Source organism: Aptenodytes patagonicus, chromosome 2, assembly GCF_965638725.1.
Source record: "Aptenodytes patagonicus chromosome 2, bAptPat1.pri.cur, whole genome shotgun sequence".
Lineage (NCBI taxonomy): Eukaryota > Metazoa > Chordata > Aves > Sphenisciformes > Spheniscidae > Aptenodytes > Aptenodytes patagonicus.
This window is the reverse complement of record NC_134950.1, coordinates 25,794,346-25,865,263: the sequence shown is the minus strand read 5'-3', so window position 1 is coordinate 25,865,263 and position 70,918 is coordinate 25,794,346. Positions and strand designations below refer to the sequence as shown.

Genomic DNA, 70,918 nt, shown 5'->3' with positions numbered 1-70,918 from the left:
TATTGATACCTCTGACTTGTAATGTTTGCATATTTTAATAACACTCAAAGCATCCGTTCTCCTTCTGTGCTTACAGAAATTGGGGAAGTGCCATACGAACCGATCGGAAGAAAGCTATGTGTCGGGGAGGAGAAGCACCAATGCCCCGCTGAGGTGCAGAGAAGTGGGGAGCGCCCCTGCGTCAGCAGACCCCCCATCATGCTGACCTCCCAGTGTGCCGCTGGTCTCAGGTTATACTGAATCAGCTGTGATTTCATCTTGAAAAATCTAATGTTTTAAACTATCCACATGGTATTTTTTCCAAGATCTATAGCTAAAACTCCAAGGATATAATATGTGGCCATGAGAAATGCATCCAGCCATACTACCTTTTCTACAGTGTATATATTAAATCCTTCTTAATTAGAAATAAGAGAAGTCAATTGTTTTGGCAGCTAAGTGCCATATACGAAGTACCAGGAGAAAAGAAAAGTACTCCAGATCCTACTGAAAATACTGGAGGGAAAGTAAAAGCAGAGTAACCCAGGTGAAAAATAAAACCTGAGAAAAAAAAACAATGTTTTTCTTAAATTTTTGGTTAGTGAGAAACTAACCTACCTGTCTTTTTATTCTTTAAGTAACACATATGGAACAAAGATTTTGTTTCTTGCAAATTAAAATAACATGTGGACTTGCTCTTTTGAGATAGCTCAGAAATCTGTGTTTTATGGAGGTGCAAATAAACTTTGCATACAAAGCAGCAGATACGGCACTTTCAGCAAGTATGTTATTGCTTAGCTTCTGCATATAAGACAGTTTCTGCAGCTAAACAATATTAAATGTTTTAGTAATTCATTGCATCATTAAGGAACTAAAGGGCAAAGACGTGTCAAACTGAGTACACTGCTTTGTCTCAACTTTTCCTACATCCAAGGTTACAGCAGGACAGTTCAGTGGCATGTTCCCAAACACTGAGCCACTGCCAACATTTTCTTAATGGGATTAAATTGTGCCTTGTTACTGTACAAAGACATATTTTAAGTACGCTTGGCCATTTATTTGATGTATGATTCTCTTTGGCTGAATTATTACCCTGGATTTATGAATAGTAAAGTCTTTCTTTCATTACTTGCTGTAATACTCCTAAAATTTATCCAATTAGTGATAGAGATATTAATAGAATGGAGAAGCAAGATGGGTCATTTAGAAGTTTTTCCCTTCTGTTAGTATCTCTATCAATACTTGAATAAATACTAGGAGAAGTACAGCATCTTCATGTACATACAATTAAAAAAAATACTGAACTGATAAATAGCTGTCCAGAGGGACTATCCTGAGATGACACCCTGCCTCACAGAACCAGAAGGAGGGGTTTACAGATGGCAGCAATACTAACCACAGTTAAAACAAGGCACAGGCTTGTCAGGGACAGGGCTCGCAGGCTGGTATGGAGAAGGGGATGGGGAAGGGACTTCTGACAAACTGGGCCTCTGGCATCTTTCTGCCGCAGGCAATAGAGCAGCAGCGACCATTGCTCCAAACAAAGCCATCCTTGGGCCGTGATACAGGCAGTAGCCACAGCCTCAGCAGACCAAACATACTGAAAATATTTCTGGTTGCTGCAAATTCTAGATGAAATTGTAACTAAAAGGCAGTTTTCCCTCCCTTGAAGGTGACCAGACAAACGTCTACAGCATGCTCAGGTTTACCAGGCTGCTCCCAGCTCACCTCTCTCCCATGAAAGCAGCAGCTCAGCCTCCCAACCTAGCGCAGCACAGGCTGGTTTCCCTTGTGCTGCTGAGCAGCCGGAGTGAGCCCAGGAACCAGAGCCCTGTGCCTTGTATGAGCCCAGCAGAAACACATACTCTGCTGCAAAGACTGTTTTTGAGGTCTCATATGAAATTGTTGACGGTTGCTTTTGAGACCCTGTAACAACAGCTTGTGGACAGAAGGGACCATCCCCCACTCCCCCACCCTTGGCTCTGTGATGCTACCTTGTCCTCAAGCCATGATCGGCATCTGGCCTGGGCAACCTGAAGCAGGAGAGAGCAAGTTGCTGCTATGGAGGCGGTGGGGACTTCAATCAGGCTAAGCAAAACATGTGAGTGCCGCCTGTTGCAGAGGTAGGGAGGAAATTAGAAAGCTGTAAGTAGATGAACTTGGGGCCGCCCAGGCGGGTGACACCCATGCAAGACCCCAGCCAGCAGTGCTGGAGACCTCTGCGTGCCCACAGTGGGTGGCTTGCTAGATAGCAGCAGCATGCTAAAGCCTTACAATAGCCATAATCTGTATTAACATGGACACAAGCTCTTACTGCAGAGTTGTTAACCATCATAAAATGTCTTCTACAATAATTTTTGAGAACTCAACACTCACTATGAACATACCATGACCAGGACTCAACAACACTTGGTTCCTGCAATTGTTCAGCAGTTAAAGTCCTTCACTTGCTTAAACATTGATTAAAAACTTGATTCTGATCTTATTTTACAGCTATATAATTCCACTGCTATGACATTATCCCAAATGACTTTAAAATACAATGCATAAATGTGGAAAAATTAGGAGGATTGCCAAAAGGTGCACGGGCAGAACTTTTATATATTTGATTTTGATGCTGAAGACCATAAGCCTGATTCTCGCCTCTTGAAGACTGGTAGAAACCAGTATATTGCAGTTATGCTGGTAAATATGAGAGGATAATTAAGACAATGACTTACATCACAGATCGATGTTTTCTGTCTTTCTAGTTTTATTCTAAAAACCTTTCAATTTCTCTGTATAATCACCAAGGGTGAGCATTGGTGACTAACTATGCTTTATAATGAAGCAGGGTCGCTCAGCTCCTTCCCACAAAGGATCTGAGACAACACTACCAAGGTCTGCACTGCTAACAAGGACTGCACCACCTCCAGCGCAAAAGTCACCATTGGTAGAATTAAAACAAATTTATGGCAAAAATTAAAACATTTATATTTTAACATCTCCAGACTTTATTAGGTGTTCTTTATACAGTCATCTGGTATGTTTAAAGAGTGAGCAATCATATAAAAGGAAATATGGTCATAACTGATTGAAGTAATAAAACCCTGAAACTAAATAACATCTCATAACTCATTACACAGCATATATTAGATTTCATTACATCAGTATATGACTTAGTAGTAAATTCTCCTGTTGGTCATAAACCTCTAAAGTGTTGTCATCCTGAAAAATGAAATTAAAATAGAGAAGAAGACAATGCCAGGACGCTCTGGCGGTGCTCGTACCGTTACAGCACAGCCCCACCTGGCATTGGGGTGAACTGGCCTTGATGGGCAATGCTGGGGATGGGCGACGTGTTTCTCATCGCTGCTGCCATTGTGACCAGGACGAAACTGCCCCTTGACGCGGGGGACTGGCATTGCCAGGGGTTCATTTTTGCATAGCCAACCTGCTGCTGAGCTTGTTATCCCCGTGTGCTGACAAAGCTGCATCTGTCTCCGGCACTGGGCAGCTCCCGTGAGGGTGATGGGCAAGCACACCCTCCTGATTGGCACCCTGCTCCACCGCTGCTCAGCAATGCTGCTGGGCTAGTGCCGGTAAAGCAGCAATGTGGCGGGAATAGAAGCCAGAGCCATGGGCCGGGTGCCTGTGTTCGCTCTGCCGCGGCACCTGGGAGCATTAGCTGCTGGGGCTGTCGCTCACCGCCTCAGGCAGGGTACCCAGAGGGCTCGCTGCCCACCCATCCTCCTCACCCTCTGCCAGAGGCCATGTCACTGCGGTGGCACAGCACTGCTTCTAATTTTCACCCACGACCATTCACAGCCTGACGTACTGCTGCGAGACAGTGGACGCAAGACAGTAGCTCTGCCACGTGCCCTGGGCTATGGGGAGCCACCCCAGCTGCCTCGCCACCCGGGGAGGGGGAAAATGGTGAGAGTGGCATGGCTGGATCCCAGCGGCACTGTGGGCTGGGGCTGTTGGAAGAGATGTCGGAGAACCAGCTCACCACCCCATGCTACGCCATAGAAACACCAGCACAGAGGCTTTCCGAAATCCCTCCTGTTTCTGAGGCTGAAGCATCTCCCAACACTTGGGCTGCTGAGTCCTGAAGGCTCTTCAGGGCGCTGGTGCCTTCCAGTGTCCTTCAAAGGGCTGAGCAGAAGGTCACTGGTGGCCTGAAAGTACCCACCCCCGGGAAGGAGCTGGGGCTCATTCCTGACACAAGCTCACCAGGTCTCCTGTGCCCCACACCCACAGCTCCTCCTGTGCTCTAAAGAGCAAATGCTTCACAGAAACTGCACAAAAACGCACCTTCAAGCTGGAGACGGACTCCGGTAAGTGTTTGAGCTGCCCAGCTACAGCATCAGGGACCTGCTCCCCATCTTCTTGCAGTCCCCAAAGTCTTGAACACTCATTGTGCTGCAGTGACACCTCATCTGGGGCTCCATCCTCCAGCTGCACAGCCCAGGTCCGAGCAGGAGACCAGTCCTGGGGCCGGCTGCATTGTTTTCCCCCCAGGTCCCCCTTCCTGTTTGCGTGTCAGGGCTGGCATCTCCTGTTTCAGGACTAGTTGGGCTTCTGCTAGTGAGGTGGGTGGCAGGTCCCTAACTCCAGGCTGGGAGATGCCACCAGCACAATTTCTGAGCATCCTGGGATCACCCAGCAGCAAGCTCATTGCTGGGGGGCTCGTTCACCACATGCAGCACACCAGAGCTCAGGCACAAGGTAGGCTCTGAGACATGTCCATGACACTGGCCCAGCAAAGCCAGGCATAAGCAGAGGCTGTTATTGCTCTGGGTATCAGCTATAAACAGTGGATCTTCTCTTCGATTCCCCAAAAGGCTTTTATGTTTCTTTCTTTGAGAACCAACCTCCCCTCCTCCATTTGACAGTTTATAACTACCCAGAGCAACCGATCGGCAACTGTGCCGTTTGCAACATCTGGGAGATCTTAAGGCAGATCCCAGTCCAAGCTGCACTGATGTAATTGTTTTGCTGGGTGAAGGATGATAACTCTCCCCACGTGTGTTTATACTCCTTCAAAATAATCCAATGGTTTTTTTGAAGCTCACTTATGTCAACACGTGCTTTATTGTGTCTTATGTGTTTTTAAAGTGCTGGATGGAAGCAGCTGGAGGAGAAGTCCCCTTTCAAAGCATACCTCCTCATGTTCTTTTTGGAGTAGCTTGTTGAATCACTATAAAGTATCAAGGCTTTAATGGCTGTTTTGGAGGTGTCCAGCCACACCAATGAGTTTGATATACATATGAAAAGCTGAGTATAAAAATTAATCAAGCTGAGTATAAAAATGAATCAAAGAAATCCCCGAAAGCTCCAGGGGTGGAGGTGGCTACACTCCTCCTTTCCATAAGAAACAGCAGAAGCCTGCAGTCAGATAAGAACGAAGCTGTGCAAAGCCAGGCACTCTGTACCCCAAGCTCTTCACCAAGAACCAGCACTAATGAATGGCTGCAAACCTAAGAGTTGTCCAGCAGAAGATGCTGCTCCCAGCAGAAGTTGTCCTCAACACCTGGGGAACGGACTGGCTGGATAACAATGCTCCTTGGGGTAAGCCAGGTGAACCTGGGCTACCATGTGCAAACATTAAACTACAGATCTAAATGTCTAATCTGTCATAATTACATCACCAGTCCTATAATGGAAATAGCAGTCTCTCCGTAAGACAGCTGTACTTCTGAAAGGAAATATGCTGTGTTACTTTTTCCCTGGAATTTCTCTTATTCTGTTGGTTTGGGGTTTTTTTGAGAAAAATAAAGCATCTCTAGCTGCTGCCAGTGCAGACCCGGGTCCTGACTTTGCCCTGCTACAGCCTAAGTGCTCCTAGGCAGGAATGACTGCCTCCATAAAGCTTTGAAATGCTGATCTCACCCCTCCTCTGGTACCTCGGCTTTTGTAACGTGCAGAGCAGAGCTGAGCCAAACCTCACCTGGCAGCAGAATACATTTTGCTTTTTATCAGAGCCACCTCCACACTGCGTGACAGTCTCGTGAGCTCCAGCAGGCAGGCTGGGTGCCGAGCATCGCTGGAGGCCTGCTTATACACTGATGGAAAATGAAAGGAGTTTTCTTCTGTCTTCTTCAGGGTGAGAGTGCAGCTGAGAAACATTTAGGATTTGAAGAATTTTTAGTTAATTGAAGTAAACCAAACATATCTAGCTGCCTTTATGACTGTTTCATAATAGTATCTTTTTAAGCTAATACTCCACTGGGGAACACAACTTGCAGACAAAAAAACCCTCTGAAGTGCCTTGAAGAGATCTGAGCTTTGGACTCTGAACTTCGCTGCTTATAAACAATCATTTCAGTCTGCTGGGCCGCAGCGGGAGTATGAGGCTTCATAAAAGGGCTTAGGTGTTGTAATACTGAGCGCAGCAGCGTTTAACTCCATGTCTCGCTATCCAGCCTTCCTGTGCAATCCAGAAGATTTAGACACAAAGAACCAGATCTGCGCAGGCCAGTGGGGAACCACTCTGGGAACCGCTGAGGAGAGCACAGCCCAGCTGTGCTGAGGTACCTCTTTCTGATCGGGTTTCAAGCCCCAGATCCCTTCCCAGAGCAGGAACTGAAGCAGCACACTCTCATAAAACAGCAGCAGCAAATCAAGCACTTGCTTGGGCTTTGGAAGAGAAAGATCCAGTGCTCCTCTTTCACTGCAGAGATGTGAGCACCCCAAACCCAGACCTGCCCTGTAGTTGTCAGGGCATCCTCTTGTAACTGCTCTGGTTTTCACGGAAGGAAACAGATGAGATCGGGCCAGAGGAGATGGACACTTAGGTCGCATCCACACACTCTGGAGGCAGGACAAGGACAGATTGGGCTCCACTCATGATCCGGTTCAATGGATGATACTTAAATATTCTTTAGGGAAAACTTAAGCCTCAGTGAGTGCCATGAACTTGGGGTTCCCAAAGTTAGGACACACAGGCATCACTCTCTGCAGTGGCCTGCAAAGCACCCTGGCCTTTGCCAAACCTCCACATACCTCTCTTTTCTCACTGTCCTACTCAGTGGTCCCATTTCCCAAAATGTGTTCAACCACATGTTTTTCTTTCTCCCCCTTCCCAGTGGCCATCTTTGGTCCGCACATAAATGCCCCAACCTCACCTCACCCTCACCACATACCCCCAAAGCAGGCAAAGGGGATTGAGGTCAACTTATTTTCCCTACACTTCTTCAAAATCCCTGCACGTGGTTTCCTAACCTTGGGTCTATCCCAGTCCCTCACCCAAGCCCTTGACCTAGCTCCTTGGTCTAGGTGCCAGGGCTGGCTCAGGGTTCGGGTACTGCAGGAGAGAGCTGAGCAGGGCAGAAGCTGTGAGTGAAGACAATCAGCTGGTGGGCAGTAATTGCCTGAGCAGGCAAGTGCTCTAGGCAGGTGGAGTCAAGCATTGCCCTTCTTTTGAAGCAGCTTGTAAACCAGCTTAGGAACCAGCTCTAACCAACCTACTAGAGTCACAGTCTCCCCTGGTGCAGTTAATTACACCTTTCAAAGCAGAACAGTGTCAGCCAAAGGGACTAACAGCCTCACTTGCACTCCAGAAAACATGTTAATTAGAGAACTAAAGCATTTGCAGAGAAGGGAACTGTGAATCCACACCTTTTTGTGAAGAAAAAGGAATTAAGCCCACAGCCTGCCAGCATAAACTAGCATTAAATCACCAGCGAGCAGAAGGTGTTGAGGGGTCCTTCTCCAGACGCCACGAGAGCACCCACCTCGCCAGGGAAGCAGAAGTGCATATGATTGCTGGCATCCTGAGGCATCAAACCAGCTGTCACTGAGTCCCAGCACCACCAGCTCCGAGGTCCTGGGTGAGCCAAGGACTATTTGACATTGAAGGGTTTACAAGATCTCGGCCCTTTGGGCCTTAGACTGGCTAAAAGAGGCTAAGAGAAGTGAAGTCACTCAAGTCATTCAAGTCAGCTGCATACCAGGTGGGACGCCAAGTTCCAGCCCCAATCTCACCCCAGAGCAGCAGTGGCTCAGGTTGCCTCTGCCTGCTCCGCACTGCAAGGGCAGCCCTTACCCCGGCCAAAGTTTCAGTCCATGAAAACTGACTGCAAGGGCGCAGCAGCACTGTGGGGAAATCCTGAAGATAATCTTTGACCTTTACTATCTAGAGAGAAAATGCTTCAAGTAGGAATGTGTTTACCATATTAATGCTAAAACAGTTCCATTATAATGACAAGCATGATGTTTCATCAAAATTCCTATGAGATTTATATCTGCTGTAGCTCTCCTTTGGATGGAAGTTGGATGTAAAACAAGCATATGTTTCTTGTTACAGAGCTGCAAAAAATCCATTGTTTCTGGGTTGACCGATTCAAAATTTAAAGAAATCAGTCTGCCATAACAAACATGATCTTCAGCAATCAAAATGTATTCTTATATTTCACTATGTATTTAATAAAAGAACTTCAAGCGAAGCGCAGGTTCGCTTAAAAGTGATGAAAATGAATTCAAGCTAAAACTGTCATCAAACTGCAGGACTAGCAATATCAACTCAGACTCTCTCTTAATTTGACACACATAATTTAGATGTGCCAAAGACGTTGTGAACTCAAATTACAAAAAGACCTCAGTAATTTATGGAATCTGTATAGAATTTATATCCAAAAAACTACATTAATGAAGATGAAGGTTTCAAAGTCAAGTTAGGAAATGCAAGATGCACCATTGCCATGTGCGTTATGATATGACCTTAAATTGCAGGTTCGCATTTTTCCCAGTAGGAACCCCTCTCTCATTCAGGAATTCTTTTCAATCCTCTTCAGTGCACGGCTCAACCTTGCTTTCTGCACTCCATACAGGCCACAAATGTATCAGCTTCTTTGTAAGTATTTCTGCATTTACCATCAGAGGGATAAGGATTGTGAGGTCTTTTTCAAATCTGTGACAATCCCTGTGAGATTTGCTCCTGGTACCACCACCTGTAGTATCCATTGTGCGTATGGATGAATTACCAACACCTTCACCTAATATTTTCAGAACAGATCTACTAAACCTAGACGTAGATGCAATTGCTGTGCACTTCTGCAGACATAGCCCCAAGCACCATATATTAAGCGTTTAGCAAAATACTTGGTGAGTTTCTGTGAACCAAGTGTCTTGCTCGATGTTACAGAACAACCTTGTGACAGCAGCAGAAAGAAAACCCAGTTCTCCAAACCAGAATGCTCTTTCCTTCATCATCAGAGTATCTTTTCACCTCTGGCAATTTTACCCCCTTTACTGTTATCAAGCTTTTTCTTAAAATGAGGCAATTTTGCAGATAGCAAGCTCATGGCTGCACAGTCCTGGATCATGCACAGAGGAGCATGCAGCCTGCACAAGGAATACGGCAGGATCCCCCAGAGAGCGGCATGGGGGGCATGGAAACATTACAAGGAAATTACAGATCTGAATATCCCTAATTTTTGCAAGACCATTCCTTCCCATTTCAGATGTTTTTAAGGATGAACACAAGGATTCAAAAATGGGAATCACACTGACCCTCCAACTTGTCACCAGCAGGATTCAGATCTTTCATACAAGAAAACTCCTGTTTCCTCTAGCTACAGATTAATGCTAGTAGCTCAGTGTGCACAGAGGGGAACACCAGAGGGTGAAATAGGACATGTCTTCAAAGTTACTCATCTATTAGCCAGTAGCACAAGCATCCATATCTCACATCACGTATTCTAGATAAGAGTTTACAGTCTCTAACACAAAACTGCTACAGCTCCTGGTTCCCAGGCAAGATATCCCTCTCTTACACCCACCTCTTTCCTCCCTGTTTCTCACTATTTTTAGATTCTCCTAAACATCTCAAAGAATACACACCCATCTCTACCAAAAACCGACAAATACATTTTCCTTACTAATATAATGCTAAGATGCAACTAAACAGTATTCATTGAACTTTTTCAAAATACTTCAACAGGAGACTACTGCACGTTATGGGAACTTAAAACTGATCAATCCAAGTCAGAAGCATCTGAAAACACGTCTAAATGAAAGCTGTCAAACAACCTTAGCCTCAGTGAGCTGGCAAGCTCTTAACATGGCTTCCTTTTCTCTCCTCCCCTTGAACTGCTATGAAGATCACTTGGAAAGACTAACTGCTACTACTCCCCTCTGACTCTTAAAATGTTAAATTTGAATGTAAAGAGGTCAGTGATTTCAGGTGTGTTAGACCAATTGGAGCATGGCTGCTTTGCACCCCACTCAACAGTCAGCCTATTTTTAAGTGCCTGATGCCAACAAAACCCTTTTCTCTAAACCAAGTAATTTTTGAGAGACTTTTGAACCACATTAATCTTAACCCAAACCTACGGTCAAATAAGCAGACGCTGTCTTTCTACAAAATTCTAGCTTTTGTAGATGTTTGACCAGCTATGCCTTTCAAGTACTATTTCCATTAGATAATTAAGTCTTCTAATATTATTCTGACAGATAACAAAATAGTTCTAATTCCATTAGAAAAATGAAGTATTCTAGTAATTCCATAAATAGAAGTGTGAAACTTCAGGCCCTGTTTGTCCCTTGGAAGAGAATTAGAAAGTTCTCAAAAATACATCAAATTATGTATGCTTCAATCATAAGATTTTATTATAGGAAATGAAAGAAACCTCACATTTTTAACATAATCTCCCCACAGACTTTTAAGGAATGTAAGTGATAAAGATATTTTTGCAGCATTGTGTTTTACTGCATCAGGCTGTGAGGTTTTGAAGTAAGTATTTCACCCAGGGATCATCATATCCATCCTACAGATGTAAGCAACTGAAGCAAGCAGATGAAGGTTGATAAGAGTGATGATCAAAGCTAAAATATGGTTTTCATTCTAACTTCCAATCCAGTTGGATTGGAATAAATTCTATTTATGTGGTCATACCAATTCAAAACTACAGACATAGCTTGCTCCGTATTTATGTAATTTTTTTTTTTTCCTAAACTGCTCTAGCTTTTGGTCAATGGATTCTTGCATTTGGCAGACAAGCATGCATCACAAGAGGAAAAAACTAAACCTTGGGACTATCACACAAGATTGTGCACTACTGACAGAGGGCTAGATGATAGGCTTTGAATTTCACATGTAATACCAAAATCTGTCCCAAATAAACACTACCATTAAACTATGGGAGACTAGACTCAAGGTCTTCAGCCAGCAATGGCTGGTATTTTCTGGATACAACTGAATTCCTTCTGTTTTTAAGCAGAGCCTGAATTCCACGTAATCACTGTAAACAGCATACTTTAGGCCATGAAAAAAATATATGGGAAGTTAATTATGCTGTTGAAAGCACATCAGCATACCACTTTTACCCTTTAAAAGGATAAAAAGTCTCAAGAATCTGAAGTGAGACAGTCATTACAGTTTATATGAAAACAGTCTTTTAAGGATTAACAATGTATACGGTATAAAAACCTAGTGAAACATTTCCTGATTTTGTGATTAAAGAATCATCTGTATTTTCCATTATTGTAATATGTATGTGCTTAGATGCACAGAATATTACATTCTGCTGCCTCATGATGCCATTGTAACATCAAGCTCTGGTCCAGTATTGGTGTCTCCAGGGTGAAGTGATGAAGGAAATAAGCACTCCCCTTTTAATTTAACAGAGCAACTAGCACCAACAGCCTTGCATGTTTCTTACCTAACACTACAACTGCAGAAAATAGCTGTACTATGAAAAGAGTAAGAATCAAAAAGCTGGAATGAAGACTGCATACCACTAAGCTAATATGTAACGTACATGCTCGTAGGAAAGATCCAAACATTAGCTTGTTAACATTTACAAAGAACTCTTCCAAGTAGATTTTATACTTTGACATGTTTATTTTAGTTGGATGAACAGAATCAATGAACAAGTCGAAACAGTATTCCTCAGCTTCACATTTGTCTCCCCATAGACTTCTATAACGAAACGTTTAAAAATATCAGAAATATGTGGATATTTGCATGAAGTAGTTCAACAGTTATTTCTTGTTCCATGCTTCTCTTTCAAGCCTTTCACGGATTACTTCTTTTAGGTACGGTTCAAGATAATGCTTATCCTGAAAAAGAAGAGAATATATTTAAACTTACAGGGAGGTCCAGAAACATCTCAAGCCATTCCTACAGATTACCTGTCTCTCATTCCTCCTCAGATTTGACTAAAACCCAACCTAACAAGAAAAAAAAAAAAAAAAAAAGAAATCAAGCATTACTTGTTCTGAAAAGGTAAACTTTGTATCTGCCAAGTCTGCAATGACAAGTTCTTTACTGCAGCAACCACTAATTCTTAACTCCTCGCCAACATTAACAAGCAAAGTGATGCTTCCAGCTATACCTTTAGAAACAATATTCTTTTGGCAGATACCCAAATGTACAAGATCCACTTTAATTAGTTCAAAGTCCAACTATAATACTTTGGAGAAATGATTTTGAACTTAACTTCTAAACAGCACTGTAAACTTGGATTCGATGGAACACCTTGACCGTGTTTAACACTTACAAACCAAACTGCTGCTAAGGAACTACGCAACCAGTTTTTCAGTGCAACAGTTACCTAAACATGACCAATAGCACCACGAGAAACAGCCTCTGCTTATATAGAGAAATGTAACACCCTTATACTATCCTGTAGTCAAAAGTTTAGTGGTAAGATTCCTCTCTGCCTGGCAATTTGGAGAAAGCTGAGATGGACAGTAATGCAAAGTCTGTGAATCAATCCACTATAAAAAAAAAATAAATTTAGTTACATCTGAAAAGGAAGGCGTAGTTTGTTTTTCAAATTACAAGACAACACTTATTTTAATGTGAGATTTCCCTTTAAATTATTCTTCCTTGGCATCTTCAGGAATAAAAGCTTTGGTTAGAGATTCTTCTATAAAATTAAGAAATTCATCAGAAAAGCAAGAGACCTTTTGTGAGAATTTCCAAGCTAGTTACAGTGTATTTCTTTATCTGAGAGCTTAGAAGAAATATTTTGTCTGAATACAAACAATGTGCTATGGCTCTGAGCTGCAGTTTAAGCCTTTATCGTCTTGAGCAAAATGCTATAATTTCCATTGAAAAACAGAGATTTTTAAACAGCGATCAAAACCTGTGTCTTCCAAAGGTATCCTACGAGATACACACTCATTTACTCATTATAAAGAACATGTAAGCGTGTATCTCTTCAGAGACTGAAAATCCCGAAGACTAGTCACAGCAGTGCCATTTAAGACCTCTACCTTGGAAACACTCTGCACACATACCTCTTCATACTTCACCCACTGGTCTTTTGGAAGGATCTGATGTTTCAGGCTTAAGTCGAGTGCTCGCTTTATGCGAAATATTCTTTCATTGTAAAGATGTTCTGGAAGTCTCTTCAGTGCTTCTTTTACATCATCATCTTCATACAATGTATCATCTCGCATTAATCCTGTACCAAGAAGATTTTACGATATCACTGAATAAATGTTCTTAAGTAAGATTTAGGATTGACACAGGTGTTTCTACATAACATGGGCAAAACATTTCCAATGCAAACTTATGACAAAAAACCAAACCAATCTAGGAGAAGAGCACCACTAATTGCTCACAGTGAATAAACTCTAAACACTGGCTTACACATACTCTATTTACTTGTTTCTACTCCTTTTCTTAAGGAGGAATGGGGAAAATGGGTATTTGATTCAATGTGTTTCATAAGAGTATATATATATATATACACAGAACAATAACTATTCTGGATCTGAGGGGTGAAGTTATGCTCACCTAATTTTATGTCTGTATTTAAGATGACTGTCTAGGTAAAGGGTTTAAAAGCTCTGAATCCATTAGAGTCAGTCAACCACAGATGTGACTACTTCAGTACTGCAGAATTATTCTCTAAACTCCACTGTGTATAGTGACTAGATCTCCATTGACTATGTTAAGCTATGGAAACCTGAAGCTAGATGTTTGTTCCCGAGTTGGTTTCCTCTCACCCCGCCCCAAATCATAAGTTAAATCAGGGAGAAGTACCCAGTCTTCTCAAAGCCAAGAACACCGCCACACTGTGGAACAAAGGATTCCTGAAATTCAACCAACCCTGCCTTAAGTTTCAGTATTAACAACATAAGACAAAATATTATTTTTGTAACATTCCAAGATTGATGCAGATTACAAGAGTATACCTGCTGACTTGTGGTTAAAGGTTTTGATCTCATGTAACTGAGTTGGCAGTAGTCTCCCAATAAAACAAAAATTTCTTCTGAGCCACATATTCTTGAATTCAGTTTTGTAATTTATTTCAAAGACACAGGGAGCATGGCTACTAGTTTAATCAATAGATTAAATTCGGTGTTTGTCCTCAGTTTTTAGTTGCATTCCCAGAAAAGCAGGAACATTTATTAATGCCTTTAAGAATTTCAGCAGACAGATATAAGAAGAGGGGCTAAGCACGGCATCTCTGGAGGAAAAGACCTAAGCTTATTCCTCTACAGTTGTCCTGCAATTTTTTTCTAACTTCACCAGTGCGGGTACGTTAACTTCCTTTAAATGATTCGCTCATATTGCAGTCAGCAGTAAATTACAGCCTCTGAATTTTCAGATTCTCTTATCATTCAAGAACAGTTCTGCCATCTAAATAGTTGAAACAAACTTGGTAACAACTGAACAAATTGAAGACAATACCATCAAGGCAACCTCCTCTACTTAAGGAAACACTATTTTTACACCTACTTCACCATTGCGCAGGCCAGAGAGACATCAAGTGAAGTTGTAGCACAAGTAGCTTCAAGTGAACATGAAGCACAGAACTAACAATCCTTTTTTGCACTTTGGATACTTTGCATAAGCATCCCAGACAGACTGACTGCTATCAGTGGAAATCTCTCCAGCTTCAAGGGCAGCCTTTGCGTTAGAAGATACTGGCCAGTGAAATTGACTTGGTGGGAAAAGATAAATAATCAAGCTTTCAGGACTATTTTGTGAAAGATTCTTTCAGCTGCTCCAGCTTAACCTTAGCTGTTGTAAGTTATTTCACTGAAAACAAGAGCAAACACAGAAATAACAGAAGAGTCACTGATTCACTACTGGGTAGCAATCATGATGACTGAAGCTATTGCTAACTTTTTCCCCACAAAAGTAGTAGCTAATTTTGATCAAAAAGACTTATGCCAAACTGCACGTACATACACCAGTTATGAACCATAACTAGTTTGAGGATTGTTACATTTGCAGTTTTTAAAACTCAATGAAACACTTACCGAGTTTGTTGAATCCAGCTGCATTATAATACCACTTGCGAATCCTGTCTAACAGGCGACCACCTCCTGCAACTGAATGTGACCATCATCAGTTGCAGAGCAAGATAAAATTCAACATTTACACACTGCTATGACAGTACACAAGTTTTTGCTGGCCTCCTTCACGTGCAGTAATGCAACGCTACATCAAGTTTGAATTTGAACATGTATGACTTGGCCTCTCTGCTTTTCAGTACCCCTTAACTGACGCTGAACAGGTAGAATGAGTGCTTGTTACGTACAATCATTTGACCTCTGTTTCACTAAATATGAATATTAGACTGCTTTAAGACTTGTAACAACACTAACAGTTCATTGTCAAAGACAGCACCAACGCTTTTAGGCTCCATAACTCTTACCTGAGCTAAAACCATAATGTTCTACATAAAGCAAAACCATCATGCTTTTCAAATCATTTATCTAAGTTCCACAGCTCTCGCTATGGGTTAATTCAATTTCAAGGCCAGCATATTATTACACTGTTAACCTTCTGCTCTCCTCTCCAGTTACTTAAATACTATTCCAGAGCTTCCTTTTTCAAAGAGCTGCCAAAGTCAACTGGAAAGTCAACACTGAAACCTCAAAAAAACTCATTGACTTTAAAAAGAAAAAATAAAACACACCACATGTAGAACGTTCGTTTTTCTGTAACTGTGATTTTGGATAGCAAAGGTGGTTTTACATGTAATCAAGTACAATGCAGTACCAAATACCATTAAAGTAACTCAACAAGGGGTCTAGAAATCCAGAAACAGCACGATATGGGCAATGCAGCCAGGGCAAGCTATCTTTCATGACTTTAAGTTAGTTGTCTTATTAAGTCACCCCATAAAACCAGTGCTACGTGTGCTACCAGTACACTATCTCATCAGGCCTTATTCCTTCATACTTTAGGACTTTAGAAGGAATAACATTAAACCAACTAAGCGTAGAATCAGTCCGGGCAGGAGAGCGATCCCCGAGGCCCCTCCGGAGCAGCCCAAGGGCTCCTCCAGTGCTCCCGAGCACCCTCTGCCCCACTGCTCCCAGAAAACCTCAGTATCGGAGCCAGGCTCCCTCCGCTGAGGCCCAGACTAAGGGGCCGCCGCTCGGGAGGGACGGCGAGGAAACCCGCCCGCCAGGGCCGTGCCAGCGGTACACTAGCTGCGGGCTCGGGCTCTGCCCCTGTCAAGGGCACACAGCGCACACCGTCCACCGGCTCCCCATCAGGGCCCGCCTCGCCTCCCGGTACGGGACAGGACGAGCCCAGCACCGCAAGCGCGACGGGCGCAGCCCCGCACGACCACCCCCAGCCGCCCACCGCCGTCTCACCCGGTGCCCTCGCCGCCATCTTGACCTCGGAGCGGCGCGCTGCCTTCTGGGTAACCCGCAGCGTCTCCGGGGGGCGAGGGGCGGGCCCGCCAATGCCGCCTCAGCGCTGGCGCATGCGCCGCGGCGGCAAGAGGCGGCGGCGGCGGCGGCCCGGTTCCCGTCGTGCTCCCTCCCGCGCGGCTTTATCCAGGCGGGTGGCGAACATCCCCAAGGACGGAGACTGCCCCATCGGTCTCCGCCGTGGCGGCCTGTCCCTGCTTCGGCGGCCGGCTAGGCCGTCTCCTGGCGCGGGAGCTCCGTCGTGACCGCCGCGGGGCGCCGGGCTGCTCTGAGGCACCTGCCCGTGGGCAGAAAGAGCGACAAGAGGCTAAGGTGGGCACGGTGAAGCCCATGACTCTTACGATGGTTTTAAATAACACTTACGGTGTTGCAGAATCGGTAATTAAGCCAAGATTAATTAATGCTTGTTCAGAACAACATAACGTCGTGTCCTCAGTGTGCGTGCACCGCAGCGCCTCTGCAAACTGGCAGTGACTAAAAATCAAAATACTTTGCCACCGTAGTCCCGGCCGTGGCCTGTGCTAGCAGTGCCCACATTCTCACCAGCAAACCTGCATGGCCACGGTGGTAACGCGGAGCCTCCGGAGTGCATGTGAACAACCACTGGCCTCAGTTTAAGGTAATCCAGCCGTCAGTCAAGGCAGCTGAACTGGTTTAACTGGGTGCTGTGAAGACCCTGTAGACCCATAACTGCAAACTGAAGGGCAAAGGTGAATATTTGCTAAAATTTAGTTGTTTGCAAAGCACCAAGTCAATCACAGAGAGAAGCAGAAACCTCTCTCTGCTCAGGTATCGCAGCTGCCAGGTGAGTGGCTCTGTTTTCTGAGGCACAGATCACTGCCTCTCCTCAGCAATTGCTTCAGACACAGACCGCTGCATTTTTAAAGAAATAAGTATGTGGAATTATTCTAGAAATATTGCTACAGTAGGCAATTTCAGTCAGAAAAGCATGCAGCTGAATGTGATACGCAGGCAAACGGCACAGCTCAAGCTGCACGTCAGCAGACTGCAAAGTGTCTTTGCCATATTGTACCCAGCAAGCCTCAATCAACATGCTCAATCAAAGGCTGCTAGCCCTTATCAAGAACAGCAGACTACAGTAAGTTTGGTAAGCCAAACATTTCTTCTAAAGATTTTTTTTCATCTTAAAGCCAAAAAGTATTTGGCATGATTCTCAAAAAGTTCTTGTATCCTCTCCCTCCCCTGTCCCTTTAGCACTCCCATAAAATCTTTTGCTTCCTTTCTTCATGGTATTTCTGGGAAGCTATTTTGGCATAAGCTCACGCATTTAACATTTCAAAGAAACTGGTTTAGCTCTGGCAGCAATCATTTTTACGTTTAAAAATACTAAAGGAATTAAAAGCTCAAAGTTTAAGACATTCAAAATATCATACGTATTCTATAATATAATTTATATTATAATGGTTTGTCACATGGTAATATAGATCACGATAAGGACAGCAGAGTAAATCTGCAAAAGCAAACTCTGGCATTATGAACCCACATACTTTCTATTAACATTAATTTTTACTAGATTGTTTGAAGATTATAGTTTGTTATTAGCATTTAATACAGTCAAAATCTAAGTAAACATATTGAATTAGACTTAGAAATTTTTATTTGAAAGGAAGGAATGGGGAAAGTGTTTAGTCATCACATTTCAGCCACCACTTTACATGAAATATTATGCATCTCCACCAAGAAGTCGACTCAATAGAGCATTTCAAGTGATTTTCCCAGGCCAACGGAGTGGGAAACATGAGAATGAAAGACAAATGAGAGCAGCTCAGATATATACTGCAGACAATGAATGTGGCTTTTTACTGTGTTTCAAGTGAAGATGCCCCAGTAAATCATTTTGCACCCTGCTTGTTCTGACAACATTCCTTTTCTTGGGTGTTGTAATTCAAATTCCAAATTTTATTTTAGATAAAAGACCCAAGTCATGATCCAGAGATCACTAATATTCTCATTCTTTAAATGTCTCTTTAACCTTAGTGTATTTCCCACCTATTAGGGAAATTTAACCTTTTGAATTTTATTCTTCTGTCTGCATGCAAAATCTTCTTCAGGCTCTTACACTTCTGTGACTCAAACTGGTATTTTAAGCTCCAAGACTAAGCTTTTAAAACATTGAGACTTTTTCATTAAATAAGCTTAAATCCAAATGAAAACATCTGGATTTCAGTTTCCTGACCTATTTCAACAGAAAGAATGGAAACTTCTAAACAATAAACTATCAGACAATTTGCATTTGGGTTTAGTCAGTTTCTTCACTTTGACCAAATACACTGTGAAGCATTTGATAATTCCGTATTAATGTGACTTGTTTACTGATACAATTAAGTACTTTTAATACTCCCGCAATTCCTAATGTTAGCATTTACTTCAGCTGTTATAACTGAGTAAGATACCTCTGTCAACTAAGTATACACTACAGCCTCTTTTCGTATGGTTACTTGTATACTAAAGCCATACAAATCTCACGGGGGTGGGGAAAAACTGCTTCCCCTCCTCAACAACGAGAAGAGAAAAGTGACTTAAAATAAAACTATACATGTCCCTGAAATCTAGAAGGAGCTTATTTTCTTTTTGTAATTTGCCTAGATTCAGTTTGCTGATTTTCTTTGATACGTCAAACCAAGTTTCACTGCACAGCCTTTAGGATATACCTTCAGCCGCCAGCTTCACAAAGAAACACTTTTGTAACCTGTTGAAAAATGCCCTTCTGTATGAGGGGCTTCACATATGTAAGTGTACTTCTTTCTATCGTACAAAGAAAAGAATACCATTATTAGCTGTTAAGATAAAAGCAGGTAATCACGTCACTTCACTACTGCATTAGCTTGTTATTCTAATTTTTGGGAGGGAGGGTGAGGGGAGAAGACAGAGGGTGAGACAGGGAATAAGTCACTAGCCAGTTTTTCCATCTCCCCAAACTCTGAAATTATTGAAAGAAAAAAAAAAGAAGAATCCACTTTAATTTACTTTTCTGTTAGTGTGCTGCATCATTCACTCTCAATTAAGTTAGCAATTAATTACAAGGATTCCATCAGTAGCAGACACTTAATCCTTCTGAAATATATTTTTAAGTCACCATAAAGAGTATTACTGTGAGCCGTTACATCCTACAAATGTTTCATAAGCAACAACTTCTTAAACCAGTGATTAAGAAGTTAAGAGACCATAAAGGGGAGTAGTTTTTTTCATAACTTTATTCTATTCCTTTTTACATGTGTTACTAATTAAAGTGTTTTTAAGAATTTTTCAAAGTCCTGTATAGAAGCTTTGGCAATCTCTGTACAAAACACCTCATCGGGCAAGGATACTAGCTGGTCCAGAGAGATGTAGCTGGGTTGTGCTGGGTCATACTGGGCTCTTCCCAAGAATGTAAGAAACATATGTCTCTCTTTGATCCGTAATAGCTTTGAGTTGAAAACCTAAGAAAGGAAGAAAGGGAAGAATCTTTTAGGTTGTCTAAATTTCAGACTCTGATGAATCTAAAAAAAGAGCGTTTTTTAGACAAACTGAAGATCTAGGAAGAAAACAAATAATTTGCATCTTTTCTTCTCATTTATGTCAAACACCAGGTAGGTTACATTTATATATAAATTATCTAAATTCTAAATAAATGCTTCAATACAATATGCTGAGGTACACACACAAGGGAAATCAGGGAGTGATACAACTCTCTTAAGCATGTTAGGTTTTTTGTTTATATATGATAACTATATTACTTTTGTGTAATCACAGCCAAAAAAGTGGAGAGGAGACATTCAGAAACAGGGAGCAAGAATACCTAAGCATTTTCCCTATATTATCGGAAGTATTTATTTATACAGTCAGATTCAGATGAGCATTTTTATAAGGAAGAAATGAATAGGTGACCACATGGCATAATACAAACGAATTAATTGCACAGTGGCAACGGAAAAGGTGAGTGGCTGCACCTCCTGTCCTAACACAGCCAAAAGGCACAGTGCAGTGGTTCAAAACAACCACTTGTCTTCTGCTGCACAGCAATGCCTGCCTTTGAAGATACTTGTCACAAAAAGAATTCTAGACAGTCAAAGGCGAGAACAATGGTAAGGGAAACATGAAAGAAATCAGTGGAACGTCTAAAAAGAGAGAGAAGTGGGGAAGACAGGAGAAGCACAGTTAAGTCTCGAAAACAGAGATCTAACTCTGCCTTTCTGAGCAGTACACCTGAAGAGAGAGACGCTGCTTTAGAGAAGATAATGGTGAAAACATGAATCCTAGAGCAATGAAAGCGAGCAAGAGTTTTTACTAAAAAGGAGAGACTACACTACTGAAGGAAGGATTTCAAGAGGATGCAAACTAATTTGAACTAGGACAGAAAGCAAAACTACTGTTCCTCCTCTGCCTTCCCTGAATTTTAAGAGGGAGTCAGAAGACGGGAAAAAACCTTAACCACCATTTATGGAGCTAGCTGACAGGAAGGATGGTTACAACAGCAGCTGTAACATCAGAGAGGATTTGACAAAAAAAATCCTGTATGCTTATTTTCAGCATTACTGTCATTCAGAATAGAAGTAAGAACTGACGGAGACAAGCATGCATTTGTGAATGCACAAGTTAACGGCCAGACCATACACAGACTGAGTTACACTAGCAGTATCCTGGAACTCGGAGTTTTTGAGGATGGAAGGGAAGAACAGGGAAGAGAGAAGGTCACTGCACCAAGAACAAGGAATAGAGGAAACTCTCCAGTTACCCTTCCAAACAAAGGGAAGAGAAATAATGAGGTGAACCACCCTGAAGCCAACAATAAGACAATTGAGAAGGAAGTGAGCAAGACTTGTGCTTGGTCAAGGAGGGCAAAAGTGACACAGGGAATGGAGTTATAGCAAGCATCCTTGTTAAGTAAAGATAAAGATAAGTAATCAAAATCCTGGGGAGTAGTTTTATTTCCCTACACAATTTTGGCTTTTTAGCTAGTTAGATTAGACAGTTAAGATTCCCTACTAGCCTTGCTTCAGGAAGAAAATTATTGCGGTTCAGAAGTTGTAATTTGTGCTTTCTTTTTTTCCTTGTAAGAAGCTAGTGTGACTGCATGTCAGCATTGGATGAAGTGACTAATGCTTTCAACTTTTAATTTGTGAGGGAATAACAGTAGTGAGAGAGAAAAAAACGAAATAGTCATCAAGAAATTAATCTATTTTCACTCTTGTGATTTTTTAGCTATTGCCGCAGCAATAGGAAGATCAATGAGAATCTGATTGCCTAACGGACAGAACTTCTCTTACCTTTAAACTATATTTTCAGATCCTAGAATCTATAAAATTTATTTTTTAACTAGACAAATCCAAAAGAATTTTTTTTGTATACATGTTATCTAATGAACAGATCTTCTGCATGATCTGTCTTCCCTTGTGTCTCTTAGCTAGGTAAGATTTCAGTACAAGGAATCCCTAAGCAGGCAGTAATCTCTCTTGCATGAATCCAGAAGAGATGAGCATGACTACTTCTGTTGAAAACTTAAAAATTTGCAAGACTGGGGGTGGTGGCAGTGGTGGTGTCACATGTGGCAGGGGGAGAAGAAGGGCACTTCCACACTGGAATCCTCAATGGGTGCTGAAGTGCTAAATAAAGTTATCCCAATTAAACACCACAAACAAGTTGAAGAATTCATGCGTGTCCTGCATACGCTGAGGCTCCACCTTCAGCACCAAACCAGTGAAGCAGCTGTGCAAAGAGCACCTACAATTTATTCCCAGATTAACAGCTCACCTGAGGAAAGCGAGTAAGCATGTGGTGGGGAATGCCCATTATGTTGTGTAAGTAGTCAAATGTCTGTTTGAGTCTCTTTTTACTTGCAGTTAAAATCTTGGGGGTTTTAAACACAATCTGTTGAATTTCATTATGTTGAAAACCAAGTTCAATCTGACAAACCTGAAAAAGAGCACAATTTTATCTTCAAAAGTCAGCTACAGCAAACTTAGCTTATTTTAACGTGCCACTGAAACAAACTAATGCAAAATTCTTCTACCCTTTGTCACACAGCAACAAGAATGCAACCCACAATAACATCTGCCACTCCAGTTCTTCTCAAGTCAGACAGTGCAAATTATTTATCATTCTTGGTTAAAGTGTAATTTGTTTATAGAGTATCCCTGAAGTAAAGATGACTTCTGTGAATGCTATGTATTTTTCAGCTTGTCTGATATATGAACAAAATAGCTGTGTCTCAGTATGCATGGCAGTTACAAGCATAAAAATTCTCCCCTAAGAGTCTTTTATCAGTTTCAATACCAAGCTGTCAAAAAAGACTGACTTTCTAGTTGTGGAGCTGTTGAGCTCTGTAAAACACAGCAATCAAATAGCTAGTGACTACTTTTGTTAATGTGTTATTTCTTTTGCTAAGGTATCCAAGTTACATTTTTATATTAGGGAGTATAATTTCAGTCCTGTAGTCTTCAACTGAAGTCTGTTGAACCTCAAAGAGATGTGTAGAATATGTGGTGTATTCAATTTATTTTACACTTGGTTAATGTCTAAACGTCTAGCAGTCCTGGCTAACCAGGGAGGTCCCAGTTGACTGGAGGTTAGCAAATGTGATGCCCATCTACAATAAGGGCCGGAAGGAGGATCTGGGCAACTATAGGCCTGTCAGTCTGACTTCAGTGCTGGGGAAGGTTACGGAGCAGATCATCTTGAGTGCCATCATGTGGCATGTACAGGACAAGCAGGTGATCAGGCCCAGTCAGCATGGGTTTATGAAAGGCAGGTCCTGCTTGACTAACCTGATCTCCTTCCATGACAAGGTGACCCGCTTAGTGGATGAGGGAAAGGCTGTGAGTGCTGTCTACCAAGACTTTAGTAAAGCCTTTGACACCATTTCCCACAGCATTCTCCTGGAGAAACTGGCTGCTCATGGCTTGGACAGGTGTACTCTTCACTGGGTAAAAAACTGGCTGGACGGCCGGGCCCAAAGAGTTGTGGTGAATGGAGTCAAATCCAGTTGGCGGCCAGTCACAAGAGATGCTCCCCAGGGCTCAGTTTTGGGGCCAGTTCTGTTTAGTATCTTCATCAATGATCTGGACGAGGGGATCAAGTGTACCCTCAGTAAGTCTGCAAATGACGCCAAGCTGGGTGGGAGTGTTGATCTGCTTGAGGGTAGGAAGGCTCTACAGAGGGATCTGGACAGCCATCAATGGGCTGAGGCCAGCTGTATGAGGTTCAACAAGGCTAAGTGTCGGGTCCTGCACTTCGGCCACAACAACCCCATGCAGCGCTACAGGCTTGGGGAAGAGTGGCTGGAAAGCTGCCTGTCAGAAAAGGACCTGGGGGTGTTGGTCGACAGCCGGCTGAACATGAGCCAGCAGTGTGCCCAGGTGGCCGAGAAGGCCAATGGCATCCTGGCCTGTATCAGAACTAGTGTGGCCAGCAGGAGTAGGGAAGTGATCGTGCCCCTGTACTTGGCACTGGTGAGGCCACACCTCAAATACTGTGTTCAGTTTTGGGCCCCTCACTACAAGAAGGACGTCGAGGTGCTGGAGCGTGTCCAGAGAAGGGCAACAAAGCTGGTGAAGGGTCTGGAGAACAAGTCTTCTGAGGAGCGGCTGAGGGACCTGGGCTTGTTTAGCCTGGAGAAAAGGAGGCTGAGGGGAGACCTCATCGCTCTCTACAACTACCTGAAAGGAGGTTGTAGCAAGGTGGGTGTTGGTCTCTTCTCCCAAGTAACAAGCGACAGGATGAGAGGAAACGGCCTCAGGTTGTGCCAGGGGAGGTTTAGATCAGATATGAGGAAAAATTTCCTACCAAAAGGGTTGTCAAGCATTGGAACAAGCTGCCCAGGGAAGTGGTTGAGTCACCATCCCTGGAGATATTTAAAAGACGTGTAGATGTGGTGCTTAGGGACATGGTTTAGTGGTGGACTTGGCAGTGCTAGGTTAACGGTTGGACTCAATGATCTTAAAGGTTTTTTCCAACCTAAACGATTCTATGAGTCTAAAGTAAGATGTCTTTTTCAGACACTGCCTTGACTTCAATTATGGTTTCCCAAAAGGAAAACAAAACACATTTTTTCAATAAAATCATGAGCACTCCTCCCAAAGTGCAGAATGGCAAGCAGTTCATTGAGTTGTTGAGAAAGGAATTCAGCACACAAGAGTGTCTGGTAACTCAGCCATTTCTTCTATCCTCCAGTGACATTTACAAGCAGCTTGTTTTCGGTCATGAAGTGGGTGTGCTTGTCAGTCAACATAACCAGACTTTCAAATACAACTCAGGTACTTCTTCAGTTGGCAAAAAGGTGGTGCTTTTTGTTTTTCCAGTTTGATGTGCCAAGACTGCAGCTCTTTTCCAAAACTGCCTGACAAATACAAAGGGAAGGGCTTAGAATCTGGGTTTTGAAGCTACCTTAGGACTTCCAGATCCTTACAGGGAATTGTTTCTAGACGTGACTATAATCAGGTCTTTCAACTGATTCCTGGTTCTTCCTTATCTGCTTCACAAATATTTGCATATCACAAGAAATACTAATCAACTAAGACAGCATTCAAATATGAAGAGATGTGTTTGCACTTTAGTGGTGTCTTCCACGGATCTGAGTTGGCAGGGGTAACTTATGGCATTAAGATATACAACCAAGAGTAAGACCTGACGTTAAATCAGTGGAGATGTATAGCTGGCCCCACTGTAGAGGTAATTGTGGCAAGAATCTTGAGCTTTTCTACTCTCTTGACATGAACAGTGAGATCAAGTCAAAGTTGCTTTGACTGCACTCAGTTTGACAGCAAGCATATTTAATATTCGGTAACTCTCTAGACCACATATGCCAATATCCTTACTGTGTAAGCCCCAGCAATATTCAACATACTCTATATGATTCCCACAACAGGCGGTGGTAATGCAAGCTTTCCAGTTTTACCCTACCAGTGAATCTCTAATTGTGCTTGATGAAACCTTCAGAGGATGGAATAAGCCATCCTTCAGCTCCTTTATTGGTATCTTTTGACAACCAGTATCAGCTGCAGCAGTTGTTTCTAAATAACAGCCCACTCAGAACGAGGGATACCACCAGATCACTTCTGAACTGCTGGTATATGGTTTCACTTTGAGTACTGCCTGCCCACCACCAGCTTGGGACATACAGGTCTGCACCCAGATTCTGAATCTGAGACATCCAACCTCCTGAAAGGCTGGGGCTTCGAAGTATCAGTAGATTCTAATAATGAGGACCTAAAAATTCTTCCTCTCTCTCTAGAACGTGTTAAAAATAAGTATGCTACACTATACATTTTTTGATAGATAGACAAGATAGTCACAAAGAACTGAGGATCTTAAAAACACATTCATTATAATATACTGAATCCCTAGCCTGTGGAAACAATGTTCATTAAAAAGAAAGCACTATTAATTGGAACAGTCTGCTACTTTCCAGTCTCCTCCCTTACCACACACACATTTCAGATTGCACTGGGAACAGTGTTTAATAGTTTCAGAGCAGTGAGTCTGTCTGAAAATTATATATTTTAATTCATAGTTATGCATTATAGGATAATGGGATTTCTCAAATTGTTACACTACATCATGCTGTTTGGCCTAGATGGCTTTACAGCACAATAATTAAACCAATACATAGTTACATTTTCAAAAGGGAAAGGAGTCCCTGTGGGTTTGAAGTTATTTACCCAACAGTTGTTAATAACGACCATCTGCTATCAGACAATAGGTGTCAAATGCACATTTTGGCAGACTAGCTACCTGCCAAGAGGAAAATAATCAACTGCACATTTCTTGCTCCTAAATCCTCATGGACAATCCAAGTTAGCAAAAAAACATAATAATTAAGGAGAAAAAAAAAAAAAAGGAGGGAGCAAGGCCCTATTTTTCACTGGCTGTAAAGAAATGGGTAACAATTTGTGTCATGAGATGGCAGCTTTTGGCAGGAAGGGACCCAGATGAAGTTTCTAACCTACATCAGAGCAGAAGACGGAATAAGATACTGCTCCACATATGCTGTGAGCTTGCAAGCTATAGCGGAAAAGAAATTGTTTAACAAAATCCTGTTATTTTATATCTCTACTAAAATTATTTCATTAAATTCTTTCTGTGCAGGATTCTCCTCCAGGAATTTTATCTTCTGACAACTCTTAAACTATGTGGATACACAATACACTTTTAATATCTACTAATAAGCTCACCTGAAGATTTTCTTTTACAGGCTCTAATTTGCCAGTCAGAAGCCTTGGAAGACGAATTACCAGATCCTTTGTCTACAATTAGGGGAAACACACAAAGGAAAGATTATTACTGAAAGCTTGCTTGTGAATTCATCTGTGAAAGAAAGATAGAGGTCTCTCAAACTTTTTTTTCCCCCAGTTGGAAGAGGGATGCACTTTCACTTGCATTTCATTTTATCTCTACCCCAAAGATGAGTTTGCATGAAGCAGCAGTACATTAAGATGCAAAAAGTTACTCAAACGTTTGTTTGAAAAACAAAAAATAACATAGCTGTTGTAAAACAGACAGGGAGAGGGAGTAAAAGCATACCCCAAAAGTAGAAAGCATGCTCAAATGCCCAATCTCTCTCAGTGCTCAAGTTGTTTCCTCCCACCTTTTTAAAAAAAGTAAACAAAACACTACCTGATAGAGGCTATAAAAGGATTTTCCAACTGCAGTGGAATTTGTCTACCTCAGGATCTGGTGAGACCATAGTATTATGGCAATACAAGAAATTACTCCACATGCCCTAAGCCATGTGATTACTTGTAATCTGCCCTGAGTACAAGGCAGTGACTAAACCCTTTTCCAGAGAGATCTCTTACCTCAAGCATGGAAAGGCCAGCAACAGGCACTGTGACAGCTATGACTGTTCAGCTAACAGAAGCCAATAGAAAAACACCAGATTCCACTTGGAACTTGACATTTATTGCAATCCCCAGCTACTGCAGGAAACAACTAACGCTGCCCACTTATTCCAGGAAAGTCCAGCTACTACCTCCTCTGAAGATCCCAAAGCATGGTTCTAAACACCTGCTAAGCACCTAATAGGGTAAGCACTCATGAGCGAACCCAGGGGTTACTCTTGGTGAGCTGAGCATATGATTTGCCATTTAGTTTAATATGGTATTTGCAGATTAGACTATTTTTCACTGATGAGTTAAGTATGTTACAGTGTCTTGAAGAGATGAAGAGAGCCAACTAATTTTCTAAGTTAAACTTTAACTAAGTTAAAAAAGCTGCTTGCTGTTTCAGCAATGGATTCAGTCCTCTGACCCACCTCAGATAATAAAACTGGACATACACATGCTTGTTTGACAATAACCTGCAGCAGATCATCTTCAAGAACTGTACTTCAGGACCTTTGAACGTTAGATGTCCGTATTACTTCTATAGACAGTTAAAATCATATTATCCTCCTGTAACCCTCTGTGTTACCGTCGGTAATGTCACTAATGTTTGTGCATAACCTCCAAACACATGAAGTATTCATGTTCCAAGGCCTTACAGTTGTCGCTGACAAAGTACCTAAAGACTTCAGCGTAAAGTCTTTACCTTTTTTACACTGAAGCCAAGTTCATTTTTGAAGAAACCCAGTCTGTTATCCAGTCTTTCCACTGAAAACAACAGCAAATATGGAGCTCTTGAGACCATCTGAGCAATTTCTGCCTTACCAAATTTTTTTGATTTTAGGTAAGCCACTCTAGAAGGAGAAAAAAAACAAAATAAAATCCAGTGATGAAAATTTTATTGCCTCCATTTATTCAGTACTTGCTTAAATTCCTCAGTGATATCTTATAAACGGACAGATGTTCTAGCATTAACATGCAACCCTGCCAAAAATAATTAGGGGGAAATCTGCAGTTATCATAAAAGCAAAATACCATCCCTTCCAATTAATTAGAAGTAAAATAAACCTCAGAGCAGAATGTCAATACTGAAGACAGATTTTAATTCCTTCCAGCTGTACTTAAGCAGATAACTATGTTAACCTACGTTTAACTACCAGCCTGTCTCCTAGATTGCAAACACATTAATAGATCATCATAGGTTATGGACAAGAAGATATATACAGCCTTTTGCTATTTTAATGAATTCCATTTCTACTGCTGAAAGAACAGAGTACTATACCTCATACATCCCTGTTTTGCCAATAGCACTGGAGTAGAAATATCATACAACAATGCTATCTGTGAAGACATTGTCCAAAAAGACATTTCTAAATCAGCTGAAGTTACTTTTGTTACAACAGGTCCCTACTTTCAGTCACTGGTCCAAGGATTTAGCTACAAAACACCTGGTTGTCAGAAAGGAGAAGGAGCTGACTAAAGTTTTTATGTTTAACAGAGCTTGCTTGCTCTCTTTCCAACTCAAAACTTTTTCCAAACTTTGTTGAGTTCAGTGAAAGTGAAATCCTATTTCAAGTACTACTTGCAGTAGATTATTACCACAGCTCCCAGAAAAAGGAACAGGGGGGGAAATACAGCACACAAAATAAAACCAGACATGATTAACCCATGTACCACCATTTACAAAAAAACTGAACTACAATTTGAAGAGGTTCCCTTTGGTTATAGATAAGCATATACAGAAGTATTTGCTGTCAGATGAACTTGGAGCATAGAAGAACTGAATTTATCTGGCAGTAATTAAGATACTAAATAGATTGTAGAATATTCTGCAGAAGCAGATATTCAGCAAAAGATGGGCTATGTGTTAAATCATGTCTTGTGGAGAGAAAAAAAATAAAAATACCTTCCAGTCACTACAACCTCCCTGTCTTTCCACAAACCCTAAAAAATGAAGTAATCACAAGCCAAAAACCTCTAGACAGAAGATCTAAGAACAAGCTCTAGAGGACCAATTCCTAACTGAGCAGGCACCCCAACACAGAAGGTAGCAGCCTAGGCTCCAGACAATGCTGATGGAACTGGCTGCAGGAGCCTCAGAGACAAGGAGAGGTTAAGAGAGGGAGAAATGCAGAACATAACAATAAACAATTGACCCTTCAAAAATTATCCCATTATGTTTTGAATGCTGCAGCTTGGCTACACTATACTTCTTCCATTCAACTTTTCAAGGCCACAACTGCTAAGCATCCTAGAAACATACCTAAATAAGCAGATTAAAGATAAAACCTTTTGGTTGTCCTGACTCCCCTCCATTTGTTTTCTGTTAACAAGTCATTAAGATTCACACCTGAAGCATTTCTTTGCATCCTGGAAAGGGAAGAAACTTAAAAGAGCGATGGCAATATTGTAATAACCTGACTCTGGTTTAATCAGAAACTGGTATATTAAAGAAGCACATCCAACCTGACCAAAGTTTGAGATAAATTTGTGAGTGTTGGCACCAAGGTTAGCCCTCGTTCTACTACAGGGGTCAGCAGTTCTATGTAGCATGTTAACAGTTTTAAGTCATCATTAACAATACTGTAAAACAAAGCATCTGGTGCAGCTGCAGTACAGACACTGATTTGCAACTGTCAGAATTGTTATGAATTATGGAATGTTTTGACTTTTACAGTGTTTATCTGAAGTCAAATGCCAAATCTATTGAAATTTGTGTTTTGTTTCCTGGCAACGTGGAATCCATAGCAATAAAACATTCCAGAGTGATGTAACCAATACCATGTCCATCTGCACCGAAGTGTTTATGCAAAGGTGATACTGAGCTTTCAAAAGACAGCTATCTGAGACACATTCACTTCACAGCCTGCCACACACCCTCCGCAGCACACTTACTTTAAAGCTTGCAGGAAAGCATTCACCACTGCCAGAGATAAACTTACTGAAAAAAATCAAGCTGCAGAAAATGAAGAAGAAATTGGATTTCCCCATTCAGCCCTTACTTTACTAATCAGGCAGTGCCACAGGGCAGTCACTGAAAAGCAAATCTGACTTCACAGGAGAGTTAGAATGTTCATCATAGCGAAAAATACTCTCTTCAGAAGAGTATAAGCAACTCTGACATCTAGACTCAAAACTACTGCTGAAAAATGACACAGGTTCTTTTTGGATATTGTTTTTGTAAGGCCACTTACTGAACAGGAGGATGGAAGAACAGAGGAGAAAGAAGAAAAGTCAGGTATATGTTAGACATGAGTCTACTAATGGGCCTGCTTCCAAAAAGCCATATTTTCAGATTTCTGTCTTGGACAGCTACTACGTGCAAAAGCCAAGCAGAAAGACTTTCTTTTCTGGAATTTTTAAAGTCCAAGACGTTTTGAGTTCATTACAAAGTGCACACAAACACACAAGTTGTTCTGTAAAAGAACTGCTGAATTAATGCAAGCCTGTCTGGAGTAATTTTGAAAATAAAAGTCCATTTTCCTGAATTTTTTTCTATAATCAACACACCTAATGGAAGTATGAATCAGAAGACTAAAGTAATTCCATTTCAGAATCAAACTTCTTATAGGTACGCACCAAACAAATACAGCTGAGTAAAGAAAGCTAGGATCTCTATGACTGTAAGACACAGATAAGTTTAAAAAAAAAAAAGAAAAAAATAAAAAAGGAAAAAAGTACAACCCCGTAGTCTGGTGCTGGTACCTTAAGTCTCTCACGCCTTAATGGTATCCCACCTGCAAAAATCTGGAAGGAAGTACTAAAGCAAAGAAATACAGAGAAGCTGTTTGTATCCATAAACCAACAAGGAAGAAGAGTGGAACGCAGTTACAAGCCACCACACCATCCCTAGGGCAAAGCACCTTTGCAGAAAGTGACTGTGGATTCATGAAAATAAGGGCCTAAAACCTACATTCAGTTATTTCAGATAAATGAAGAATTAAGAATAACTTTTTTTTTTTTAATAGATTATTTATATTATTACAATGCATTATTTCAAAGATCTTGAATATTTTAATTCCAGTTATTTAACTTCAGGAAGATTTTTCTTTAGAAGTGAAAGGCTTTCTGCCACAAATACAAACCTTATCTTTAAAGCTCTGGAACTAGTCCTCCAAAGTTAACAATGCAAAAACATTAAGGACAGGCTTCTGTGAATAGATACGAACAGTTACAACCATAAGACCTCAACATGACCAGCATCAGCACAGGTATCTCAGTCTCTGCAGGATGAAGTCCAGCATCCTAGCTTAAGCCCACTGAAGGAACAGTCAAAATCTGCACTCATGCGGCCACAATGCACACACATGTGACAAAACAGTACCGTGATGGTTGATTTCCAACGCAGGGAGAATGGACAGCTGCTGTCAGTGATGTCTTAGACCACGCCAGGTAGATCTGCCACAGCTCCTCAGTATTCTTGTTTTGACCACCTTTCCCTTTGACTCAGCTAAAGGTTTTTAAAGCTACTTTACATTGCAGTATTTTCCCATTATATCTCTAGAGCTGACCAGACAAAGATTTGTTAATGAAATAACTGCCATTAAAGAGGAAGTCCCACTGTTGGGGACTGTCCCACAATTACACAATTTGATTCAGACAACACTTGAATTGCTGAAATCAGCAGACTTCAGTCAACTTCTGACACAAATCCCATCACTTTCCAAGTCATGCTGGTGGAGAAAGAGGAATATGTGTATATAGTTATCTTATTTCTTCAGTGCTTACTTTCATTCACGTAGCCTTTATATTCAGAATGCAGCATTTTCTGAAGTTAGTGTTCTCTAATAAGCTAGACTGCATGAAGTACAGTCTGCAGTACACAGCATCTACATTTAAGACATTAAAAAGAGCAGAGAGGAGTAGGAGAGGGTGATACAGAAAACAAAAGTTTGACAGTAAATGGAGAAAACAGCTTGTTTCCCCTACAGTCTCAGAAGAAAGACCCATGAACACAATGACTTTTCTTAAAAAAAAAAAAAAAGAATTCCATCTTTGGTATTTTTGGTACACACATAAATAAGCTTAAAAAAACAAAACAAACTCCACAGGGCAGCTAACTAAATAAGCTTTTGTCTAAGATATGACATCTTCTAATGAGCCTGGTATTTACCCTTATGCACAGACAAGCTGGGTGACACTGAGGAACAGTCTAGGGCCATACAAGTGTGAACACATGCAAAAATTAGTTCATTGTAGTCTTGTGCTCAGTTTGTGCTGGACAACAGGAAAAAAAAAAGTCACCAAAACCTTCTGCTGCTATTAGAAGTAAACACAGAAAAGATCTGGTCTGCTTCTTTTACTGCAGAATTCACAAGGTATGGGTAGACATATCATCTAGAAGAGCAGTTTCAAAGCATGTCTGAAGAGGTTAATATTCTACAAATTTAGGTAAAACCTCAGGGACCAACATTTTGGAATCCAAGCTGACACAGGTAAAGCAAGTGGCCTAGGATGGTAAGCTTCTTCCTCTGTGGCAGAGAGACAGGGATGAGCAGTAGAATTTGTTAATGGACAGTTTTCAGGTGGATCAGGGTGTTGACTCGACTTCTGATACCACCACATGTTAACGCTGACTGATGGGGAAGGCACAGGAACATGGAGCCAGGGATCGAGTGAGAAAGGAAGCAGCACCAACACAGGTTCAGACAAGGTTAAGCCAACTGGGAAAACAGATCTTCAAGCCAAGGGTCTTAACACCCTGCTGCTATTTGAAAGGCTTACCTGGTTTCTAAAGCTTCCACATCTTCAGCAAGGATGTATGGATTTTTGGTCAGGAATGGTCCCAGCTGATTGTCTTCTACACCCACATCCTTAAGAAACAGAAGTATTTTTCTTATATCTTTTTCAAAGTCCAAGGTCAGTAAGAGCTGACCTGCTTTTTGACGTTTCTCCACTTGGGATAAGTCAACTCCTACAACAAACAAAATTAGATATTGTTTTAATTAAACACAGACCCTACTTCCTATAAATGTTTCAGGAAGGCATGCTGAAATTCATAGGACTACTCCTTTTTTTTAGCATGATTTAGCATGCTTCAACTGCTCAACACAGCAAGGTCACACCACCTTGTGTATTGTGGAAAGATTCCAGATAAAACAAGCAGTCATTTTAGATGCTTTTGCTAAGTTTATTTTTTGAAGGAAGACATTTGCAGTGAATCCTGCATGTGAGGAATCAAGTGCACTAGCACGTGCCACACATAGAGACTTACTCTTGTTGCACAGAAGTATGTGTGCAAGGAATTCCCAACTCCATTATACAAGGGAAGGGGATGATTTTGCAGTGAAGTGTCTTTGGATACTGGCTCACACATAGCAATTTGTTACTGCATGGAGCCAGATGTCCCCCTCTCAAATATTTATTTCTCCAACTTCCTTCTAGTGTTCCTTGCACTTTTGGGAAACAAGGAGGTGGCCAGCAACCTTGAACTCAGCTATCCTTGCACAGTCCAAGTGCTTTTTGATGAGAAGTAAGGTTCTCTTCCATCTCTTCCTCCTTGCCTCTCCAGTTTACTGTGCCCCACTTCTAAGGTTCTGCACAGCAACCGCTCTCCTTCCTGCCTTCCTTCCAAGGACGGAGAGCTGCAATTTCTTTTGCAGCAAATTAAAGCATCCTTAACCAGCCCAAAAGAAGAGAGACCAATCAAGTCACACAAAGTGCTCCTCACCTCTGGAAGCTGTGGGAGATGCCTCCTTCTAGCATCCACAGCACTAAGGGACTAAAGCTAGCCAGCCTTGCCTTCAACTAATATAGTATTGCTAGTGAGTCATGCAGTCCCCTTTCTTTTTCTGTTTACCCTGGATAACGTTCAGGTGCCCTTAGCCATTGGTCACTGTTCCTATTTTCAAGTTTACAAGGCAACCAGTAAGATCAAAACACAAATTATAGAATCTCCAAAGCTCCAGACATAGGCAAACCACATAAACAAAATCACACATACCTAGGTTGACAAGTTTCGCCAGGGTTTCCGAGTGATCGACATAATCTCGGAGCGTGGAAGACCGAAGGGGAAGAAGCGGTTCTGCAATGATCTGTACGGCTTCTTCCTCAGAAATCTCCTCCAAAGCAGACGAAGACGGGATGTCATCCCAGTCTAAGAAACAAATATAGAAGACCCAAATGCATTTTGTGAAAGACAAAGCTGCTCCCACCAAATGCAATACAGATCTGTTAAAATCCATTTCAAAATGCAAGAACACTGTGCATGAGATGAACAGCCAATCTACTATTATTTGAAAACATATGAAAACATAGACTCTACTCCCAGTTTTTGTCTCTGTTCCATCTCCTTGTCACTACCCATCAACTCTTGCTCATGTGGCCAGATCTGAGCATAGTACCCAGCAAGCCTGCCTTCAGTCTGCTGCCTTGATCGCTGCAGGCAACAGATCACATCATCTTCTTGAGAAAGAATTTTCTTTCGTGTCTTTACAAATGCATTCTTGCCCGATCATATTCAGATCAAAAGCTACTGTAAAGATTATTTTTCATAACCTGACAAGCCCACTACTTTGTGCCTCTTCTGAATCTGATGCCTGAACTGCAGTTGTTTTAACTTTCAAGGTATTCCACAGTCAACTTCAACCAAGCTATCATGTCTTATCCATTACAGAATGGCTGCTGACTGCCACCACCTCTAACAGCTAAAGAAGTCAAGCTCCATTTCCTACTCATTAAGGTTTCCAAGTGAACATCATTATGCTTGTTTCCCCTTACGTGTTCCAAGTCACAATGCTCAGTGTCTTTTTAAAAAATATTTCTCTAAACTGATCTGTTTTTCCATTGATAGGAGCTCACAGCAGCTAGATCAAGATTACCGTTTTGCAGGCTGACTGCTAGCATCCACCTCAGTTATCAAACTGACTACTGATCAACAGCCCTAGTTATAAACTCTGCAGGATGGGGATTTTCTGTGTCCTGTACCTTCGCACAAGGACCTCCTAGAGACTAGGGTAACACTCTTCCATGTCAAACAAACAAAGCCACACCAGAACTACCAGGACAGGTTCCAAAATAAGTAGGAAGATCCTATTGTTCTAGGAAGAGTTGCACAGACTAGCTTAATAGCTGCTGAAGGTCTCGCCACTTCTTCTTCTAAAAGCCTCAGAAACAAAAGCACAGTAAAACATTCTTAGCAACATTTACACCTTAAACAGTAGTAAGAACTCTCTAGGAATCCATACGGATATCAAGCATTTCCTTTCAACTTGTTGAGGACTGAACCAATACACACCAAGGCCCATTCTGGAAGCATAGATGCCCTTTTTTTGCCACTTTAAGTTCTTTAAATGTCCTATCAGGAAACATACCTCAAGTTACCAAAAAAAAAAAAAAGTTAGCAATTATGTTTATTCCATTATATACACTGCCAACTGGGCAAAATGCTCCACACACACATATACAACAGTAAGTCTGCTGGCAGATAAAAATCTGGCACATAAATAAACCGCACTGCAGGTGCAGACACATACGAGCTGGCTGACCTGTCAGTTCTGGTGCAGCACTGTTTCCAGAACCAGCTGCACAAACACACAGATCTCAGTTGCAGCTCTGAGCCACCCCAAAAATAAGCTCTGTAGGATCCAAGTTGGCTGGGCTCAAAGCAGAATCTGAACATACAAGACTGCTTAGTAATCCAGAGCAAGTTTCCTCAGCATACTAGAATTATTTTCAGAGCGTGGTATTTTTTTTATCCTCACTTATATAGAAAAGTAGAGAAAAGTGAGGCAATTTCCTCAGGGCAACAACACCAAGGCGACCTTGTATCTATCTCCTTTCCTCAGGAGACAGTTTGACGAGCATTTCTCATCAGGGCAGTGCTTAAGCAGGCTTCACACTCTGCTGCCTCCTGTTGTTCATCCCTGATCATTCAGACGGCTGCTTTGTGCGAGCTGCTTCAGGGGTGGCTTCCCCGACTCCTGCTCAAAAAAACAAACCCACCCCCAAAACAACAAACAAACCCCTCTATTTTGTTCCAGTATAACTATGAAGGAAAGGCAAATGCTCAGCTGCTGCAGGTAGAGTTACGAAAAGCAAAGTTCTTCAAACAGCAACTCCACTCTGACATTTCTACCCAAATCATATCTTTATCTCGGCTTAAAGGTATTCTTTATATGCTAGAATGACCACAGGAGTTCTGCGTTAACTATGGGGCTAAAAACAAGTGAGTCAGGAATTTCAGATAAGTATTTTAGATAAACAGACCAAAAAAGGAGAACCAAGGGTAATACTGAAAGCGTGATTTCAGGAGAAATGGTATCCCTAAGGCCTCTTACCTTCATAGAGTATTTTTGCATTTAGGTCAGGTAATGTTTCTGCTTTTGCTTGTTCCTGTTTTACTGGTGAAGGCAAGTTACTTTCGGGAGAAGAAAAGGATCCATCCTTGGCACTATCAGGTGGAGAACAGCTTCCTACAGATATATGCCTGCATGCCTGCAATCTCCACGGAAGAACGTCATTTCTAGAGGGCAGCAGACCCAGAGGGGCGAACCCGCGACATGCCTGTGCGGTGCTGCTGCAGATCCTCAGCCTCCGAGGAAATTCAGCAGCACGGGCCGTTTGCAGCAGGCAACGCCAGCGGGAGACCTGCCGAGCCCACAAAGCCATCTTCCACCTCAGCACAGCATCCTGCTGGGAGAAAAAGGGCTGAGAAGTAACACAGGCGCTGCCTCACCTCGCCCGCAGGGCTGGGAGCGTGAGCGTTAATTCCCTGAGCATTAAAGCAGAAATTACTCGCTACAAAGCACTAAGTAGCTGCTTTGAGGCTTTAAACGCGTGACAAACGGAGGCGTAACTGAGGAGGAGCCGGCTCTGAACGCCGCCGCCCGCTGCCTTGCACGACAGCCGTTCCCTCGGGAGTACGGGGGAAGCCCAGCCGGGACCTAAACCCTGCCCGAGGGACGGGGCCCTCCGCGCACAGCCGCCACCTCACTCCCCGCCACAGGGCGGGGGGAAGCCAGGCCGCGCTCGCCGCCCCTTGCAGGCCGTCCCAGCCCGGCAGTCTCTGCGTACAGCCTGCGTGAGGGCGTGCCGCTCCGCAGGCAGCGAGCCCGGCCCGCGGGAGGGCGAGCGCGGCCGCCCCGCCACGCAGCCTCGGCCCCCGCCACGCAGCCCGGCCGGCCGTCGGGACCCGCAACGCCTCACCTGCCCCTCGCGCCGCTCCGGCGCGCGGCCCAGCTCACGTGCGTCCCCCCCCCCCGTCCCCCCCCCAACTCGGGCGAGACCATTCGGGAGCCAGGAGAGGGGGGGCAGGCAGAAAAGGGTCCTTCCCACCGCTTGCTCGAAGGGGGCGGTGTAGCTCCGCCTCCCCCCCGCGTTCCGTTCCTTCCTCCCTCACCGCGTGGGCGCGGGGCGCCGCGGGAGCGGTAGGGCGAGCTCCGCCCCTCGGCGAGGCGGGCGCGGCGCTTGTCCCCTCAACGGCGGCGCCTCCGCGGGAGGCGGCGCGGCTCGAACCGGTCGCGCCGCCCCGGGAGAACCAGAGCCGCGCTGAGGCGAGGGGAAGGGGTCGAGATGGCGTCGTGCGTGGGGAGCCGGACCCTGAGCAAGGACGACGTGAACTACCGTCTGCACTTCCGCATGATCAACGAGCAGCAGGTGGAGGACATCACGCTGGAGTTCTTCTACCGGCCGCACACCATCACCCTCCTCAGCTTCACCATCCTCAGCCTCATGGCCTTCGCCTTCACTAGGTGCGCGGCCCCCGGCGCCGCCGCGGGGATCCCCCGCCCCGCCCCGCCCCTGGGTGCCGGCAGCGCCGCAGCCGCGCGTACCCGGCCCTGGGGCGAAGGGAGTTGCCGCGGCGGGGGATGAGGAGGGGGCCGGGGCCGGTCCTTCGGGGGCGAGGACGAGCAGCGCGGCTCCGGCGGGCGGTGGTTCCTGCTGGGGGCGGGTTAACGGGGGACCTGATGTTGGGCCGTGACTTGCCGTATGCTGGGCAGGCAGGGGTGTTGCATCGCTAGCTGGCTGGAGAGCACCCTGCTCCGGAGGCCCTCCTTTCGGAGGCCCGTTATTCTCCTCTGCTATATTTCCTGGGAACTTGTTGATCGTTTTGTGGCTCTCTGTTAAAGTCTTTACTAAAATGAGTGTGTGTTTCAAGCAGTTACCAAAAATGGCTTTTATTAGACTATCAAGAAGCTTAGCAATGACATCACTCAAGTAGGTAATTTACCAAGCGTTCAGTGGACAGGAGTGACTGTTTCATGTCATCATTTTTATACAACACACTGTCTGAGGCCAGTCACACGTTGGCTTAGGCCCCAGTACTGATGTGCTTAGCCACATCTTTTCCCCACCACAGGAACAGCTCTGTGGACTTCACTACTGCAGCCATTCATGGAAATAAAGCTAAGAATGGACACAGTTATTTTCGGGAGCCTTATTTGTAAATAAAGGGTATAGCAGTGCAGTCTGAAGGGTATCTTGCAGTATTTTTCCAAGTTGTGCATACTTTTTATTGCCCCCTACTGAGTGGGGCTGTGAAGGTGATAACGTAATCCTCCTTTAGGCTAAATTGTGCAGTCTCTGGGCAAACTGATTCCTGAGAGGTTTTAGCTGAGTTGTGCATCGTGTTTTGGGCTCATTTACACTTCTGTGACGTTGTATGTACAAAATCACAGATTTCAGTGGCCTTGTTGATTAAACTCAGCTTTTGATGGAAGAACATCATTATTTGTCCCTAGGCCTGATATACAATTCAGTGTGTAATCTTCTGTCTTATTCTAAGAATCCAAATGTATAGTTTTTATCAGCTATGAAAATAATGGTCAAGCCTGGCTTGAGCTGAGAAAGGAGAATAAGAGAATATAAAATAGTGTAGCTGCAAATGGTTTGAGGTGTGCCTTTTCTTGTTTAAACTTGTGTATGGCCCCAGGGAAGATATTTTTGGTGAACCTATTCCTTGTTCTACTTAGGTAACAAGATCTAAGTTAAGGTAGAATGTCCCAGGGATCCCTTTTTAACTCTTAAATCAGAGACATGTTCTGTGCTTTGGTACAATGTTTAATTAGACACCTTTGCTACAAGTGCTCCTCTTGTCCTGTCTCCCCCCGCCCAATCACTTTTCCCACTGTAGGGCTAATTTAGGTCAAACTTGTGAGTTACTAAGGGATTGTTTGTCCAGACATCATTCTGAAGGATTAATGGAATTGGTCACTCACCTTTGGGGGAGGAAAGGAATTTTGCTGTTAATTCTTTCAAGCAGAGGATGAGCCAAGCAGTGATTTCAGAACTATGGAGTCTTCTAGGCCCAAAGAATATTGCTTCACTTTTGGGATGTTTGTTTGCATTTTTCCAAGAGGATCACTAGCTTTTCTTTCCATTTGTCTTGCTAGCTTTCTAACTCTGACTTCTTCAGTTTCATTTTCTTCCCCCTGTCTGTCTCTGCTCTGCCTCACTTCCTGTGTTTAAATACCAGTTGACTTCTCTTTAACTCTTCTCTGTTTCTCCTCTTCTCTGGTTGTGGAAGCTACTCTGACTCCCCCCCCCCCCTCCCCCCTCCCTCCTTATTTCCAGCTATTGCAGGAGTTTCCTAAATCTCCTGGGTGATACTAGAGTGCTGCCTTTGTTGCCTTATTTGGGACACTACCCAAACCATATGTACTCTTTGAGAAGCTGGGAGGAAGGAGATAGTTCCCCACGTGCTTACAGTATGTGCTCCCAGGTCTGGTCTTTCTATTCCCATCAGTTTATTGCATTGAGTGTCAAGTGACTGGGTTCGTATTTCCACCTCCTGGGCACAAGGCACTGTAGACTTCCCAGTAAGGTATGACTAGTGATTCTTTGCTTCCCCTGTGCTGTCACTTGTTCCGTAGCTGTCCTGGTGAACTTGTTAAGCAGGGGATTTTCTATGATACATTCGTACTGATGATGTTAAGTAAAATTTATTTTTTCAGGAACTTCAGCATAGGCAGAGGAAAGTCTGCTTCCCTTAAAGTCTTTCTTGTCTCTTCTATAATTGTTTTATGTCAGAAATATGTGGGGGTTCAGACAAACTTAGAAAATGTTTTTCCCTTGGATGTCCCAAGCCATAACGTGGGGTCTCCCTTGGGATCACTGAGAGCGGTTGATACTGTCTTCGAGCTGACAGGTAAAGGTAAAGCTGAACTTCAGATAGCAATAATCTTCAGGTAGCAATAATAATAATACAGAAAAAAAGATGTATGTTTAACTTCTCCATGTTAAAGTGGGAAGTAGAGGGTATTCTGTTTTTCAGAGCACATCCTTCTAGTGCTTCTGACAATGGCTGCAGCTGCCTTGGCTATTTCCTGCTGAATGAGCTAGGCGCAGGCTCCTCTGCTTCCAGGCTGCACCCTGGAGCGGAGGCGTGGAGTGGCTCTAGCTTTCCCTGTCCTTTTCCTCCCTGGAGAGAGGGATGTGGCCTTCTCTGAGCCCGGAGGCAACCAGCAGGAGGGCTGGAGGGGATATTTTGTGGAGCACAACAACAGGACTGAGGAAGGTGACAGACTGGTAGCTTTTGGTGTGGAGTTGCAGGGGTTTATGGAAGCAGGAGTAAGACCTATGAGGCTGTAAGGCTGTTGTCTTTCACATCCCTTGATTAATGGAGTTGATTAAACTGTATTATTATGCATTTAGGTTTCATTTGGGGAGTTTATGGAAGATTTTTTTTCCCCACACACACACTCTAAATTTAGTGTCCTAGCTATTTTTTCCTCAGTTGAGTATCCTCGGTTTTTTTTCCTTCATGATGTAATAATTTACTAGTTTACATTTGTGTAATGTGCCAGTGTAATGTAGTGCTCTGGAACTGGGAGAAAAGCAGGAGAGAGAAGAAGGTTATGCAGTTATGTGCTTTATTTTTTTTATTATTTCTTCTCCAAAAAGCCACAGAATTGAAAAATGCGCTGGTAAAGCTTGTTTAAATTGAGAGAATTTTCATCTGTCCTCCCACACGAGCGTTCGAAACCTTGTTTTTGCTGCATGAATGCTTATATTTCAAAGTCAGCATCAAAGTTCCTAAGGCTAAGTGAGGAGATGATTTAGCACATTTTCCTGATTGCAGCTTGTTGTGATTGTTTCTTTCCTCCAACAGTTATTTTGCTTCCCTGTTTCTTTTGGCGCTCCCCAAAATAGTTCTTCCAGGCAAACACTGTAATTCTTTTTCTAACTAGCACACAGTAGCGAGTCTCTTGCTCCCACCTGTTTTTACCTGCTTCTGGCAAGAACATTGCATGTCTATCCCTTTTGAAAGGTATCTGCAAGCCAAAATGCAATCCCTCTACCACTTACTTGGTATGAAATGCAGTTTAACACCACATACAACATCTTTGCTGATTTTTGGGGGAAGTGGTGCCAACATAACTAGGACAGCTTTCCTGAAGCTGAGTAGTACTCAGAATCCTGATATGCAAGGGTGAGGACCCTTCAGCCCAGCTGGCACGACAATTAGGTGACGTGACCACAGTGTCTTTCACCTCTTTCTTGGCCACGCTGAATTGTACGGTGATGTGACTCTACTAATTTGTTCTCTCTTCAAAAAAAAAAATTCCCCCACTTGGTGGCACCTGTGACAGCATGTGTGTGTGTGTTATTTGCATATGTTAAAACAGGAATATGGTTTTAGTGTGTGAGCCATCAGAGCCTGAGGCTCTTGAGATTGCTGAGAGAGCCAGAGTTAAGCTCTGGAACTTGGGCTTCATAGCTGGTGTAAAGTGTCAGTCTGTGCAGCATGCCTGCTGGAAAATGACTGGTAAATCTGGACTGAGCTGGTTTAAAAAAAAATGCTGTGGGGAGTCCCTGAGGCCTGCAGAGAAACCATTCATGTTTAATGTATTTTTTCCTGCCATACAGTTAAACTAACACAGTGCTTAAATGCCTCACAATGATGGAAGTCTGCTGTGGAGCTGTTAAGGTTCAATTTTGAGGGAAAGGGAAATAATTTGGCAGAGTGAGAAATATTTTATAACTGCAGCAAATATCTTATGTGGAGCGCATTTATGCTGTCACAGATTCTTTACTGAACCATCCAGAAATGTGACAGATGCTCTGCCAGGAAGAGCTTTATCCCTCTAAAGTTTGCTGGGAATTTTTTCATATCATGGTTTGGGAATAAATAAAGGAATGTATTTTGAATAGATAAACTGATCTTAAGTACATGAAAATTACCCAGATAGTAAAACTTTAATTTGAGTTGTAGTGGGTGATACATTATGAAATATTAGCTGTGCATATTATGATAGTCTGAAGTTTGTTTCTATTTGTATTACTGAAGTATCCTAGAAGCTGACTGCTGGTTAGAAGACTTGGGTGGGCTCTTTTTTGTTAATCTCGCTGCTGTACACCATATTCTACCTGGCTGAAAAGAAAGAAGAGCTCAGTCAAATTTGCCTTGGCATTCCAAACTGAATTCTTAGGTCTCTCTTCTGGCCATAATATGACAGTAGCACAAATAATACCTAGTATTTTATTCTGAGTTTTAGCTTAACAGATCTAAAAGCAAGTTGATATTTTTCCCTGGTTCTTTTAAGTTTTGCTGTCTCTCTGTTATACACGGATTCTAAGCTGTGTAATCATTAGTTCCAAAAGTTGATTGTAATCATTATTTCCCCCCTCTCTGCACTCACCTCAGGCATTTTCATGGGGAACAGGCCAAGGGGAGTGAAGGGGACTGTGAGCAGCACCAAAACAGCAGAGGGAAACCTAGGAATTGCATCCAGGCTTCCAGAGTTTTTGGTCTAGGTCTCCGTTCGCTGTGTAAAAGTACTTTTGATGATGTTTCTGTGAACGTTAAAGAAGGAAGATTTTCTTCACCTTGTGTTAAATTTAGTCATTGCTTCTGCATTGACTTCTAACAATGCTTATGGCTCGCATGTATTGATTGTATGTTTAACTCTCTTGTGAGAAAGTGATACCCAGAAGCACAGAGTGAAAATCATTCAGTGCAGTTACTATCTTGACTTGTTATATAACCAGCATGCTTATTTCTCATACTTAATTTCCATGTAGTCTTTATTTAAATAATATGACATCTTCAGAGCCTTTCAACTTCATCCTTATAATGTACTTCAACACTTTGTTGTCTGTCTCTTCAGGGATGATTCTGTCCCAGAGGATAATATTTGGAGGGGTATCCTCTCTGTGATTTTCTTCTTTCTAATCATCAGTGTTCTAGCTTTTCCTAATGGTGAGTAAGGTTTATACTGTTTATACTTCACTTTTTATAATGTGTGAATTTCTTTTTATTGCCACTATATTTATTTTGATTTTTATTAAGGTACCAAATTTTTAATGTATTTTTTTCTTTACTCTTTTGAATTCCTTTATGTTAAAGAACAGTCTAAAAATGGATTGCAATCATACTGAGTGGAGATAACGGTAAAATGCAAGTTATTTATAGCTTGTCTGTATCTAACAAGGAAGTCAGGTTCTCAAAAGCAGTGTCTCTATTTGCAGGTGCGCAGTTGCAGCTCAGATTGCTAAGTAATGATGCTGCCGGATCCTTAAATAATTTTTAAAAGGAGTCTGCCTTGGTGTGTTTTAACAGAAGTGTCATTCTACAAATTCTCAGAGATATAACACCTTATGTAAACCACCTTACCAGAAGCTAGCGATACTTGAAATGGTCTAAGTCACATTACAATGTAAACCCACAGTTGCTCAGCAGAAGGTTAAGTTGGACAAAAGTTTTGGTAATTGTGTGAGGAGCAGAAAGTGCAAAAAGGTACAAACCCTCATGTGACACTTAATTCTGTGGAGGAAATGCTGTCTTCCTGTTTGTTTGGGGGTTTTAAAATTTATTTATTTATTTATTTTTAATTTTTACTTATGGCTGTCAGCAAAAGCATAATTCTTGGGTCAAGTCTAAACTGTCTCAGGATTGGCAGTGTTCAGGAAAAAACAATTATTGTGCTCAGGGCAGCTTTGTACTTCAGAGTTGGGATGTGTTTTTCCTCATATTTTAAAAATCATTAATCCATACTTTTCACAAAGTGCTCCCTGAAAAACTGAATGCCAGAGAAAAATGAGCTTTATGCATACAGTGGTGAAAGAGCAGTTCGCAGCATGTGCTGAAAATATTTGTTCAGCCACTTCTTGCTACCTAAATGTATGATTCATGTTTAGAGGTTTTCCAGTTTCACCAGGCTTACTTTCTCTGCTCTTCACGTTAACTGAGAGGTTTTTAATCTAATAAAGTCAGTTTAATCACTGGCTCTAAAGTAAAAAATATTGACATTGGTAAAGAGGATAGGTATCTTCTTGCCAGATACATGATACTCAGTTTGGAAGTTTTAGGAGGCCTGTTTGCTAACATTTCGTGGTCATCTGAAGGCTAAGCACCATGTTTCTTTGCTAACACACAGAAATTTGTACTTGATGACTTCACTGGGAGCAAGCCGTGTGTGAGCTGTGGTCTAGAAACCAGATCAAGAGATCCTCAGGTGACACCTGATTTATGGTGTCTGCTGAGCAAACAGCATACTACTGTTCTGGAAACATCTCCATAAAAATAATGGAAAAATTTGTCTACACCCTACTAATTGGCAGTCTCCTTTTCCTCTCTGAAAACTGCTGTTACCATTTTTTTTTTTTTAACATAGAGCCCCAGCTTTTGGGTATATTACATAGTTTGATGGAGAACTGATCCGTGCTCATGCCAAATCCTCATATGGCATATACTCCAAAATAGTTTATGTGGTTCTTATTGACTGTCTTCTAATAAGCTTCTTTACTGTCCACAGGACCATTTACACGTCCCCACCCTGCAATATGGAGAATGGTTTTTGGTAAGTTTAAGTTGTGTTTCTGACTTTTTCAGTGCTTCTGCAGGACCGTCCATTTTAATTTTCAGATGAATGGAATTGTCATGAAACATAATTGTGCATCAAACTTGTGTGAATGTCACTTCCCTCCCACTTCTGAGCAGTTGCTTATAATCTGTTCTTAATTATGTTTGGGAATGTCGTTGTAGTTACTCTGTGTCAGGATGGTATAAATTAAATCACCAGAAAGGGATCATTCATTCTGATACTCTGTTTTAATCCTGTTTTGTGTTTGTGCTTCCTAATCTCCTTCCCCGACACCCTTCCTACTGCCATCTCTTCCCAGCCCAAAAAGGTTTGGGTTTTTATAGCTACTGCATATACTATCTGACTTCTAACTAAATCCAGTTTAGTAGGGTGCTTCTTTTCATTATTGGCAAAATAAAATGTGCTATTACTTTATATGTTTATTAAATTGTATCATTGTATAGCTTAACATACATTAACATTTATTAATATTCTTAACATGTATATATTCATATTCTTAACTTATAATTTCAGCAAAAATACCTGTAAATATTAGTTGCATTCATAGTTTGGAAAGTAATTCTATTAACTACAGAACTAACTGAGTGAAATCCTGCTCCTTAAACATCTGAATTACATGGCAAAAACCTAACAAATTTTATTTTGAAATAATTCAGGGTTCACAGAGCCTTTAAGCACATTTGCAGAGAATTAGACACATTTGATTTAAAAGCTGATCTGTTTCTTTTTAAGGGGACTGAATGTTTCTCTCTCCCGCCACCTTACATAGCTAAAAATAAGTAGCCTCCCAAAGTAGCTGATTACTCATCTGTTGACATTGAGAGGATACTGCTGATTAGATAGTACTCGTTAAAGAATCCTGCTCCTTGTGAAGTTTGGGAAACACAGGTACTACTGCTCGTTTCAGGTTTCAGCAAATGTAAAGTAAAAGGTCATTCTCAGTGTTGATACTGTCAGAGCTTGACCCCCTGTACTTTCGGGAAAAGGCTGCACACAAAATCAAGAACAACATTTTTCCCCGTGTAATTCTGCTGCTTCTGGCATGGCTTATTTAGCCGTGCTTGAGGTCTCAGACCTGTTCAGTAGATGAAAGGCAGTAGTGTGTCCTCAACATTTCAGGATGCACCGTTGCCTGCAGGCTGTACTTGTAGTAGTGTGGCATCTGTTTACCTGATGTGTTTTTAGGATGTACTGCAGAGGACAGTATATATACTTTCTGTTCATGTGTGTGTACTTGAACGGAAGTTGTTCTCTGGCATACACTGGGGATTAATAACATGTGAGTTCTGGTCATAGTTTAAAATATCTTTTTAGAATTGCTATAGTTTATTTTGGATGGCAGATACTAAGTTTATTCACATTAATCTTTCTGTCTTCCATGACATTGCTGCAGGATACAAGCAAGTTTGAGTGCTAGACTAGGAAATAGTGTTAGTGTTTATGTGCCTCTTCCTAGATATCTGTGAACTTGTAATTTAGTAGTGTAAAGATATGCTCCCAACAGCAGCTTCATCTACCCATAGATCTATACCTAGGACTCTTAACTTCTTACAAGTTTTTATTTAAAAAAATCCATATTCAGACATTGGGAGGAGAGAGGCGGTAGTCCCAAATGCAGTAGTGTTTCATAATTTATAATGGTGTGAAAACAAATAATAATCTTTACCTTTAAAAGCTTCAAATGGCAAATTTTCCAGCTCACAAAAGTAACTCAAACATGCATTAGTTTATATTTATAACTACTCTTTATTGCCAGCATAGCTCAGAATTGCCAGGTGGGATTATTAAATTGATCTTTGTGTTGAAATCTGCATATAGGCTTAGGGACCTGCATTAGTGAGACCAAGAATACTTAAAGCAAAGGGACAGAACTAATCCAATCCTGGGGTCCTAACGTATCTCTTACTAAAGAGCTTCCTGATCACAGCCTTGTACTACTTGTGTCTAAACTGATTAGACTGCTTTTTGTTTTGATTGGGTTCATGCAGTCGAGCATATATTGTATCACTTGAAACAGGAGGTGATATGAAGGGCTGAGTGCTCAAAGATTACCATCTGACTTGTGTCTCTTAAGCTTTTTTGCATGTAGCCACTGTATGTAGAAAACCCATTTGTACAAACTGGGCCTGTATAGAGCAACAGTTTGAAAGCAGCTTTTTGGACTCTCAGTGTCCCAAGGAGTTTTGTGAGTGAACATGATTTTAAAGCTGAGTCTTTTTGCAGGTCTCAGTGTGCTCTATTTTCTGTTCCTGGTGTTCGTGCTCTTCCTTAACTTTGAGCAGGTAAAAGCAGTGATGTACTGGCTGGATCCTAATCTTCGATATGCCACAAGGGAAGCAGATATTATGGTATGTATCCATGGCACTTTATTGGACATTTTGGCTACTTTAGGCATGCTTTACATGAGTGGGAAGGGATAAATCTCGATTTGCTGGCATCAGCAGTGCAAGTTTGTGCCTATACGTGACAGAGTCAACAAGCCTTTTGTATCAACTGCTATTTATTTACATTGAAATCAATTGGTGTGAAAAAGTCTTCTCTATTTTTTTCTAATGCAGATGTTCAGATGAGTGTGCAGTAGGGAGTGCGAGATATGTTTGCACTGGGGTGGCTTTGGATTCCTTTAAATAATAGATATGAGCCTGGATACTGAAAATAGACTTAGCATGATTGTATCTAAATGAGGCCTGTATGGTGTGCGTGTCCCAGATCAGTTTTTTTGATGCCACAATGCTGCACTCAAAGAACTTTGGTCTTGCCTTATTGCTCTGAGCTTAGTACATGACTGGCATGCTACTGAGTATGTGGAAATCCTGGTACAGCAACTGCAGGGCTCTGCTGCCTGCCAGTCACCCAGCTAAGCACTGGTGCTGTTTACCATTGGGAAATTACTTCCATAGACCATGATCTGGAGTGGCGTGGAAAGCCAGGCTTGTTCTTCTGCCTGTTGAGCAGCTTACAAAGAATTTTCAATACAGAGAACGTTCCCCTTCAGGTGAGGACACTAGCACAGGGAGTTGAGGTAGTAAAAGGAGGCCTGGGAGAAGTATGTGAGGTATGTTGGGAGGCAGGCAGAAGAGGGTGTGAGCAGGTGAGCACCAAGCAGAAGAGGATTACTGCATGGAGAGGCAAGAGTTGCCAGTCTTGTCCTTTTTTACTGTTGCATCGAATTACTGCCCGCCACCTGACCAGTGTGCTTCCTTGCCCTTGGGTTTGCGTATCTGCGCACCATTGTCACCTGTTGTATAGTAGGTGCTGTTACCGGACTCATGCCTCAAGAGTAAGGAAATACGCTGATTGTCTTTGGCAACTAGCAATTTGCTGCATATGCAAACTACTGCACAGCACCTCAGCAGCAGTGGCTGCAAACTCCTGCCCTGTAGCACATAAGAGGGAATGGAAATCTTTACAGCGCAGTAAGCTTACGTTAGTTGATTGATAGTGAGAGCTGCATACAGGCTCCTTACCTGGAAAACTCTGGATGCTTCAGGTGTTGCATCTTAGCTGATCAGCAGTATGTGTTGTGCAATTCCAGCATCCAGAGTAGGGCTGTGACTTTCTGTTCTGCAGATGCGTGGTGGTGGTGAGGCGTGGGCAGCCTGCCGTTAGGGTGGTGGGAGGACACATTGCTAAATGGAGCATGAGCATGGGGGTTAGTGGTGTTGCTGAGCAACAAAAGGGAGCTGAGACGAGGAGTCTGTTGGTAAGTCAGATTCACCTGGCTCTCCTGTCATCTAAGTTTGAAATAAATAGATTCAAGTCAGGGGAGGACAGAACCGCAGTACAGTAGATTCCCTGACTGTAGCAGTCAGTGGAAACTTGCTCTGTACTACTTTGCAATCCTGATACTGTCACTTAAAGTTGGAGTAAATTTTTAAAGTGCAACTATAATGAAGGCTGCAGCTTGGTGTCTTGCACAGGACTGGCAAAGTTGCTTGAGTATTGAACTTTCTTTTAAACATTTCACTGTATGACTGGCAGAGCTGCAGCTGGAAAGATGAGATAAAGGGGAAAAAGCCCCAGTAAAAATAAAAGCAAAAAAGCAAGAGCCCTGCAAAAAGCTTACTTTTGAAGTAACCTCATTGTGTTCACTCATCATAGAGTTTCAGATATCATGGTGTAGCTATGAGCCTGCACATTCCATTGTGCATTCTGTGCTTCTCATGCTGGCAAATGAGCCAGTTTCAGCTCTCTTTGGGTACATGTGCTAAAGCTGCAGCTTTGCCATCCTTAGGACAGGTGGTGCACCTTTCTCTGAATGACCAGCAGCACTGGCATGTGTGAGAAGCAACACCATGCTTTCACTTCAGGGAGCACCAGCAGTAAGAGTTACTTACAGTTTCATAGTGAGACTTAACTGCCTGCTGATAGAAGTATTTGTGTGAAGTTGTGCATTCTTCTCTTTATAGAGACCAGGATTTAAATCTTTCTCTGCCATCCCCTTTTCAACTCGATCATGGTTCCTTTGTGCAGGATTAGCAATAGTTCTGGCCTGAAAGAGAATCCTTTCTTAATTCAGCAGCACTGAGCAGTGCTGTGTTGTCACCTGCAGGTGGCAATGTATATTTTTAGGAGGGTTGGAGAGCAGAGATTCTTTAAAATGTGTGTTTCCAGCTGGGAATAGTTCAGTTTGTGCCCAGTGACGAGACAACCCCACAGATGCAGCCTCCTGATAGCATATAGATTTTTTTTTTTTGTTGGGCGGTGATTTCTAGCACTTGCTGTATAACATGATGAGAGAACACATTTCCTTTGGTATTGATGAGTATTAATTAATATAATATTCTTCAGGAATCTGCCACTCATCTGTGACAAAACAGTTGCAAGTTCCCCCCCCCCTTTTTTTTTTTTTTTTTTAAAAAATTCAGCCCTGTGACCGAACTTTCTCAATATGAATGTGTTCTGGGAAATTGCTTTCGTGAGGAAAATAAGACACAAAAGACACTCAAATTAACATTGAGATAAGTAACGTAACATCACAAACTGGTGAGGATTAGCCACTGATGAGCCACATCTGAACACTAGACAGCATCAAAATGGGGAAAGGTGGTTATTCCAAATCAAGACCCCAAAGAAAACCAAATAACTATTTTCTGGAGTATTGTCTGCTGGTTTTATTATTATTGATTTTATTGCTCCTGCTCTTCCTCTGTCACATGAGAAATACATGCTCCTTCAGGCACCAAGGTCTATTCTATCTCCCTTTAAATTAGAGCTGTACTGTGATGACACTGAGTCTTAATACTGGAAGTTTTCCTGCAGAGTTTAGAAGGACAAGAAAACAGAATAATGCTTATTTTAATATCCTTATAATTTCAGGCTTGTTGCACTGGATAGAGAGAAGTTTCTTCATTCTAGTGTTTCTGAAGTGGCCTGTTGATTGAGGTTTTTTGTTGGTTTGTGTTTTGATTGGGTTTTTTTTTTCATTAACAGGAGTATGCTGTGAACTGTCATGTTATCACCTGGGAGAGAATCCTCAGCCACTTTGATATATTTGCTTTTGGGCATTTCTGGGGCTGGGCTATGAAGGCTTTGCTGATCCGCAGCTATGGGCTGTGCTGGACTATTAGCATCACCTGGGAGCTCACTGAGGTAGGCCACCCATTTATCTTAATTATAAGCAAATGCATGAGACCTGAATTATTCTTGGGGGCAAGTGTGAATGTTACTAGAAGGATGACTCACTAGTTCTCAGTATAGATTTACATTTTAAGCCTTACAAACCAGATGCTGAGCAATTGGTGCAGTTGCATTAGTGGACAACAGCAAGCTGGGGTTTAGGTAAGTGACTTATTACTACTTGAATAGGAGGGAAGTCTAGGCCAGCCTATTGGTGCCATCCATAATTTGTTTTTCTGCTGTTATGGGAGTCAACACTCATGCTATTTCAGATGTTGACTAATATTCCATGATTCAGAGCAATTGTTCTCCTTTTTCACCTTGCAATATCTGTGATCTACTGTTATGATCCCCTTATCCCAAATACAACAGTGTTACGCATTGTGTATAGGCGTGCATACTGTACAGTGAAATGGAGTTGAGGGATCCCTGAGAAAGGTGTGAGGACCCATGAGGAGAAGTCTAAATGGAATGGCAAGACACCATTTGGTGTGTTTGTTTTCTGTCATGAGGCCTAGGTGCGTAGCCCTTCTCTTGTTAAATTGTACCCCACAAGCCTAGTTTATTCATGTTCACCGACATAAAAATGTGATTTTTACTAGACCTGGATCTAAGCTAGTTCACGTGCAGTGTAGTCCCCTGCAACATAGTTTGGAGGACCACTGACTTATTTTTGTAACCTAGCTTTACCACAGTTCTCCCAAGCACGTGCTTAAGTCACTTGACTGTTGGCACTTTCAAATCCTATTTTGGATTAAAAAAAATACAGATACTTGACTTGATTCAGTCAATTGACTGTTGCTTGGACTGCTGGACCTTCTTGTTAGATCTGTTTTCAGAATTCAAGCTGATTAATTGCTACTCTAAATATTTTCATTTGCATGTAACCTAGAGCTTGATTAGTAAAATGTGTTACCTAAAATCCAAGGATGTGTTTCTATAAAAATGACTTTAATTTCATTATATTCTTTGATTGGACAATTCAGAGAAAAAATAAAAATCCATTTTTTTATCAGCTTTTGGGACACCATAATCTAACCTGTCACACTTAAAATACTAAGTGTAGATGTAAACACCTGAATTTAGTCTTTAAAATCATAGTTTTCTGTAGAGCTTGCTGTCTTAAGAATGCTTGGCTCATCTGACAAGGCATTTATAATTCAGAAACATAGATAAGGATTTAGTTGTCTAAAACTAAACTTCTGGGTTTGAAAATACTGGTGCCATGAGTTCCTTTTCAAAACATGTTTTTGTTCTGTGGCATTGAAGGATACGCTGTTTCCTAAGCTATTTTGAAAAACTGCTTAAGATTGGGATTTCACAAGTACCCATCCACAAAAAACAACTTTGCTAGTTTTTGTACTAATTTTTTCCCCTCTGGAAAAAGAATAAATTTGGATTTGTTTCACACGCACTCTTATTGTTCAGTTGATCGTCACACAACCATCATCTTAAATTTGATGCCACGTGGGGTGTCTAGTATTCCCTGTTGAAAGGCAGATTATTGGAACGGACAATGTGTTGGGTAAGGTTCAACATATAGAGAGCTTATCACCACTCAGATGGATTTTTAATGGATTAGTTAATTCAGGAAAGTCATTAGAAACCTACAGAAGTTATCAGGGCAGTTACACAGGGACTTAGCTGTGCATCTCCTGTTAGCATTAATGGATTTCAGCTGGCTCCCTGTTCTGAAATGGGACACTTGGCTCATGCTCCATGCTATCAGATTAAAGTTGGGATGCAGGCAGACCTTGGTCTCTCATTCTGAGAAAACAGCTAGTGCCTTAGAGATGGTCTGGCTAACACCTATGCTCTGGTTTTTGCTGCCTTATCTGTAACTTCTGGTTTCTTTGGCTAGATTATTGCAGATTGAGATTCATAGCCTAGTGCCCCTTTCACATTAAATTAATTTCAAACGTGAAAGGGAAACTAGCAGGATAATGAGCAACATTGTATAGCTTGGGTCTTGAAGAGAAATTCAAATTTTCTTTTCGACAGGTTGAAATTCCCATAGCCTTGTCAAAGAAAGACAAGTTGCTTTGATATACTTTTGCAAGTGTTTTCAAAGGAACTGTCATTGTCAATATCAGTCACTGTAATTTATTATAAATGGACCAGTATTCATTCTTGCTGTGTACAGAAAACATTTTTCTTGTTCCTTTTCCCGCATCTGATTTTTTCAATATTTTATTTATACATCTGTTAACAAAAGATATTTTATTATAAAATCATACCAATAATCTTCAACAGACACAGTGTGTGTACATTAACTGACAAAAATTATACTGTTTTTGTGGTGGTAAGAATATTCTTTAGTTTCCTATGTGTTTTGTTAAGCATCTTCTTGAGTATTCCAAAGGGACTGCTGAATCCATTTCTAGCTCTCAGTAAATTATGTTTAATCTTGCCTTAACTCTGGCCAGTTGTTCTCCTTCACTCTGTCAAAAGTGTAAAGTCACCAAATGTATCTGTAAATACATTTAATTGCCTTACTAATGCCTCATAGTGGTCTTCAGTTAAGTTGAGTATTCAGAAAGGAATAGATTGCTTCAGAGGTAAATGATTTGTGCACTTTCCAGGGGAAATCTTTGAGGGACTGAATATGTTTTGATATATCCAGATGGTGTCAGCTTTTCAGTCTGATGTTGGTTTGTTTCTGGCCTATTTTCCAGTATCTTCATCGTAAAAGTACCTTCATCATTAGTGCTTAGCAGAGACCAAGCAGGAAGGGAGAGTGGAATATCCTTTTAACTTCTTGAGCCATTCTGGATCAAGTATAGCAGCAAAGCTTGTAGTGTCTGAAATATTGGTGAACTCAATCTTTTTACAGTCACTAAATTTCTTAAGAATAGTAAATGAAAGAAAGAGTTTTGAAATAGAACAAGTGTTAAGTCCTGAACTCCAACATGCTTTAGTACTGACAGTGGTTACAAATGCATCCATTCTACTTACTGCATCTTGTTGCTGGTTTAGAAAACATACTTCTTAAAACTATTTAGCAAAAAGAAAACAGATTCTCTTCAATTTTTTTTTTTAAAGCACAAATCACCTTCTTTCCTCCAAGAAATGCAGTAGTTTTGCTTGTTTCATGCATTTCTATGAAAGTTCTGTGTATCATCTTTGACAGGCTGAGAGATGCATGATATCCTTCTGTACAGCAGAAAGGATATCATGCTGAATATATGGAAACAAAAAGGAAAACAGTGAGAAGGAAACCTCTGATGTCTTGTGTGGTTCTATCCAAGGCGTTCTGAAGTTAATGGAAGGATGCCCATCAAATTTCAGTGGTTGTGGCTCATGTCCTTGAAGTATGACATATACTGAAAAGCTGATTTTTGAATGTGTACTTAAAAAGTGAATTTATATGAATTCTGTGCTGTTCCTCACCCAGAATCTTTTTGCTGTATTCTGTAGCTCTTCTTCATGCACCTTCTGCCTAATTTTGCTGAATGCTGGTGGGATCAAGTCATTTTGGACATCCTGCTTTGTAACGGGGGTGGCATCTGGTTGGGCATGGTAGTTTGTCGTTTCTTGGAGATGAGGACCTATCACTGGGCAAGCTTCAAGTAGGTCTAAATTAAAGCTTGATAAACATTATGTTTGATGTTATAATATCAAATTCATTTCCTTGGGAAATAGACCTTCTTCTTTGCATATGTAAAATGCATGTGGTATAGAAATAGCATGCAATCTGCATGTGCTAATAATGCTGTAAACTTATTTTAAATGTTAAAAATCCATCTCGTAGTAATGCTACTGTACAGCATATATTTGTAAATATGATTATGTATATATAATTTTCCTTTGCAATCTAAGTTACAAGCACTGACGCCAAATGAAAATGCAAATAGCTTTACTACTTTATAGTTTATTTTGTACAAGTAAAACTTGGAAGAAGGCAGTGAACAAAACTAGCTGTAATTGTTTTCTCATTATACAATGTTTTTAAACTAGATTTGGGCTCACCTTGATAAGGCAATCTGTCAGCACTAGTTGTAATTGCAGAAAAGGAATCAGGCTGATTGTACCTGTGCTGTGAATTGCCTTACCCCATTGTTGACCCTCTAAAATAAATGGAGTAATTGCAAAATAAAGTAGCGTTTGTTGTGTAAAAGGGCAACAACTTTGTGGCCTAGTAAGTGTCAGTTCCTAGCTGTCCACATATGGTTTCTTCCATAGTTTTCTGCCCCTCTCCTGCCTTCTTCCCTGCCAGTTGGTGGCAAGCATGGTTATCTGCACGTTACCAACAGTATAGATGAAACAGGATCAAGTACAATGAATTGTCAAAAGATATTGCCTTGAGAGATGGAAAAGGAGCTCAAATCTTGACTTCCAGATTTGTACTCTACATGAACTTCTGTACTGCTTTCTTCTTTTACTCACAAATTTGCTAATTGCTCTGAGAACCATCCAGCCTTTAGTCTCAATTCAATTTTCCTGCATTTCAATTCAGGAGGAATAATGAGCATTATAGAGTTGATGGTCCCTCTGTAGAGAGTTCACTGAAAGTTAACACAGCAGAATATCTATGGTAGAACTTAGTCTTTACTGTCTTCGTGGAATAATTTTCCCTCATGTTCTTTTAAATGCATGAGTAGATTTTTTTGGACCTTTAATATGAAGAGGAGCTGCATAGACTAAGAAGCTTTTGCTTGTGCCCTTTTATTTTCTTTTTCTTTTTTCATTGAATAAACACAGATCTTAAAGATTAGAAGGTTCCCCCTAACCTAAGATCCCACTAGCCTAAAAGAACACAAGTATCAGAAATATAAAATCTGAACCTCCTTTTTTGTCCAGAAGGGCCAGGGAAATAACAGGGTGAAAATTGACTTCTAGACCTGCTAGTCTTCCTTCAGAAAAGGAAACTGAGTTTTTCTTAGATTCCGTGTCCTTTGGATGCTGTTGCTCATCTGAATTAATGTTATCAAAAGCAAGAACCAGTAACACATCTGTCAGATGAACCTCCGTTTACATCCCCTTTCAAAAGGGAATTTAAAAGCCTTGTAGCTTTTAACAGTGTTATCACGTCTCTCCAGAAGATTCGCATGCATCTAATATCAGAACAGCAGGGGCTGTGTGTGCTGGAAGTGCAGTATTTTCAAACCTGTGGAGCCAGCCTCTTATACAATTAATGAATAATGAGTCTGACTGATTCTTGAAGGATTGATGTCAGTGAGCTCTAGAACAAGGAGTCTTTGGGATGAGAACAGTGGCAGCATAGACTAGGAAGAAATATTCTCTAGATTTTCTAAGGGGGTTACAGGATTGCAATCCTTGTTTCTTTCCTTCATGGAGAAGATGATAGATATGCTTTGTAGTTAGTTACTGACTGAGGATAGAGGAGGGTGGACTATCATAGCAGAATGCATCCTGACTGAAATGCTTAATGGATTATATTTCTTAATTCACCCTTGCCTGGTACACAGTCGTGTCTGTGAAGATCTCTGCTGTCCAGAGAAAAAGTGTGATTGTTCTGAAACATCAATAATGTGGCTATTGCTTTTTTTTTCTTTGCATATTCCTTGTATTTACTCCAGCCATTCTCTTTTTCTAGGGACATTCACACGACCACAGGGAAAATCAAAAGAGCTGTATTGCAGTTCACCCCAGCCAGCTGGACCTATGTCCGCTGGTTTGACCCTAAGTCTTCATTTCAAAGAGTGGCTGGAATCTACCTTTTCATGATCATTTGGCAGGTAAGAAATAAATTCTGTGAAATCAAAGCTGTCATCAGCTCAGTTATTGGCTGTGTTTGGCTAGAAGATACTCTAATGCAATGTATGTCCGTCACTGAAATACACAGTTAAATGAATTGATAATACAGAATTGGTCAGGGCATTGTTCACGGGAGTTATATGATAGTTCAGGAGTGTAATTACAGAATCTGTAGAAAAAAACAAATGTTACAGATTTGCTGTACTGGCCATCAGATCGCTCTTTGCAATTGATACAGTTTTAAAAACTGCTAGACAGTGGGGTTTTGGGGTGTGGTGAGGTTTGGTTTTTTTGTTTTGGTTTTGTTCTGTGTGGTTTTTTTTCAGGGTTTTTTTTTTTTTAATGCGCTGAATTTAGTTTTTAAAAGGAGAACCAGAAGTGTTTGATATACTTTTTTTTTTTTAATATGATCTCTTCTACTCCTCTACCAAATTTGCCTCAGCCATTCATACCTGATTTAGGATATGAAAGTTATCAGAAGACCTCTGCAGTGTGAATTAGTGTCTGGTCTCTTAATGGGTTTCTGGAAAGAGAGCAAGTACTTTCATAGAGGTGTCTAGGGGAGAATTCTTTTGTTTTACTAGTATATTCCTTGCTTGTCCTAGAGCAGGAATCTTAAACTCTTTAAATCCTCAATCTACCCAGCAGGGCTATAGTAGAGCATAAATAGTTTTCCTTCCGTGTTTTAGTTTCCATATTCATCTTTGCACATTTTCTGTAGCAACTCATTAAGAGTTACGCAAGTTGAACACTATTAACTAACTTTTTTTTTCCTAGCTGACTGAGTTGAACACATTCTTTTTGAAACATATCTTTGTGTTCCAAGCAAGCCACCCTTTAAGCTGGGGGAGAATTCTCTTCATAGGAATCATTACAGCACCCACTGTAAGGTAATTTTGTTGCCATGGTGTTTTTTCTTCAGTTTGAAGTAGCTTGACTTCTAGGCACCCAAGAACTGCATATAGTTTGTGAATAAGTACAGCACATTTCAAGAAACTTATGCTTTTGCCACCATGAAAAGCAAAACAATCACTACTTTTCAATAAAGTGTGTTTTTTGACAAGTAAATTATTAAGGTAAAATGTATATAAACATCTGTGTTTCCATAGGGATGCAGAACCAGTCTGTTCCATCTTCTGTTTGTATAGCATCTCCCTGTTATGTGAGTTAGCTGCATATGTTCTCCTTGAGGACTGCATGTGAAAGTATCCAAGTTGATGAGTCAGATGCTCACAAAAGTGTAGATGAGGAAAAATAAGAGCTGTTCGTTTTTCTAACTGAGCTCCTTATTCTGTTTGTCTACAGGAAGTATTAGCATGTTATAAGAAAAGCTAGAGCATTACCATATTCTGAATAACAGAACAGTATATATGCAGTGTTAACAGTTGTATAGAAACATTAACCTTCTTGTAGTCATGCACACTATTTCACATTGTTAGCAGAGTCCCCTTAATTTTTTTTTTCCTGTGACATAGCTGGAGGTAGACAGAATGCACGCAGTTCGGAAGTTAGAGGCAGGGAATTTCCCATTCATGAGTAAAGTGACATTACCTTGGACAGTTAAATGGCAGCCATGCATTGGTTTATTCCTAAAATACAGCTGTTAGTGTCTCAAGTTATGTGCAGTGATTTCACACTGTTAGTTAAATCACCTTAAACATCCTATAAGCTCCTGTATAGGTGAGCTTTTAAGTATTTTTATGGCACTTGCCAACCTGTAGAAGTCTTTATTCTTAAACAATCCTTGTATTGTTGGATTAATAACACTTGTCTTTCCCATCTGTCAGTGGAAATCAGAGACAGAGACTGAGAAAAGGCACTTTGGTTCCACTTCCTTGGAATTCCCCTCTCTAAACTCTTAAAATTTAGAAGCATAAAGAACAGAGCAGAATGGTCTCCAGACTGTTTTCAAAACAGTGAGAAATTCTACTCTGTTCTTGAGAGGAAAACACGCCAGTGGTTAGAGCACTCACCCAGGATATGGAATAGCCATATGCAGTTTCTTTCAAGATCGAAACCCACATCTTTCAAGAAAATGCAATTGTTAATAAATTAAAGACAAACTGTGGAAGAAGTGGGGGATTCTCTTAATTCTTTCGAAGCTGTTGCACTTTGCCTAAAAGAATTGGAGGTTCAGTGGAGAGGCAGAAGACAAATATGTAGCTTTGTTAGCCTACTAGTTTGGGTACTTTCCCAGTCCTTGCTCTCAGGATTGTTTTCTGTGTTGTTTCAAGCTATTCGATGTATGTGATAATCTGTCCTACTAGAATTGAAGCCATCTGGTAGACATCCAGCATGATTGCATGTGATTTTAACCATCAGCACTTCATTTTCAGTATAGATAAATTTGTAACATAAACTTGTTTTTTAAATGTAAATACTCTGGGGACTTTCAACTTCACTGAAGAATTTTCTTGTTTCCCTTCTCAGGCAATACTATGCGTACCTCACAGATACACAGTGCAAGAGGGTGGGAACTCAGTGCTGGGTGTTCGGGTAAGTGTTCTTGCTACATTCTTGAAACACTTGGACAAGTGTTAAGTATGAGTCCAGCACAGGAACAGGCTTTGCATGAGGCCAGTCCTTGTCTTGTGGTGTTTTCAGTATAAAGAACAGTATGGAGAGATTTTCTTTTTTTTGCAAGTTCAGAGGAAAGGAAAATTCTGGATTTGGAGGTAGAACATGGGAAGTGATGGAATGAGTAAGGAGAAGAACAGAAGGAAGAACTAGAAACTGCTGGATAAAGCTAGGCTCCTTCAAAGTAGCATTGGCCTTGCTGCCCATATTCTCAGTCAGGTGAGAAGGATAAAGCTTTTGCCTCTACCACTTGCCTGTCATCAGAGCAATGTTTACCTGGCCATGAAGGTGGGCATTGCTGCTGTTAGTGGAATCACAACAGAAGACAGTGAAACAAGCCACAGTTATCAATTATTTCTATTCTGTTCTCAAAGAGGGAAAAGAGTAACGCTATGAACAATGGTTACCTTGGCTACAATGTCTTTCAACATGTCTCTTGGAGGAGACCTTTAAATGAAGGGTTTGCATGATTAGTTCTGGTGAGAACTTCCTTCTCTAGATGGCTTGACTAAAATGTACTGTTCTGGAAACCTAAACCATATGCTATTGTAGCGTTGTAAAAGCTTCTTGTAAATAAGCAGCATCATAGTGTCCCTTTTGATTTATGACTTGGAAGCTTACAAATGGGAAAACATAAAAGATCCTAAATCATGTCTTAAAGAAAAAAAATATAGTATGTATTTTAAGAAACTATTCAAGAAGCTAATTTCTGATGGCAATGATTTTGAATTAAAACAGCCATTTCATTCTGTTTGTCAAGATTAGTGTATGTCTTATTTCCAGAATTTTCTGAACCATTTTCATGTTTAGTAGAAGAATCTATTACTGTTTTAAATTGGAATAGCATTTCAGTGAGCCATAACATACTCAGATCTAATTTAGAGACAGTGCTCTGGCAAACTTATCTCACCTTTACTGTTAGTCTCAGGGATGTTACAGAGTTTTAGGAACAGTGCTGGGCTGGAAGGCATGTTTCCAGGTGCACTACACCACTGTAAAGAATATCCCTTTCTCAACATTTAATTGAGATGAGAGCAGACTGTGCTGCAATGTAATTAAAGGGATTTCTACCCTTGTTTTAAATGTACCCTGGAGAACATGACACATGTCTCCTTGGGTTTGGCTGGGCTTAAATATTCACCTCTTTCACTGACTTATCACCTTCCTGGATGGATCTATTACTGTCTTCAACTCATGACCGTAACATCCAATGGACGTAAAAAAAGTAGTAACTCTGTTCTTGTTTAGTTTTACTGGTGCTGAGCAGAAGTTGATAATATTTTCTGTAAGCCTAAACCTCCTTACTTAGTGAGGATCCCCCTCCTCCAAACATGCATTATGATTCCTAAAGAGATTCTGTAACGTACACAGTCCTTAAAAAGGCATTGGATTTTTTTTAATGATCATGGCAGAGTAACCTGTCTTTCTGGGTTTGGTATGGATGGTGCTTTAGTACTGAAGATAGCTAATTAATCACACCGTTAATATGACTACTTAATTTACAATTAGAATCAAATAACCTTGCTCTGTTTGTGCATAAACATCTTAGTAGTTACAGATCAACTGTATTAATATTTCGGACATATGCATTTGAATACAGACATGTTACTGAAATCTGCATTTAAATGATTTAGGAGTTGAGATGTTTATATGAAAAAGGAAATTTTCTCAACTGTAGATGATAATTTTGGAGTTCTATAGAAGACATTTTAAACAATTTTACAATTTTGGGGGAAGAATTTTCAAGTTCTGCATTATGAAGAAAGATAGATGAACTTGTGTTTCATCCAAGAGAAAGAATGTAAACATATTATTTTGCAAACTGAAGGGAAATATGATGCTGAATGTTTGCCTTCTGGCTCTGAAAAATTTTTAAGGATTACAGAAATCATCATCCTTGGTTCAAAGCTCTCACTGAACACATTAATGTAATATATTTGGGCATCTATTTATTGACATATCTCTTTATGATCACATAACAAGAACTGCAATAGAATATTCATCTACAGTCCTATCTAATTGTGGGAAATGTGCATGGAGTAAGTATTCTCCTTGATACTGCTTGCTTCTGTAATCTGCTAGAAAAAACAGAGCAACACTAGGAGTTCCTGGTTTTTGTAGGAAAAGCAGCACTCTTACAGTAATTCAACTATCCAGAATATAATTTCTGAAGCAATTAAAAGCAAGTATATAAAATATTCATGTCTGTGGTGATCAAGACACACTTCTAAAGGCACAAATTGAATTTGTAACAGCCTAACCATGGGAATAATTAAAATTGGTGCCTTGCATTAGTATGAAACTGTGTTCTTTGCAACTTGACATATACTGTAGCATCACTCTCGACAGATGGACAGTAAGTGATGTAAGGCATGAACAAGGCCAGTGCAACAGGTCTGCTGGAAATTGCACCATTTTCATTAAGATGAAGCCTTTCAAAAAGGAGTATCTGTTAGGATGTTACAAGACCATTTTGATTGAATAAAACCTTACAGTGTCTTTAGTTCTATTGAGTATTCTCATCACGCTTCAGTAGGACACTAACACCTTTCACTGTTACATTCTTCTGTCTCTTGATTTACCACTTCTTTAACTGTAATAGCTGTCCTATTGTACAATGCACTTCACCCAAGTATTCTTGACAAGAATAATGGAAAGAATGTATAAATGCAGCACAAACAGCTGTATCACTTTTGGAGTCCTTGTTGAGAATAGCCTGTTGTTTTGTTTATACCTTCAAGTATATCATACCCTCATATGTTTGTTTTCCTGATGATGGTCTTTCTGTTCCCACTGCTGTAGTTCAGTTTAACTATTTTTTAATCTGCAGCTGGATCAGTAAGAATAATATAAAACCAAGAAAGAAAAATAGTTGGTGACCCAACAGAGTAACACTGCTCTCAAGTTTTTACTAATATGCACCTCATTAATTTGCAGTATTGGTCGGTTAGGTGTTACTTCCACAATTCTAAGTTTTGGCCCCACTCATCCTGCCACAAGTCACATTAGATGGTACAGAGAAAGCTGTAACTTATTTGCACCAGGACCACCTCTGCAATACCAGTGGTTAAGTCATGCACACATCTTTCCTCCCTCTTTCATGGAGGGAGCTGGGTCCTGTCTGCCAGGCAGTAGAGCTGGTTTTGGCAGCTCCCTGGTTGTGGAGGGTGCTGGTAGGGAATGTGTCCTGCAATGTCGAGCTTGGAAGACCGGAACACTTGACCTGATGTTAAGTGTGCCTGCACACGTTTGAGGAGGAGTGTTCATGCATGTGCTCATATACAACCTCAAAGTCACTATTGAACAAGTTAAGTATTAAACTTTTATAAATTTAATAGTTTTCTTCATGATTTGCTTCAGCTTGAGAAGAGTCAATTTTCTACACTTTTGCTGCACCAGTCACGTTTCTACACTTGTGTTTGTTAAAAAGAGGTAATTTTGTATCCAGGACCTACACAAGCTAAATATATTTCTATGGCAAGTGATGGAAGGTTTGGATTCATAACACCTTGTTCCACACCAAGTGATGGACAAGCTTCCATAGCTTTGAGCCTGAAAAGATGTAAACATCTGGTAACGTGTAGAGAGCTGGAGATACTTGTTTTGATTCCTATAACGCCAGAGAGGAAAGTAAATATTGCAATTTTTCCTCTTGCATTTCTCCCCAAATCCTCTGATACTGTAATGTGGACCCTGAGTTTACACATAAACCAGAGCAAATTCTCAGAGAATTTGAAATGTTGTTTCATGTTAATTTTCTCATTAAAATCTATCTGGAGCAAGCAAAGTAGCCTATTTAGAATTGTAGTAATTTTATATCCAGCAGAGAAATACTCAAAGCACAGTTCTAGTTCACCCAGCAGGGAGTCTGTTGGTTCTTCAGCATGGAAAATAAATTTATATTTGGTGAGGGCTGAAGCACAATGGTAGTAGGTATAAACAGAAATTCTCTGCTATTGGTGCACACACTCCTGCTTGTTCCCTGGAGAAGCAGAGACTCGTGGAATTGTGAACTGCCATACTTTTTGTATGCTATTTATGCTGAAGAAAAGTATAGAAAGAAAAACAAATTTCCCAAGGAATTTCAGTTAATGGTGGTGTTGGGGAGGTGTGTGCTCACTAGAGAGTAGTGCTTGTTTAGAGCCAACAGTCTGGGGTCTGGGTTGTGAATGTGTGAGTTAAATCCTTAGTGTTTGTAACCAATTTCCCCCCCCCCCCCTCTTTCATTTACCCACAGGGTTATTGCTTTCCTTGAAGCTATTGTGTGCATAAAGTTTGGACAGGATCTTTTTTCCAAAACACAAATACTGTATGTTGTGTTTTGGCTTCTCTGTGTGGTAAGTGAGATTTCTCATGTGAAACATAAAGCATGGCAAAAACATCGAAAGCATCTAAATAGCTTCCTCTCTGGAACATTGGCAGCAGGGACTCATTGTGGAGGAATGCTGGTAAAGAGCTTTGGGCATGTCCTAGGAAAAGCAAATGTGAGATCATTTGGAACACACTTTGAAAGGACTAGAATAACTTTTTTTCTTATTTCTTGACATAGCAGAATATAGGCACCTTACCAGTGCTTAACAATGAAACAAACACTAGTTATAGGGCTTTTTATCTTTATGAGAGAAAATGTCAGTTCGATTGAGGCTAACTATGGAGGTGCTTTCTATAGTGCCCACTGGAAAGGAACGGGAGTTAATGAATAGCATTAATAAGTAATGCATGTTGTTTCACACTCAAGTCTTACAACTACATAAACAACCCTGCTTTATCAGGCAAATCACTCTCACTCATGCTGCAACTTTTGGTACTTCAGCGTGATTACTGCAATGCAGCATGAAATGCCCATTTTATAACAGTAAGTGGATGTTTGTCTTGCCAGACTTGTAACTCTGATGCCAAACACATTTTTAATGGTCAGTGAAAAATAAGGCATTTATAACGAGCTGACAGATAAATACTTCTTCCTTCTATCTGGGAACACAGTTTGAACAGGTGATAGGGAGTCAGAATTTATTGTTCTCTTATTTACTATGATGACTTTATTCCTGAAACTTCAGAGAAGAAAAGTATTGAATTGCTTCCTGGATCAGAGCACCACAAAACCAAACATGTAATCCCGCCTGAAGCATGGGGCAGGGAGAAGAATTCTTTTTCTCCCAGACTGGTTGTTCTTGATAATATATCTACAAGTGCCTACCAACTGCCTTTGTATGATGACTGTAGAGGGTGAGGACAAAAAGCATACTGACCAGTGTATCCTGCATGTATGTGGGTGATCTGTGTGTATTCTCATGCTCCCATTGAGAATTGGTCTGCATACCCCATGGTGGCAGAATGTTTATGTACCTTGAAGCACAAGTCTTACTCATCCTGACAAAAGATGCAGAGAGAAACAGAGCATTAAAGTCTCTAAATGCGGAATCTCCAGGGACTCTGAGACCTTGAACCAGCAAGGAATTTGGAAAAAGTTTTACAGATTATCTTTTCTTTTTCTTCTCTTTCCTTGTTTAGGCCTTTACAACTTTCCTGTGTTTATATGGTATGGTTTGGTACGCAGAATACTACGGCCACCGAGAAAAGGTACGTTATTAGGAAGCCTGTTTTTGTTTTATACCGGAGTTAAAACTGCAATGCTCCTAGATATTAGAATTCTTTACCAGAGCTAGTATAAGTGGGTGTGAGGGGGGATGGTCCCAGAGTCTAACTGAAGTCAATAGAAAGAACTCTGAATTCAGCGGGCCTTGGACAGATCCCAAATTACACTGTGGTTTCTAAAGAATGCTGTCCTCTTAGTTACTCAAAATGAGGCTGTAATTTTAGCAAAGTATTCAGGGATGAATGGTTAGCTAATGTTCCCATTGTACAGGTGGAATGCTAGGGGAATATTAAGAATACTTGGTTACACAACAGGTCATGTGACAAGGGGTGAGTTCTTATTGTGTCATCTATGTTGTACCTTCTAACTAGGAAGGGAAAAGTCCCAAGTACTGGCTGAATGTTTTATGACGACTTCTGCCACAGTTTAAATTCACAAGTCTAATCGCAAACAGGAGAAGTGCTCATCACAAGAACCAGCATCCCAATGACATGTGTCCTTCTTGTTTTTGCAGACCTTATCAGAAAGTGAAGACAGCCCATACAGTCCAGATGCTTCCTGGCTTCATTCTAAATTCACCAGAGGTACTGGCACTTTTGCACCTATATTCTTGAAGTGGTAGTATTAAGGCTTAGCATTAGGAAATGAGGCTTGAGAAACTTACCTTGGAGACAACTGGACTTATTTAAACATCCCTGCAGGAATTATACAGAAAAATCATCTGCAAAGCGGTTTGGCTTTACTGCCTTTTTTCTTCTAACTCTTGGAAATGTATTTATTTTTTAATGAAGCAACTGATTTTTTTCTGCCTTTATTCCAGGCCATTCTTGTAGGTTTAGGGCTTTATGCATTTCATAACTGTTGTGGACAGGTTTTCTCTCTGAACATTGTATGTTTGATTTGAAACATATGAATGTGAATTGTGCTTTTATTCCTGCTTGTTAAGAAACAGTCAAGAATGTGCTCTGGAGCTTTGTGTTCTTACTGGCTAGTCAACGCAGTGCTCATGATCATAAACAGCTTTGTCCTAAGCAAAGGCAGCCTCCTTCTCTGACTTCTTTCCCTACACTAGAGGTCAGTTAAGTTACCTGCCTCCTCTGTTAACTCTTTAGTGTGGTCTTGCTTATTGAACAAATACCAAGATTCACACCTGGAAGTTATCTCTGTCAGAGTTTATGCTCCAGGTGTTTGTATTACTAAAAATATTTCTTATTTATCATATTATCATATTAATATCATCAGATTTCTTATTTATCATATCACTCTTACTGAAAGAGTGGTTAAACATTGGACCAGGCTGCCCAGGGAAGTGGTGGAGTCCCCATCCCTGGAAGTATTTAAAAGACGTGTAGATGAGGCGCTTGGGGACATGGTTTAGTGGGCATGGTGGTGTTGGGTTGACGGTTGGACTCGATGATCTTAGAGGTCTTTTCCAACCTTAATGATTCTATGTTTGAAAAGCACCTACAGCAGACTTTCTTGATAGTTCATACATGATTTTTCTGGGTGCTGATATTAATTTACTCTCAGTTTAGTAAACTTGTGGATTTTTATATTTTGGAGAAAAATTGCTTCCACTCAAAATGTTTTTCCCATTTATATATGCCGGAGAAATCTGGCCAAGCAAATCTTTCTCTGACTTTGTTACTTCATTAATTACAAACTTCAGCCTTTTTCATGTTTTGCTCTTGAATTCTTATTTCAGTCCCCATTGTCTCCCTCTGCTTTCTCAGCGCCAAATACGGTCTGCGATATGAAAGACTGAAAACAAGAAATGTACTCTTACGAGGATCTGTGACCTCGCTTACATAGTTCTTAATTTCTGATAGTAGTACCTGCCAGTAATAAAAATGTGGAGGTTTAATTATTGATGTCGTTTAAAATGGAGGATGTTTCACCACTATATTCTGCTATAGCAAACTTCTGAATTTTTTTGGAGGAGGAAGAATTTTACAGAAGTCTTAAGAATTGCTTTTTTAAAAAACTAGGCCGCTAGATGGAGTACGAGTATCAATCGTATTAGCCTGAAATAATACATACTGTAAACACTATAGCTCTAGAAAGCCTTACTGTCTTCTAGACAAGAGCTTGACAATGTCAAGATACGCATTTAGTCAAAAAATATTTATTTCTCAGCAGGTGCTGACAATAGTCCACCAAAACATTCAGTCAATAGTGAAAGCCATTCATCTAGAAGGAGGAATCGGCACTCCAAATCAAAAGTAACGAATGGAATCGGCAAGAAGTAAGAATGGTCTCTGAAGATATCCTACAGTGTGACCAGAGGTGACAAAGAAAATCAGACCTGAATTGGCTCTGAATTTCCAAATGGAAGATTGATTTTTAAATTTAAAAGTTAAAGAAAGGAGGTGTTGAAGGAAAGGATGATCAAGATGGAGCCGCCAGCGTGTAGTGCAAATCATTGCCTGCTGACACTTGCCATTCACGGATTTAAATCTAGTTTCTTCAGTGTGTGGCACCAAAAGCTAATGAAGAGTATGCTGGAAAGAAAAGTAATTTTGTCATAGCAGGTACACCCTGTTTTGTGTTCAGGTGTTACAAGTGCATTTTTAATATCTTAGTTGAGGACTTAAACACAAAGGTTAGTAAACTGATAATCAGTTGGCATAGTTGGTTGGATTTTTTTGTTTTGCTTTGTTTTACTGTGTTTTTGTTGTTTTCTAGAAGAGTGTGCAATCCTTTGACTAAAAGCAACTCTGCCCTTCTTTCTCAGTCTCACACTAAACTTTTCTGTACAACAGTTAGTAAGTATTTAAAATTTCCATACTTGTATCCATCTGCTTGCTTTTATGTAAAGGCTCTTTAGACCTGGTGACAGGGTTTTACCAGCAAATAAATGGGTCCAGGTTTCTTGTAAAGAATGTGAAACTGATCTTCAAACATGGTTCTTTTGTTGCGCATTGTCCTTCTGCTTGGTTGTTACACATTCGATTTCTTTTATGTTTTTAAAATACTTAGATAAAAGCCTGTTGCAAAGTAGAGGGCCGTGCCTCCTGCCCTCAGAGACAGATTTCATGTCACTTAGTTGTTTTTCCTCCTTTACTGCAGCGTATTTTGCACCTTCAAGTGCAAATATGTCACTTTTTCAGCTGTGACACATTGTGTACAATGTTCCTTCCCACTCCCCTCTAATTTGCCTCTGCCTCAGCTGGAACCAGAAATCCCAGTGTCTTCAGACTGATATCAGAAACTGTTTTGAAGGCTCTGATGCCCTACTAAGCCTGGTGATAAGGCAGTTTTTTGCTGAAGCCGAGTTGCTTACTACTTCCATAAACATAATTATTTGTGAAAGCTTGCTGTAGTCTTTGGTGTCTGAGAGGCAGTATGATATTACTATGATATACCCCATTGCTTTGGTATTTCCTATCATGCAGTCAGATACCCAACAGCAAAGTCACTCTTTCTTGCAAGGTGGGGTTTTTTTGTGTGGTTTGTTTTTGTTTTGTTTTGTTTTTTTAATGTATTAATTCTGACATCCAGCAAAGTGGATAATTCGCCAGCAGTGAACATAATGATTAAGTCAAGAGGTAAACAATCAAGAGCAATCAGTTCCTGTATTACGTTATCAAAATGTTTTTGTGCCAATTAGATTTTGGGATTCATGGGGTTCAGAGGGGTAGATAGCTTAAGCAAGGATAAGTAATACCCATTTAGTCACTTAGTCTTCATAAGAAAATGGGATTTCCTTTTTCTTTGAATAATGTTACTGTGATTTGCCACAGGCTAAGTACTGAAAAAAAGAATGCAGCAGAGACTTTATACAAGTGTATGATACTGTAAATAGAAAAAAGTATCCTGTGTAATCCATTAATTCCTATGTGCCACAGATTATTGATGTTTTCAATGCACTTAAGTGTTGCTGCTGAACTCCTCGGAAGCCCTTAATTTCCCACCCCCCTTTTCAATCAAACATAAAGTGTACAACTTGGGAAGTAACATAGTAGAAGCTGCTATATCATCATTGCTACAGTGACATTAAATGTTACATGAGAAAAAATGTTAGGAAGACTTCCAGGCTTTCCTACAACTACTTGGTTTCCATTCATACTATAGCAATTCCATGTATTGCCTCCTTATTCGTAATGTACTACATACTGATGAATGTATTTGTAGATTTCTTTGGATACTGAGACTTGTTACTTTTTTATTTTCTTGGTTAATAACTCAGTCTGTGTAAGACTGAAGAATGGCATTGTAAATTTTCTATCGATTCGATACCAAAGCAAGAGATTGGAAGCCTAACGGTTTAGATATATTAAGTACTGTGGTTTTCAAAGATGAGAGCTTGTTTTGTACTTGCAAGGAGTATACACACCAACTATGTATACAAAGCTTACGTGTGTAAGCAGATGCTGAAGTACAATATCTACTTGCCTGTGGGGACAAGCACACATTTTGTAAATGCAGACCTGGTGCTCACACTGCTGAACTGCACCCTAAAGGTATTGGAAAGGCAAATACGAAGTGTCATCTTGTTGGAAGCTGACTTCTGTATACTATTACAACAGCTTGGCCTTGAAGAAATGTTGTTTGACAACAACTTTAAAAATATTTCCCATGAAGCCTTTTCACTTTAATTTTTTTGTGTTTGGTTGGGCTTTTTTATGGTGTGGTTTTTTTTTTTTACTGCTTTAAAAGAGGGATGGCTAGGGAGAGGGGAAACTTAAGTAAACTATTCTAGTGCTGCTTGGAAAATGGCACTTTGTGTCCTCTGTCAGCAGTTCTGGCTGGAATTCATGTGTTCTCACAAGTCCTCCACTGACTGACAACTGCGCCCCATCATTTTGGATGTGAACTTTGCACTGTCAGGCATTGGAAAGGTGCTTTTGATCACTGCTGTAAAATTAGTGATCTCAATTTTATCATTTACTGCGCTATTGCTGAATTCTGTATGTATATAACACCTACAATGACAAATCACTGAGCTGTTTAGCAGCAAGCATCCATGTATGAGTTCTGCTGCTTGAACAGTATTTTGTAACAGTCATAGATGCACTGTCCTGTTTTCAACTACTTGTTCTGTCACAGCCTCTCATTCCTACTTTCCTGCTTCTGATGTTCTTTCCTTTCTTTGTCCTCTAGTGATCTCCCCTGCTGCTGTGGAGAGATCTGAATTGGCCCTCCAGAGGCTGTCCATCAATGATGTCAGTCATTGAAGGGAGGCTAATTCGGGGCAGCGTGGTGTAAGCAGAGGGTAGTGGCAAGAACTTTAAGTAGTGGATTAAATAAAAATGGAAAGTTTTAAAATGCAGGTATATAGTGAACCAGAGCTAGCCTTGAGTACTGGACTCCAGTATTAAAGTTGCTGCATAGATCATACACATCTAATTAAATATTTGGGGTGTGATTTCAACCAGTGCTTTTGTTACTCTTCTGTGAAGATCATCATTTGATGTTCCAGCTGTTAAAACTTTAATATTTTTTACTTTGTTATCACAAGAGGACACAGATGTTACCATGTATTTAATAGTTTTTGAATAGAGTTGCTCTGTATTAATTGCAAAGTATTGTATTTTGCAATAACTCAGTAAATCAACCCATGTCACCAGTATGTGTGTTTGTCTGTACCTGCAAGGCATAGGAAATGATTACATACTGCCTTTAGAAGCTATTACATTTTATTCTATGCAATTGCATGCTGACAAATGCAGTGGTTCCTGAGCAGCCTACAGTACACACTAAGGTTTTGCTGCATTTTATTATTTTGTAACAGCAGATCTGATAATATGAACAGTTACATTATGCCTTCTGAAGTTTCTGTAGTATACAGGATAAGTCTTGTCTTAATTATTCTTTTTGGATTTGTTTTACTATTGGATGGGAGAGCCGAGTTGCAAGATGGTCTCATGACAGACCTTCAAAGAAGAAATGAGACTTCCTGTAGAAGAACTGTAAGACAGGCTGTCGGCAAGTAAACTTCTGCCAGTATAAAGGTGTCATTGAGTATCAGAAACACTTTGACTTCCACTGCTGCCATAGTTTCCACAACAGCAATTTCCAGTTAGTTTTATACCTAAAACCTATTGTGAGCTGTTGATTGCTCCTCTGCTGTCGGCACTAGCCTGATGTCTAGTGCGTAAAGAAGCATGGCTTTCCCTTCCTTCCTCAGTTCCTTCTCTCCACAGGCATTGAATACAGGGACTTTCTGCCTTGCTGGGAAGGGCTTTTTTTCAATATGACTTATCTTTTTGAATACTGATTTATAGAGA

General features: G+C 41.0%; 3 protein-coding genes across 5 annotated transcripts; 1 reads left to right on the top strand and 2 right to left on the bottom strand.

Annotated features, from left to right (window-relative positions):
* Positions 1 to 11,782: 11,782 nt before the first annotated feature.
* UQCRB (ubiquinol-cytochrome c reductase binding protein) lies at positions 11,783 to 16,618 on the bottom strand. The gene is made up of 4 exons (XM_076329382.1): positions 16,537 to 16,618; positions 15,187 to 15,258; positions 13,210 to 13,376; positions 11,783 to 12,024 (listed from the first exon to the last, which is right to left on the bottom strand). Exons 1-4 carry the CDS (start codon positions 16,553 to 16,555, stop codon positions 11,947 to 11,949), a joined length of 336 nt encoding a protein of 111 aa, XP_076185497.1. The 5' UTR covers positions 16,556 to 16,618; the 3' UTR covers positions 11,783 to 11,946.
* Positions 16,619 to 19,652: 3,034 nt separating this feature from the next.
* MTERF3 (mitochondrial transcription termination factor 3) lies at positions 19,653 to 37,614 on the bottom strand. 2 transcript variants are annotated; one of them, XM_076329381.1, is made up of 8 exons: positions 37,560 to 37,614; positions 36,692 to 37,043; positions 34,357 to 34,509; positions 33,138 to 33,327; positions 28,120 to 28,267; positions 26,766 to 26,837; positions 22,348 to 22,509; positions 19,653 to 20,036 (listed from the first exon to the last, which is right to left on the bottom strand). In XM_076329381.1, exons 2-8 carry the CDS (start codon positions 37,020 to 37,022, stop codon positions 19,842 to 19,844), a joined length of 1,251 nt encoding a protein of 416 aa, XP_076185496.1. In that variant the 5' UTR covers positions 37,023 to 37,043; positions 37,560 to 37,614; the 3' UTR covers positions 19,653 to 19,841. The 2 variants fall into 2 exon arrangements, with proteins under 2 accessions (XP_076185496.1, XP_076185495.1); XM_076329380.1 differs by having other exon boundaries at positions 36,692 to 37,046; positions 37,560 to 37,613.
* Positions 37,615 to 37,825: 211 nt separating this feature from the next.
* PTDSS1 (phosphatidylserine synthase 1) lies at positions 37,826 to 70,258 on the top strand. 2 transcript variants are annotated; one of them, XM_076329379.1, is made up of 13 exons: positions 37,826 to 38,104; positions 43,463 to 43,554; positions 45,110 to 45,154; positions 47,402 to 47,526; positions 50,612 to 50,770; positions 54,215 to 54,366; positions 56,355 to 56,496; positions 57,293 to 57,405; positions 58,946 to 59,011; positions 63,330 to 63,429; positions 64,604 to 64,672; positions 65,203 to 65,272; positions 66,828 to 70,258. In XM_076329379.1, exons 1-13 carry the CDS (start codon positions 37,926 to 37,928, stop codon positions 66,935 to 66,937), a joined length of 1,422 nt encoding a protein of 473 aa, XP_076185494.1. In that variant the 5' UTR covers positions 37,826 to 37,925; the 3' UTR covers positions 66,938 to 70,258. The 2 variants fall into 2 exon arrangements, with proteins under 2 accessions (XP_076185494.1, XP_076185493.1); XM_076329378.1 differs by having other exon boundaries at positions 66,825 to 70,258.
* Positions 70,259 to 70,918: the final 660 nt, after the last annotated feature.

What these genes read in the sequence shown, in the direction of transcription:
- UQCRB (XM_076329382.1), bottom strand. An exon ending in AGCTGGATTCAACAAACTCG is followed by an intron (nt 13,377 to 15,186) that starts GTAAGTGTTTCA and finishes TTCTTGGTACAG; the next exon opens with GATTAATGCGAGATGATACA. An exon ending in AGTGGGTGAAGTATGAAGAG is followed by an intron (nt 12,025 to 13,209) that starts GTATGTGTGCAG and finishes CTTCTTTTTCAG; the next exon opens with GATAAGCATTATCTTGAACC.
- MTERF3 (XM_076329381.1), bottom strand. Translation starts at nt 37,022, where the DNA reads ATGGCTTTGTGGGCTCGGCAGGTCTCCCGCTGGCGTTGCCTGCTGCAA. An exon ending in TTGGCTTCAGTGTAAAAAAG is followed by an intron (nt 26,838 to 28,119) that starts GTAAAGACTTTA and finishes CCCTAATTGTAG; the next exon opens with ACAAAGGATCTGGTAATTCG. An exon ending in TGCTTACTCGCTTTCCTCAG is followed by an intron (nt 20,037 to 22,347) that starts GTGAGCTGTTAA and finishes TTCCTTTCTTAG; the next exon opens with GTTTTCAACTCAAAGCTATT.
- PTDSS1 (XM_076329378.1), top strand. Translation starts at nt 37,926, where the DNA reads ATGGCGTCGTGCGTGGGGAGCCGGACCCTGAGCAAGGACGACGTGAAC. An exon ending in TGTTCTAGCTTTTCCTAATG is followed by an intron (nt 43,555 to 45,109) that starts GTGAGTAAGGTT and finishes TACTGTCCACAG; the next exon opens with GACCATTTACACGTCCCCAC. An exon ending in TGTTTTGGCTTCTCTGTGTG is followed by an intron (nt 63,430 to 64,603) that starts GTAAGTGAGATT and finishes TTCCTTGTTTAG; the next exon opens with GCCTTTACAACTTTCCTGTG.